General features: G+C 46.9%; 1 long non-coding RNA gene and 1 pseudogene across 1 annotated transcript; one reads left to right on the top strand and one right to left on the bottom strand.

The window, feature by feature from the left end:
- Window positions 1-29109: 29109 nt before the first annotated feature.
- On the bottom strand, window positions 29110-39119 carry LOC119140900 (annotated as a pseudogene).
- A 1829-nt stretch (window positions 39120-40948) lies between these two features.
- On the top strand, window positions 40949-48789 carry LOC119140790. The gene is made up of 3 exons (XR_005101716.1): window positions 40949-40959; window positions 41595-41600; window positions 48483-48789. It is a non-coding gene; the product is annotated as an uncharacterized LOC119140790 (long non-coding RNA).
- Window positions 48790-72089: the final 23300 nt, after the last annotated feature.

The following is a 72089-nucleotide window of genomic DNA, read 5'->3' as shown; positions in this document are numbered from 1 at the left end:
CTTTTTGCCACTCCGGATGATTTCTCAGGGTAAAAAACATATCTGCATACATTACTTCATCCCATTTTCCTTCTCTTCGCAAAAATAGCATTAACTGCAACAAGGTATTATAATTTATAGTTCCGTTAAGTGGCCATTTCTCACCATCTTCCAGCTTATACAACGGCCACCACTGATTGCAGTACTTTATCAATGTTTTCTTATTCACACTTCCACCAGCAGACCCTCCAATAACCCTCCAGTGACTCAGAACACATCCTAACGGGCTTTTCTTTAAAATCCCACCACTCTGCTTTCCTCCCATTTTTCCAGCTTACACTCACAGAACACACTTATCACTTACAGAATTACTACTTACAAAATGCAACACGCAGGTATCTTTCTACAGCAACACCAAGAGCTCACTATTATTATCAAAAATATAGCCGAAATCACAGTAACAATTATCAAAGTCAAATTCCACATTCCATAAATCCGGTAACCAAAATAAGCAACACTGCAGCAAATAAGCTTTATAAGCAAACTTGCCAGATTCCAGATGGCAATTAAATGTTGATAAAACCCAAACAAAACCAGAAGTATACTTAGGGTGCCAGCCACAGAAGTATACCTGAGTTTTCCAGACCAGATGTATACCCGAGAAACTAGTTCCCAAGCATACCCAGATGCATACCTGAGAAACTAGTTCCCAAGCATACCCAGTTGCATACCTGAGAAACTAGTTCCCAAGCATACCCAGATGTATACCTGAGAAACTAGTTCCCAAGCATACCCAGAAGTTACCCTGCGGAAATCAATTTTCTCGTCTTACGGGTAACCCCAGATTACCGGTAATACCAGAATACAGCAATAAAGAATATTATCACTTACAGAAGATGGGATTCTTGTCTGCCTCCGCAGTGATCCGATGAGTTGGGGAGTCCCTCCGGGAAAATCCCGGGGGTACCCAAGGGAGTCCACTTCCCAGCGGGTCCTACGGTCAGGCAGAGAGCCATCCCATCTGGGTCGCCAGATTGTTTCAAAGAACGTCTTCAGAATTTCTTAGTGATTAAGTATTCTTTATTGTCGGCGCCGGGTGTACGGGGGATCCTTCCACCAATCGTACACACCCAGAGGGGCAGATTATCTTATATTTATATAATGAAACAATGAATATTCCATTAACGCCTATACATATTCATCACCTGAACCCGCCTACCCTCGCTTCGTATGCTAATTAGCTTATCAGTCCTTCACGCTTGCGCAGATTCTTCCAAAAATTGTGGGCCGGGGTCTTTAGAATGTGGGCAGTGGTCTATGGGAGGAAGGCCGTAGGTCTTCCTCACGGTGTACTTTTCACCTTAGGTCTCAAAAGTGATGAGTTGGCAGACTTGTAGAAATCTTTCCCGGGGTTTTTACAATACTCCTTGTTAATTTGACTCAAGGCCATCCTGCTGTCCCGTTATCTCCTTGGTAGGGCAGCTTGCTTTGCAGATAGGGAGGACAGCTCCCCTTTCAGAGATTTGCAACTTTCTTGCCAGAACAGTCTATATGATCTTTCAGACATTTTAACCCCTTTGTTGCTATACAATTACAAGCTTATTTATGCATTAAAATGAATATTGATTTATGAGTACAAACTTGACCATATTATTTACAACTTATTCACATCAATTGGAAGTTATTGCTTTGTATGGTACTAACTGATACAGTATATGATGTGGTTATTTGATTTTTGTGAGCTATGTGTAGTGGCCTTGACTGAAAACCTTAATCGGGGAATTGCTGTTAACTATGAGCAGTTAGCTGGAGCAATTAACTGTGCCGATTCTGTGACTCAGGCAAGGTATCCCAGGGACAACTGTTTGCAAATGAATGAGATGGCTATTAAGGCAGTCAGGATGCGGGAGTCTTGCCACAGTCTTGCAGGGTCCTAGAGAGTCACTAACTTTAATACTAACTTGATTGATTGGCTTCAGAATATTTTGCAACAAGTCGAACATCAGGAAGCTCAAGGGTTGCTTTTAAAACAACTAGCTGTGATAATGTCAATGAAAATCGTAAACGGGCAACTTTCACAATCGCAACCCCAACATGTGTCAAATGATTGTAACACAGAACTCACAGCAGACTAATTCTCAGGCTGAGTTCTGGAATGCAGCATAACAGATTTTTGCTTCTCTAATCTCTTCTGTAAGAATAGTACACGCTCTTAACTTGCTTAGTAAATTAGGCTGCTAGCTTGCTAAACAAAGTAATACTACAAATACTCTTCTTTCTTTTTCTGGCTTATTAACAGATGTTGATTCTGTCCATCATATGTTGCTACAGAACCGAGTTGCTATTGATGTTCATTATTAGCACAGGGACACAAGTGTGAAGACTTTGATAGGATGTGTTACGTGAATCTGAGTGACCACTGTGAATTAATTTACAAAAGTATACAAAACTCAAAAGCCTTAAACAAAGATCTGCAGCAGAGCCAGGGGCGGGATGCCTTTGGTCTCTTCTCACGGCTGGGAAACTTTGGGCCATGACTCAAAAGTATTACAGGATTTATTATAATTATCTTTAACCACCTTACTGATGTTTGCCTTATGTCTCCCATACCTTTTTTTCCTGTATTCAGTGTTTAGTTGATTGTAACATAAATCAGGTCATGGTCACCCAGCTACACACAACCTTTGCCTGGTCGCAATTAACAAGCAAAAAAGAGGAGGATAGAGAATGTCTGAAGAGAGATGTAGGAGAGGAAGCTGGAGAATATTTGACCTAACAAGAGATGAGAGAACAGCTGGGTATCGTGAAGGAGACTAGGAAAGATAAACATGGTTATCTAGTGTTTAATAGGTGTCTGCATGCTTGTAGTGATATATAGCTATGTAACTACATGAACGATTTCTGCCCTGAGCCTGGTGGCGCATACAGCTGCGGTTTGTGTCTGGGCTCAGAGATGTAAATAGGGGCTTCTCTGTTATGGTAAAAGTGTTTCTCTTTGCATAAAAAAGAGAGGGAATGAGGGGAATGACCCCAGAGGTATGTTCAGAGAAGGCATGCGATGTTTCGAACTTTTTGACTGAACCAGTTCTTGTTTGGTGTACCCTTCCATCTTTTGTATAATGTTAATCCAAAAGAAGCTGATATTGTTTACACTTTGAATGTCGATAATTGTCTTTCTGTAGATGCTTATGTAGTAGGAGGCTATGATGGGAACGTATTGCAGCGGTTCTTCTCTTATCCAGAGTAACAGCAGGGAAAGCATTAAAGAGCTAAATCACCTTGTTTGGTAGGCAGTTAAGAATGTGAGTCAAAATTGCCACTGCTTTTTGTTGTTGGTTCAAGGACATGGCTGTGAGGATTTTGATGGTATGTGCTGCGTGGATTTTAGGCGCCCCATTGCAGCAACATGTTATCAAAATCTGAGAAAATTTCAGCCTTTTTAGCATTCATTCACTCAATTGGCAGTATTGTTTGTTTGCTATTGCCTTGGTTGCCGTCATGTTTGCAAGGGCCCTGCAGAACATGGCAAACCTGGTACTAGCTGTTCAAAAAGCAAAAAGGGGAAATTGTAAAACTGTACGGAACAAAGACAGTGGGTTATTTTGACATTGATAATATGTCTTAGTTGGTTTTTTATTTGTTCTATTACTTGTGCCTTGTTTTTGCTCGGTTTCAGGGGTTCTTTTGTGCAACAGGAAGGGGGAGATGCAGGAGCAGGCTGGAAACTAGGACCATGCGTGGCAATCAGTTAGCTGAGGGGAATGTGCTCGGGCTTGTCTAGACAACAATCAACATGATGAGCTTGTCTAGACAGCAATTAACATGATGAGGCCTGTTTGCAGAGCACAGGGGAGCGGGAAACGGATGGCGCCAAAGTTGGCGCCAAGGAAAGGCAACACCTTGCTGTTAATTAGCCGCCAATCAGGGATTGCCTAGTATGCAAGGCTTAGCCTCAGAAACCAATTGGTTTAAGACGCGCAGCCTTTGAAAGTGTATATAAAGTTGTGCTCCTGTACAATAAACGGACATTTGCTTGCATCAAGCTGCGTCCCGTCTCTTCATTCGCCGCAGAGGGACTTGAACAGGCCAGAGAAATGGGTAGTGGGGAACCTCATGAAGCTCAACAAGAAGGAATGCAAAGTCCTGCAGGAATAACCCTATGCACCAGTACACCAGCTGAAAAGCAGCTGTGTAAAAGACTTTGGAGTCCCTGAGGACAGAAGCAGACTGTTCATCCTGAAGAAGACTTAGGGAGGAACTTAACAATTTGTAGAAATATCTTAAGGGGGGAGTAAGTAAAATGAAGCCAGACTTTTATAGATGTTGTCCAGTTACAGGACAAGGAGCAAGGAGCACAAATTGAAGTGTAGAAAATTCTGTTTAAAAATATTTAGTAATTGAACACTGGAACAGGTTGCCCAGACAGGTGGTAGAGTCTCCATCCTTGGAGATATCCAAAACCTGGCTGCACACAGTGCTGGGTAGTCTGCTCTAGCTGACACCTGCTTGAGCAGGGGTGTTGGACTAAACAATCTTGAAAGGTCCCTTCCAACCCCAACCATTGTGTGATTCTGTGACTCATAACAGCTAAGAGCAAACTCCTAGATAAGTTCCTAGCACTGATTTTGAATTTTTGGTGCAACCTGGGGCCAGTCTTTCTTTCTGACATGGAGACAGAGGACATCTGTAGATTACGAGGGTGTTATGAGGATACAGTTATCAGCAGACATGAATCTTGCAACCTGTCAAAATAAAGTGTGGAAGAATATGTAAGTGAGGTAATTCTATTAGCTCAGAGCTGAGCTAGGAGTGTTTGTAGAAAACAGCCATGCCAGCCCTAAGCCTTGCAGATCCAAGAAAACTACTCTCCTGTGAGGACAGAACGGAACTCTTTTTCTATCTGGCAGGATGGTAGCAAAACCAACTCTTTACATAGGGAAATGACAGTGAGCAGAACAAGATCTCTCTAGTACCATGCCCTCTCCTTCTTCTTTTTTGTCAATCAGATATTGTGTATACAGACCTGTTAATCAAAGAGACAAACTGAGCAGGTTTGTAAAGAACAGTAAGGAAGACAAAATACCTCCTACAGTGTCCTGGTTTTGGTTGGGATGGCGTTAACTTTTTTCCTAGTAGCTGGTACAATGCTGTGGTTTTGAATTTAGTATAAGAATGTTGGCAACACAGTGATGTTTTAGTTGTTGCTAAGTGGTGCTTACCCTAAGGTAAGGACTTTTCAGTTTCTCGTGCTCTGACAGTGAGGAGGTGCACAAGAAGCTGGGAGGGAGCACAGCTGGGACAGCTGTGGGAACTAGCCAAAGGGATATTCCATACTACAGAACATCATGTCCAGTATATAAACTGGGAGGAGTTGTCTGGGGGCTGCTGATTGCTGCTTGGGGACAGGCTGGCCATCAGTCAGCAGGTGGTGCGCAATGGTATTGTGCATCACATCTTTCTTGGGTTTTCTTTCTCTCTCTTTGTTGTCTCCCTTCCATTACCATAATAATAATAATAATAATTTACATTATATTATATTATGTTATATTACATTATATTACATTACATTATATTAATTTTACTTATTAAGCTGTTATTATCTGAACCCATGGGGTTTACCTTTTTTTCATATTCTCCTCCCCATCCTGCTGGAGAGGAAGGGTAGATGTGAGCAAGCAGCTGTGTGGTACTTAATTGCATGCTGGGCTTGAAACACAACAGTCCTTTTTGGCACCCAATTGGGGCACAAAGGGTTTAGATAATGATAAATCTGACAAGAACATGTTAAAACAAAATTTTTATACACAGTCGTTACATTAATAGTTGCTGGACACAGTATTGGTTTATTTGCTCTCAGAGTTGTTGCACTCCTCCTCACAGCTGCGTTATGTCACACCTTACTTGCTGTATGTTCCCTGTTATGGTGTTTATAATCTCTGGGGGCTGAGCTATGGTTATCATTTTGTTGTACTTTGCAACACTGGGTTATGATATGATGGAATTGCTGGTTGAAACTGATCTGGTCTGTACATGTAGCATTGTCTTCACTGTACTTGGGGAGCCATCTACTGGAAACTGTTGGTAATTACACCTTTTACCTTTCCTTGTCAGAGAGCCAACCTATGGAGTAGATAGATATCTTACCATATCTTCCCCTTCTCCTCTAGACTAATTACAACAGCATTTGAGAATTTTAAATTTTTTTTAATATCCTTTGGATCTTGAAACCAGCATGGTCCTGTTGTTAGGAACTGTGAATATGGTTCAGGTCTTGTTTAGGATTAAGCAACTATTTGTGGCTACTCCGACCCCTGTGACAAGGCATTGTGGCTACTCAAACCCTGGCAACAGGCACTGCAGCTAGTCAGACTCTGGGTGATGCAGCTGAACCAGAGGACCAGCCCATGCCAGTATCAATCACCTCTATATACAAGAAGAAATGGACACAAAAGAAAGTTCATTTTGTAAAGGAGGATGAAATAGGGACATCACAAGGAGGAAGAGATAGAACAAGAGGTAACCACTCAATTCCTATCCCTGAGTGAGCTGTGGGATATGCAAAAATATTACAGCCATCATCCAAGTGAGCACATCATCACCTGGCTGCTCTGATGCTGGGAAAATGGGGATAATAGCCTGGAATTAGAAGCTAGGGAAGCCAAGAAGCTGGGATCACTTTCTAGAGAAGGGGGCATTGACAATGTGATTGGAAAAGGGGCAAAAGCCTTCAGTCTCTAAAGGCAACTTCTGTCAGGCGTGAAGGAAAGTTATCCCTTCAAGGAAGATGTTATATGTCAACCAGGCAAGTGGACCACCGTAGACAGAGGTATCCAGTAGCTGAGGGAATTAGCCATGCTAAAGATGATTTATTATGGCCCAAAGAATGTGCAGTCACCCACAGATCCAGGTGAAGTCCAATGTACATGACCTATATGGCAGAAATGTGTATTGAGTGCGCCATTGCTGTATGCCAACTCGCTGGCAGTAATGAGCTGGAGAGATGAAGTGGCACCACTGGTGGATGAAGTGGCTCACCAATGCTGGCAATACAAAGAAAATTTCTCTTCCTCCCTACATACTTGCATCTTGGCTGTAGAAATACTGTCTAAAAAGTGGGAAAAACTGTTCCAGGAGTTCCAGCAACAAAAGAGGATAGGTCTTGCTACACACCTGCACAGACCCGTATCTCAGCTATTAACAGTAAGTGTTCTTTTCTTGAGAGAGGATATAGAGGGTACACACCATAGGGTACTCTGTGGTTATACCTGCAGGACCACAGACAGGACAAAAGGAAGTGGGATGGAAAATCTACCTCCACCCTGGAGACACAGATATGTGATTTGCAAGGAATAACAATCACAGATGGGGAGTCTTCCAGGAAGGTTGCTGCTCCAGTCTCCAAAGGGCAGTTCTCCAGACAGAGTGGAAGTGCTGATCTTACTTCTGATTGTATGGAAAGGAATTCAAATCCATTTTTATAAGAAGTAAGTGGAGAATCCTATGACCAGTACCAGAAGGGCCCTGCCTCCAGCTGGATGGAGGAGAGGGACAACCAGCTTTAATGGACTGTGTGGATCTGATGGCCTGCTACGTCAGACCCACAGGAGTAATAAGGCTCTAGTAGATACTGTTACACAGTGTACCCTAATGCCATCAAGCTATAAGGAAACAGAACCCATCTGTATTTCTGGAGTGACAGGGGGATCCCAACAGCTAGCTGCATGGGAGGCTGAAATAAGCCTGACTGTGAATGAGTGGCAAAAGCACCCCATTGTGATTAGGCCAGAGGCTCCATGTATCCTTGGCACAGACTCTCAGGAGAGGGTATTTCAAGGACCTGAAAGGGTACTGGTGGTCTTTCGGTACAGCTGTCTTGGAAACAGAGGAAATTAAACAGCTGTCTACCTTGCCCAGTCTCTTGGAGGACCCTTCTAGTGTGGGGCTATTGAGGGTTGAAGAACAACAGGTGCCAATTGCTACTACAAAGGTTCACCGGCAGCAGTACTGCATCAACCGAGACTCCCCGATTCCCATCTGTAAGCTGACTGATTGACTGGAGAGCCAAGGAGTGATCAGCAGGGCATGCTCACCCTTTAATAGGCCCATATGGCCAGTGCAAAAGTAGTAGTGAATGGAGACTAACAGTAGATTATCATGGCCTGAACAAAGTCACACTGCCATTGAGTGCAGCCTTACCAGGCATGCTAGAAATTCAACATGAACTGGAGTCAAAGGCACCAGAGTGGTATGCCACAATTGATAGCGTTAGCACATTTTTCTCAATCCCTTTGGCACCAGAGTGCAGCCCACAGTGCACTTTCACTTGGAGGTGCATCCAGTACACCTGGAATCAACTGTCCCAGGGGTGGAAACACAGCCCTACCATTTGCCATGGACTGATCTAGGCTGCACTGGAACAGGGTGAAGCTCTGGAACACCTGCAATGCATTGATGATGTAGATTCATGTGGGGCAATACAGCAGCAGAAGTTCTGAGAAAAGGAAGAAGACGGTCCTTCTGAAAGCCAGTTTTGGTAAGGTCAAGGGACATGAGCAGGAGATCCATATTTTAGGAATAAAATGGCAAGACTGACATTGAACCACAACATACAGGAAAGTCTGTTGCATTAAGAATGCAAACAGTGAACAAGGTAGAGTAAAAAAGTGCAGCAGTACAGTGAGTGTTCAAAAGCATAAGGATGTTTGACATTTGCCACTGCAAAAGGCCTCTTCTTGCCATCTCCAGTCCACACACTTTGTTTTTGCTTTGTAAGGAGCCTGGTGAAGGCCGGCAGAAGTGGTAGTCCTCAGGGAAGCACATCTGCTGTGATTCCACTGACTGTGACAGATGAGGAGGACATAAGTGCTGCTCAGTGCTCAGCAGCATTTTGAATGAGTTGCATCTGTGGGTTTGAGGGAGCTGCTGGCATCTTTGCAGGATGCTGTGATCTTTGAAAGTCTGGGGAGAGCAGGGAGGTTTTCTGTGTTAGGGGAGAAGAAAATATCATCCATCTTCAAAAAAGTCCAAAGATCTGGGGAACTACAGGTGGGTTGGTTCTCCTTTGGTGCCTGGGAAAATCATGGAGGAAGTCCTCCTAGAGCACATTTCTGGGCACATAAATGAGAATGTGACTGGAAACAGCCAGCAGGGATTTACCAAGGGTAACTCACATTTGACGAATTTCTAGGATAAAATGACTGGATTCATGAACAAGAGGAGAGCTGTGGACATCAATTACGTTTACTTTGCAAGGCTTTGAACACCATCTCCCACAATACCCTTGCATCCAAGGTCATTAAGAAGGTGCCAAATTAAGGCCTGAGGCATGTTCAGCTTTGGAAGTCCCACCTGAATTATTCTTTGATGGTCTGACCTTTCCCAACAATACAAGCAGAGTGGTGATGCACATCCCTCAGTGCAGGTGTCCTGAAAAACTCTTCTTCATTCAAAATGTGTTCTTTCAAACTGTGTGTAAACAGCTCCTATTCTGCCTCCAGGGATTATGTTTACTATCCCCAAGATACACATGTGTTTAGAGCCTTAAACACTGAACATTACCAATAGGGCAACATGTTGCTCAGAATGCAGGAGGATAGTGTCCCCACAGAGGCTGAGCTCCTGATGGCTGCCACAGCCTTCCTCTCTGAGTGGAAATTTGAAGTGGAAGAGACATAAGCCCCTTGCTGTCTGACACCCTCCCCACCTTGCAGGATGCTGCTATAGGAAGCCTGGCTGGCCCAGTTTTGCTACTTGGTCCTTTCCATTAAACACACTTGCATTAGTAAGCCCAGCATCACAGACCCACACTGGTGAAAAACCTGTTACTAGGCAACATGAAACTCCACAGTGGCATTCCAGTTCCTCTCTGATGAAGTCAACAAGAAAAAGAACACGGCAACAGTGGGTTTCTAACTTTATTTTACATTTACTGTTTATTGGCACCTGCAATGTGAAGAGAGATGAGAGAAATGGGGCCAGAATTTCTGAATGATGCAAAGAGAAGATGGACAGTAAAAACAACTCCATGAAGAAATAAAGAGAAAAACAAGAAGTGCTAGAATGGAGGACAGAAATTAAGGGAGCAATAACTACACTTGAAGAGTGGTGGAAAATGAACATGGATATGGTGTCCTGCCTTCACACAGAAGTCAGCATTCCACAAGAAGAAAAGACAAACCAACATAAGGCAAACAAACCAATACCAAATTCAGGAACATTATTACTTAGGAGGAAATTATGTATTCCTAGGGAGAAACATACCCATTAAAAACTGGGAGAAAGTAGCAGGCACTGGCAGTGATTTTACCTTGCACCTCTCAGCATATGAACTTCCTTGTTTTGCTCTAGATTTGCCAATACTAAGGCACTGGACTTATGATTGATCTATACTGCACACATGTCTATTACATGTAGAAAGTCCAGATTTACACAGTGTTACTGTCAGAAGGTACCGTAGCTGTCTAGCATTTTGCCCATGTCCCACAGGCAGGTAATTTCTGCCATTATGGGTAAATTACTCCCCCCAACACGTGGCCCTACTTCAACCATATAATTTTTTCTCCACCTTTATCCCCACATTTTTTCCATGTGAAATAGCCAGTTGTGGTCAGTTCCCTGTGGCCCACCCCTGTGTAATTACAGTCAGAGCTGACAGGCTGATGCCTGAAGAGCCTGCGGAGAGGGACAGTGGGAACTGCCTACTGCCAGCATGGGTGAGCAGCAGCTGTTTGTCATGTCATTCATCTGCTGAGTACCTAGGGCATACCATAAAAGAGGAAATATTCCTCAAAAGAGGCAACTGAAGTAGAATAAAAGCAGAACAAGAAAGCTGAGCACAGGTCTTCAAGACAGTTATTAATCATGCCAAAGATTAGGCGAATGGGACAGGCAGAGTGCCATAAACTGGAAGGCCCAAAGCATTCTACTTCAGTGAGTTGCCAGGCCCATTCATTTTCTGTCAGCTCCTGTCAGAGCAAAGGCAAACTCCCCGACAACTATGAAAATGCTTCTCTTCTTTTTCCAGAGCCTATTTTTTGGAAGATCTGAGCATGAAATCTGCATAGCCTGAGCCTGCTTGATCTTGCAGCACACAGACACTGCATATCTGAGGTACCTGTCTCAGCAAAAACCTGCCAGTCTTCTGCTTACTGGGGAAGCTGGACCATGCTGGAGACAGGTTACAGATGGCACCAGGCCATGTTGTGCCACAACCTCGCACTATTTTCCCACCTTGGATTGTTTTCCCTATGTCTTGTTTCTCAGAGTTGCACAGCCTTATAAATCATAGTGGACTGAAAATATTTATAAGCTGACCTACCTCACAGCAAAGCAAATACTGGCATATCCATATTCCCCAGAGCTCCCACGGAAATGTGGAAGGCTACCAAGTTTGAGGACAGGGCTCAAAGAAACAGTAAATTTGCATGCAAGGGAAGAAGGACCTGATCTGCCTGTGCCCAGGCCTGAGTGGGCACTGGTGCTAAGCATTCCTGCACCTAACAAATCAAATGTTCACAAGTAAAATACTGATATGCATTGTGAAGCACCCTGGAAATTTATTCATAACACATTAGAGATGCCATTGGTCATAGTGCTTTGTGCAAAGGAAGTAAATGGCAGGAATTAATTAAATTAGCATTAGGCTCGAATCACAGTTTTTTCCTGACTGTTTTTGTCAGGGACCTGCAAGGGGAGGCTGCTCCAGGCAGGATGGAGAGCAGTGCCAGGATGGTACCCAGCAGCCCCAAGGACCTGCATGTGGCCAGCAGAGGAGGTTGAGAGAGGCCAGCCCCAGCCCTAGTTGCCAGACAGGTCCACAGGAACAAGGTAGTCCATGGCCAAGCAAACTGAGGCCAATGTCCACAAGGGACACAGCCAGGCAGGGTCAAAGCTGTGATGCAGCCAAGACCAGGAGCCAGGGTGAATGTCTGAGCTTGGTGCTGCATGAGGGGGAGCCTCAGCAAGACATTGCCTTTCACACAGCTCTTTCCCAACAATGTTGATATCAAATGATCAATAAAACTGAATGTATTATTAGCAGTTTGACTTTAAGACAATTAGAATGAGTTGTTAAGGGTTAATTTAGGCTACAAACAGTTTGTATGTCCTGCCAAACCTTTGTTAAGCACTGGTAAATATTTTTGTTTAGAAAAGGAACTTCACAGAGGAAGCACTTCCACAAGATAGATGAGCTGACAGGAAGCTTGTCACAGGCAGTGAGCTCAACAAAAATAGAGGAAAGGTGATTTTGTGCAGGGGAAGATCACAACTACCAACTCAAGAAACTCAGCAACCCAAAAAGAAATGGAGATTGAGCATGGGCACTAATTAACATAGGAAGCAAGAGGATTACTTAACAAATAGGAAACTGAATACTAAAAAATGAAAGAGTTTAGTATCTTGTAACCAATGAAGGCTGATGCTTTTGTTTGTTGAAATGTATAAATACAGTTTTGACAATTGGGGAGCTAGGCATTTGTGGGTTACCACCTAGCTTCCTACTTTTCACAAACTAGAATAAAGAAATAAGGAATACCTCGACTCAATGTGTGAATTGGCGCTGTGCACCAGGCAACAAATGCGCCTATGGAACAACAGCGTGATCTCAGTTGCAGCTGCACCAGGCCAGGGATGGCTTCCAGCATGGGCAGCCAAAACTGGTAAAGCCAATAAAGTAAATGGTTTAATAGCTGCAGCCGAGATAAAGGAAACTCTCTGGCCAGGTGTACACCCAAACCCCTGCTCATTCTTAACATGCAGGAAAACTGCCTACAGCACCTCATGAAAAATTGAGGAAAAAAAATAACAAGAAAGACCTCACACTTGAAGCAGAATCAGCACCAAAAGAGTGTGAGACAGGATGGTTTAAACCTGTATTCTGCAAAATACTAAACTATGCAAAACTTCACAACAAACTTTAAAAAGTTGTAAATGCTGGAAAAATTCCTGAATACACTCTCCTGCCTTAGGGCTGATGCTGAGTCACAGCATCTTTGTCTAAAGTGCAATGTCAGGTTCATGTGTTTCAACAGCCTTTGCTGGCTAGGAGTCATTATTATGACATCAGGAAAAAATGCCCTGTTTTTGAGACCTCTTTGTTGCTTTGTTTTATGTTGCCACATTCAATTAACATAGCTAGGTTTCTGAAGTCTTATTAATTTTTCATCATTTTATAGGTGAAATGAAAAACACAAATCCTAGAAGATCCCATAGTAATAAGTAATTTATCTCATAAACCTTTACAAGATATCAATGCATATCAAAGGCAAACGTGCAGTAGCATGAACCAGAGAACATTTATCTTTGAATTTATAGTAGTGTTGCCTACTTCAGTGCTGGAGCAGCAGAGGGAAAGCAGCTGCAGCCCCTGAGACAAACCCAGGAAAGTATCATTTCAGTTGTATTTGGCTTAATTGCATAGCTAATATATATCAGGATCCCATTTTATGCCTGGGCCTGAAAATATTGCCTCTTGTTCCAGCACTATTGAGTGGTTTGGCAATCCTTCCTTTTTATGTTGCTATGCATGCTTTTCTACCCATCCTTCACAAAATGTCAGTTTAAATCCCATCCTCCTTCATACACCTCCTGCTCCTCGTTACTCCATGATACCTCTGGCAGTTGGCAAGCATGCACCTCCTCCCAGGGAAGCCCCACCACACAGCTGCTGCTAAAGCCAGATCATACTTTGCCACAGAAGTTATAAAGTCTTTTTGTTGTTTTTAACACAGGAAAACTAGTTTAGGAAAGACAACATACTGAGGTCTTAAATGTTCAGGTTTAGTGCCCACCCCAGTGTATTTCCTATGATGTATTTAAAGGCAGCTAAGAGAAGTGTCAGGTTTTCTTCAGACCAATTGCCCTTTCTGTTGCTATCAGCCTACATAAACTTCTGTGGAAGCAATCTGCATCCCTTGAGAATCTGGCTTCCTCCACCACTTTACACACTAGCTGAGCACTGAGCAACAGCCAGCAAGCAAAGCAGTGCATAAGGATTGCTTCTGCGCACATGCTGTCACTGCAGCTGAGCTTCCTTCTGTTCCCCTCCTGGAGGTTGCTGCAGAGTCTCTCACTGTGCATGCATGTGGATTTGCAACAAGGACAGTGGGGCTACTCAATGCGTGCAAGACAGTGAGACACCTGGCTCTGGTTATCTCCAGCTGACAATATTAGTTCTTGATTCTGAGTTGCAGTGAAGGGGTTGAGACATCTAGAGGGCTGGGTTTCCAGTGACCTGTTCCAGTTTCTTTACTTTTTCCATCTTAAAGAATGCTCTCTCTTTTTTCCTGTTTCGTATAGACGGTAAAGAAGTTAACGTTAATGAAGATAAACAGCATGATACTTATGAATATATGAATTATGAAAAAGAATTAATTTCGCAGTCAATATTAATTGAATGAGTATCATAAATATAGATAATATACATACCTGAATAATTTAGAAATGCTTATCATTGTCATTGGTAACAATCAAGGTGTTTGTCTATGAATATTCATATAGTATCATTAAGACATAATGCTGAATAATTAACATGTTGAACTATGAGTGTTAATGATGGAGTTTAATTCTTAATTTCTAAGGCCTTTGTAAATGTGTTATTAGCCTTGAAATGTCATCGCATCCATAGTGCTTAATCTGACAATACCCATTTTTATTTATGCAATTTAATATTGGTTATAAGGTAGAGATTTCCAGTGGGTTTTATTGTCATTTACTAAAAGCATAAAGTACAGAGATGATTCAATGCTGACTTTTGAAATGTATAAATTGCAAATAATATTTATATAAGGTAAAGTTCCTATAATATGTTCAAAAATATGTATATAATTGCATTTTCTTTGCAATTCTACCCACTTTAGATAAGTCTAATGTGGTCTTTTCACATCTCTGTATCACAAGTGATAATGATGTATTAACTTTGTCCATTTTTTTTACTGTTTGTAATGAGCCACTGAGTTTGTCTAGTTTGCAGAAAAGGAGGCTGAGGGGCGACCCCATTTCTCTCATTGCTCTCTGCAGCTTCCTGAGGAGGGGACATGGAGAGAGAACTGCTGAGCTCTTCTCCCTGGGATCCAGGGACAGGACGCCTGGGAATGGCTCAAAGTTGTGCCAGAGGAGGTACAGACTGGGCATTAGGAAGTATTTCTTTACCAAGAGAGTGGTCAAACCCTGGAAAAGGCTTCTCGGATAGGTGGTCGATGCCCTAATCCTGTCAATGTTGAAGAGGCATTTGGAAAATGCCCTTAGTAACAAGCTTTAACTTTTGGTCAGCCCTGAAGTGGTCAGGGAATGGGACTAATGATGGCTGTAGGTCCCCTCCTGCTAACTTTCGTATCCTGTTCGGTTCGGTTCTGTTCTGTTTTAACAATGTAACACTTTCTGTCAACATGGGGAGACAAGTGGGTGTTGTTTACATGGACTTCAGCAAAAGTCACCATTCTTTCATTCAAGCACCATTTCCCACAGCCTGGACAAACTGGCAAGACATGGGTTGGATGGTTAGTCTCCATGATGGGTAGGGAATTGGCTAACAGTCCACACCCAGACCATAGTAATCAATGTTTTTTACTCAGGCTGGCAGCCTATCACAAGTGGGGTCACCCAGGTTCTGATACTGGGCTCCACGCTGTTCAACATTTTCATAAATGACCTGGTTGATGGGATTGAAAGCAGTCTCACCAAGTTTGCTGACACTAAACTGGGTGGTGAAGTGGACGCATCAGAAAGGAGAGCCATTTCACAGAGACCTGTACAGGCTGGAGGAGTGAGCTAGCAAGAACAGTATGACATTTAAAAAGGGCAGGTGCAAAGTCCTGCACCTGGGATGGAATAACCCAAAACCCCAGCACAGGCTAGGATCTGTGTGCCTGGGGAGCAGCGTTGCTGAAAGGGACCTGGTGGGCAGCAAGCTGAACATGAGTCAGCAGGGTGCTGCTGCAGCAAAGGCGGCAAGTCAGAGCCTGCACTGCATCTGCAGGGGCATTACTGTAATCATCCTATCCTGCTCAGTGCTTGTCAGGCTGTACCTGCAGTATTGTGTCCAGTTCTGGTCCCCAGAATTTAAAAAAGACACAAACAGACTGGAGAGAGTTCAAAGGACATGAAGATGATCAAAGGGCTGGAGAACCTGCCCTATGAGGAAAGACTGAATAAGGAGAGGAGAAGGCCTGGGGGGAACCTCATCAGAACACTCCAGTATATAAAAGGTGGCTCCAAAGAAGATAGAGGCTCTCTCTTCACAAGGAGCCCCCTGGAGGTGGCTGGATACGAGTTGCACCAGGAGAGGTTTCATCTCAATATAAGAGAGAAATTTTTTATATTCAGAATAATCATTCAATGGAACAACCTCCCCAGGGATGTGGTGGAGTCCCTGTCACTGGATGTTTTCAACATGCAGCTACACAGGGTGCTAGAAAATCCTATCTAAGCTCCCTTTCTCATGAAAGGTTGAAGCAGATGGTCTTCTGAGGTCCCTTCCGACCTGGGCTGCTCTGTGATCCTATTAACTGAAAACTGTTCAAATCTTGAATGCCTTCCCTGTTTTGCCAGCAAAATGATAATGAAGCTTAAGGAGACCTAAAGCTGAAAGCGGGGCATAGAGATCCCAAGGACCATGGCTTCTTCACACTGTGATTCTTTTCCATAATGTAGTATTTTCATAACCCTCTTAACTCCTCTTGCTAGTAGAAGTTAAACTATTAAAGACAACTGGACCTTCTTAGCACTGATAAATGTGCTAATGAATGTATTTCAACCATATGGTAATTCGGGGTTTGCCTCTTTAATGGACTGAATTATTATTTCCATTAACTGTCTAGAGAAAAGGGAACAGTAGTGATACCACTTCCTTTGAAGTAAGAGTTTTAGACAGCATAACTTTTGGAATATCTAGAGTGTTCTGGAAGTTTGACTTCTACCTATGATAAACATATATAAAAAAGCATGAGTCACAGCAATCTGCTCTTTGGTTTTATGTATTTGAGAGCAGGAAAAATGAATTCATATGAGTAGGTTAAGCCAAAAAAGAAATAAGTCAGGGCAGCCAGCCAGAAGTTGATGAATTTGTCATCTGGCACAACAGTCCAAAGCTGAAGTACTCCTGCATTTGGAGAGGGGGGGGGGAAATCATTTGTCTTCCTGAAGTTCAACAATTTCAAGCTGAGAAGCTGTTTCTTCAGTGAGAAGTGAGAGCATCAAATTATTTGCTTCAATGATGAAAGGTTACCCAGAAATCTAATTAGAGATGTTTTCAGCAAAGATATTGAAATAATTCAAGAGAAGAGATGTTGGCTTGTCCCCCTGCTGTGCCTTTCAACATCCTTATTTGACTTTGAAGGACTTGTAGAAGTTCTTTCTGCAGTCATCCTTGAAACAACCAGAGTTCATTTTCAAACACAAATACAGTTTTTACATGTTGAGCAACAGCTTTAACACTATTTGCAGCTCCATATTAAATTCACCCAAACAAAAGAAGACATAACCCAGAAATATACTGTGTAAAATACATGATGGTTTGTTAGTTCAGAGTATTTTGTGTTTGTCTTTAATGGTTTTATGCATTTAACAGTTTTTTTAAATAAGTAATTTACTTCATGAGAGTTGTTATACAACAAGCAGTGAAACACCACAGGAGCTCTTTGATAAGGTTTTCAGATTGTCTGTACATGCATATAGATATACCTGACAATTTCCTGAGCAATTTTTATAATGCAGTCTATACTTAGCTGTTTCCATACAACTCACAATCTAACAGTGCAGTCAAATATCCAAAATTCATGAAACATGACAGCTCTACAAAATTCCACATCTTCTCTACTGCATTTTCACAAAAACTCAGACACAGTGCAACCCCCAGCCATGAGCATGCCTCAGGGATGCTTTGGTGGTCCTTCTGGAGTCTTGAGGATTTTCTCAGGTGCCCACGATGCTGGCCATCCATGCAACATCTGTGGACTATTAAGAATATTGTATTATCTCATGTCCAGAAATATACAGTGCCTTAACACTGTTGCACCACCATCCCCTGAGTTGTTCCCAGGGCTGATCCTGAGGATTTCTGCTTGGACTGCTGCATCTGGTCATAAGCCTCCTAACCCCATAGGAGCTGGCCCTTGTATTTCCTTAATAACATCATCTTCTGAAGTTTGATTGCAGCTCAATTTAACATTAAAAACACCAGGACAGCTGCATCACTGATTTAATCTGGATTCTGGTCATTTAATATAGATCTACAGCCTCTGCCACACACTCTTATCACAAAGCCAGACAATCACTGCCAAAGGTGAGGCAACACCTGTGCTGTCACTGCCATCAAAGTGGGAAGAAAAATTCACTTGAAGGGAAGGTTCCAGATTTGGAAAGTGTTGTGGCAGAATGGCCACTGCTTCTGTGTCTGGGTTTCCCTGACATTCAAGCGTATACAGGAGAGGGCAGAAGTTCCTTTGGGTGGTACTGGCAAATAATGAAATGTAAATAATCACGTAATCACAAAAAGCTGTGTCCCTCCCCTCCCCCCCCCCCCCCAGCAGTGGTTGATACACACTAGGTCAACATTTTCACAAACTCAGACATGATATGCCTTTAATAATTCTTTAATAATTGTTTCTGTGAGAAAGTACATAAAAAGAAGGAACTGTATGTCCTTTAAATACTTTTACTGATATTTTATTCTATTATACAAAGCCGCGTTTGTTTAAGGGTTATATATGTGTGTGCTCTTTATTGAAGCATACATTAAAGTTTTTTATCAGTCTTGCTATGCACACATAGTGTGACACCTTGTAAAATGTTATACTGTTACCATGTAACACAGTCTGCTTTAGCTTTGCAACTGTATTTCTGATATAGTCTGGTTTAGCTTTGCCCCTATACTGTTTGTGTCAGTGTAATTGCTATGGAGAGATTGCTAACCTACCCTGGTTGTGTAAAAGCTGTTTGAAAGCTACGATCACTGATGAGACCATTGTACAGGTAACTAATGAAACAAACTTGGACCCTCCTTGGGCTCCCCATGTGAGAGAACTAAATGAAGGTTCAGTGATGGGTCAGTTGTAACTATATGGTTTGAGACACCTTAGAAGACTCCGCTGTACCTGTAAGGAGCAGGCATGATGCTTTATTAACATAGTACCGCCTGCTGAATGAATATGTATGATCATTCCGAGAAATGTAATACATAAACATGTGTGGACTATATACTTTTGCTTGAATGAAACATACAGCATGCACGTTAGGTGTAGCAATTCCCCTGTGCATCCAGCGCTGTTACAAGGAATGCCTGCTTCTTCATGCTACATCGTTTGAGTTTTATTCTTCCTGATTTCAGTGACAATACCACTGAATGCAAACATGGAATTTCACTGTGTGTAAAAACAAAACGAAAACCCCTTGATCAGAAGTAAGAGTCCACTGACCAGTGCAGTGGGATTCAGTCCACCCAGTGCCTGTTTGCTCCCTAAAGATAGAAAAAGAAGGAAAATAATGAAAGTACTGTAAAAGGGCACACCTCCATTCATCACTGTCTCACATTCCCATCAGGTTGTAGCACACAAGACAGTCTCCAGGAGTTCCCATCACAATTTCTGAATTCAGCAATTAGGACCAATGAGAAGTAAAATAATTTCCAGCAGCCTTTCAGATTGTTAAAATTGAATGAAGGATGATGAACAAGTAAATACACAGGATACAATTTAAACAGTCACATTCCATCTGTCAAGTACACAGTGAAAAATAATTCTATAGCTATATAGAACAATCTAAATATGTTTGGAGGCAAATCAAAATACTTGGGACTCAGAAAAAGACAGCTGCTGCTTTATCAAAGAGAGTAAAAATATTAAGATTATATATTTTTTTGAAGAAAAGCCATTTCATTGAAACAGAAATCTTCTGCAACCTAAGGAGTGGGAATGCAGGTATAAAGGGAAAGCAGGCAATGATCTTCACTTGCTAAGACAACAGCAGGCACTCCTAACACTCCAAATCAGATCTGCAGCAGTCTATCTCTAGTAAAACTGAAAAATCAAAGGGTCAGGATGAAGAGAAACTGTCCTCTGGTCCAGTTCTGGCCTGCTGCATCTTAGATGGAATTTCCCATAAGAGATCTTGCAACTTCCAGAATGGAGATGACACAAAACATTGCAGGTATGTAGAGCCAAGTTGTGTACAAATTGCACAGCAAGAAGCTGGCTGCCAACAACCCATTTCTCTCAGCCCAGGAAGCCAGAAGTTGAAAGGAGGCACTTGCACTAGGCAAGACATCATGATCATTGTCTGTACAGGCATGTCAGCCCAACACTTACAGAGACCACGTGTGGCTTGCAACAGGTGTACAGGCCATCCATACTGCAGGAGTGCAGCAAAATTGGTCAGGTGACTGTGAGGGGCTGCAGCACACAGCTTTCTGATCATACAGGGAGAAGGTACTGATCTGCCCAGATTACAGATTAAAGGCTAGATTACAGAATATCCTGGCATGCAGACTTGACTCAAGTACACCAGAACTGGGATGACCAACTGTTGCCATTAGTCATTTGTTCCAATGCCTAGCTCCTCCCAGCTTCACCTGATGCTCTTGGGAAAAGGAAAGGTTGCAAGTATTTGATCCTTAACAAACCTCTTTTTGCACTCACGATGCTACAGCACTCTAATATCCACTAAAATTTTCTTCTTTCCACACAGGATTATCCTTGCATCCTGGCATCCAGAGCCCTTTGCAAAGTTTTTTTAAAGCTTTATGCTGTGGTGGAGGATTTCCAAATTAAGGTTTAAGAATCTCAATAATGAGAATAATCAGTTTTCTGATTGATTTACTTCTTCAGCAACACTGAAGCGTATGATAGATAAGCTGTGGAGGTTCAACACTTGCATTAGAGCATAATGAAAAATGCTTTGTAGGTTTTCCAGTCATTTTCAAAAGCAATTTGGTGAAATTTTTGGAAAAGCTATCAAACAATCAATTTGATCTCTTGTAAAGCACAGGAATGGAAGAACAGCGTCACTAGCAATTCAGTTTGTGTCACTCTGGAAACACATGTGCTGTGGCACCAGGCATCACAGAAAAGAGCAGCTTCCCTATTTCCCTCCCTCCTGATTCACCTAAGGAAAAAGTTTAGACTTTAAAGTAAAAAAAAAGCACCCAATCTTCTGAAGACAAACTATCTCCAGATGAAATCAGAGACTGCTTCTCATTCATTCCCAGACCCTTGGAGCAAGAAAATCAAAACCTGCTGGAGTTGCCAGTGTGAGGGCCACACAAGCACTCCTCCTAGCCCAGATTGCTGGGTCCAAGGTTGGTTTCATCACTGACAAGACTTGTGCAGAAAGCAAAAGCTGCCTGCCTTCCCTTGAGAGCCTCTCTTAAGCAGACACTGAGCAGAAGCAGTCCATACAATTAATCTGGCTAAAAGTAGGTGGGAAGTGCTGTCTCAGGTGTCACATTGATTGGCAGCAATTCATCCCACTACCTTCTGTGAGGTGAGCAAAACTGCAGATACCCAGTCAGAGGTTGCAGCCATATGCCCACACCAAAAAAAGCATCAACTCTCATGGATACACTGCAACAAAAAACAGGGTGTCTTATATCCACATCTTCCTCTGTTCTGCTTTCCCTTTTCCCTACTTGCATGCTCACCATTTTGAGCAACGCAAGTACTGGCTCTCACCAGCAACACAGCACCTTTCAGTAGGACAGAAATGCTAGTCTTGAGCAGCAGAAGGGGCTGCACTCATCATCACGTGCAAACTGCAATGCCTTACTACCAGCTCAAAGGACAGTGGTAATTTGATTCAGATTGTGAGACTGGGTTTGGCATGTTTCCATGACTGCTCACCTGTACAGTTTATGGAAGCATGCATGACAACATCCAAGAGAAAAAAGGTACAAAAAAAAAAAATCTCTTCTTTGGTACCTTCCTCTTTTCCAGTTTGCAAGGCAGTTCACACAGGAAGAGCAGAGCACTCTACCAGTTGTTACACTGTTGACTGCTCTGCTTACTGCAGGCTTAGTCTGCAGCCCCAGCAGTCACCCCAGCTAGCTGTTAGCAGTGCAAACCTGCCCAGGCACTCGAGGTCTACAGGGAATTAGAAGGGCTTATTAGGCAGTGCTTTGAGGTCACTGGTAGCATGGTGGTAGATACCAGCTAGGAAGTATCTACCTAACTAGGCAAACCTGGGACAAGTGCAGGCAACCACTCAGACAGAGTTTCTCATTGGGGAAGCTGCTGTCCACGTGGAGGGCTGTGAAGCCTGTTCCCCACACCCCAGGTTGGAGGAGGGTGCAGGCTCCACCTGTGCAGAGTATGCTCTGGTGGGGTAACTCAGGAACTGCAGGAGGAAGCCAGCAGGTTACACTATATTAGGAAGGGGGAACAAAACATGGATAAAATATGTATTTGAGGCTGAATTTGGTTTACCTGGCCAGGTTCTGGTAGTGGGGGGGCTACAGGGGTGGATCCTGTGAGAAGATACCAGAATCTTCCCCCATATTGGGCAAAGCCACTTCCAGCTGGCTCCAAGATGGACCTGCCGCAACCCAAAGCTGAGCCCATCAGTGACTGTAGTAGTGCCTCTGTGAAAATGTATTTAAGAAGGGGGAAAACTGCTGCACAACAGCAGCCAGAAGGAGTGAGAACATGTGACAGGAGCAACTCTGCAGACACCCAGGCCAGTGCAGGAGGAGGGATGTCCAGGTGCTGGAACAGAAATTCCCTGGCAACCCATGGGGAAGCCCATGGTGAAGCAGGCTGTGCCCTGAGCCCATGGGGGAGGAGATATCCTGTCTGCAGCCCTGCAGGACCCTATGCTGGAGCACAGGGATGCCAGAAGGAGTCTGTGACCCACGGGCAGGCCACACTGGGGCAGCTCCTGGCAGGACCCATGGACTTGTGGAGAGGAGCCCAGGCTGGGGCAGGTTTGCTGGCAAGACTTGTAGCTCCATGAGTGACCCACACTGTAACAGCCCATTCCTGAAGGATGGCACCCCATGGAACGGACCCATCCTGGAACAGTTTGTAGAGAATTGCAGCCCATGGGAAGAACTCACATTGGAGAATTTCATGGAGGACTGTTTCCTGTGGGAAGGATCCCATGCTGGAGCAGGGAAAAAAAGAGCATGAGGAGTCCTCCCCCTGAGGAAGAAGGAGCAGCAGAGACAATGTGTGATGAACTGTGTGAAGCCCCCATTCCTTGTCCCCTGTGCCATTCAGGGAGGTGGAGAATTTGGGAGTAAAGTTGAGCCTGGGAAGAAGGGAGAGGTGGGGGGAAGGTGTCCTTAGGTTTATTCTTATTATTATCCTATTCTATTTTGATTGGCAATAGATTAACTTCCCTAAGTGGAGTCTTTTTTGCCCATGACAGTAATTGAGTGATCTCCCTGTCTTTATCTCAACCCATGAGCCTTTTGTCATATTTTCTCCCCCTTGTCCTGTAGAAGGAGAGGGGAGTGATAGAGCAACTTGGTAGGCACCTGGTGTCCAGCCAAGGTCAACCCACCACAGAGGGATTGGAAGAAGAAATACCAGGGACTACCAAAGGGTACAAACCGACACCGCCTTGGAGAAGGAGGCACCACAGTCTCTGGTCACTTGTGGCAACAGGACATCACTTCCTCAAATTTCCTCATACGTACCAAGCAGCAACAGATACACAGGCTTGGTAGCGGATGAAGACTCACAAGGAGAAACTGCACCAGTTCCACACACTAAAAGCCACAAAAGGAAGCGGCAATGGGTGGCTCTGCTGAGAGGCACCAAGGCATGCATTTTACCAGACTGATATACAGTCCAGGGAAGTTTGCTGCTTGCCAAGATCTGGGAGAAAGACAGTCACAACTGGTAAAAAGCACAGACTATCTCCTACTTCTTTTCCATGTGGAAAATGACACAGTAAAATATAACCTGGGCAAGATCAGGCAGGATTTCAGAGCCTTGGGGTGCATAGGGGACAGGAGCCCAAGCGATCTTCTCTGTTTTGCCAGTCAGGGATAGAGATGCAGGCAGAAGTCAATGCATCATGCAGATAAACACCTGGTTTTGTTGCTGGTGTAAACACCAGGGCTTTGGCTTCTACAATCATGCGACATTCTACAATGAATACAGACTACTGGGGAGAGATGGGATCCACCTGTCTAGAAGAGGAATGAGAATATGCACTGACAGATTGGCTAGCTCACACTTTAAACTAAAGAATTTAGGGGGTAGTGTCCAAAGCCATGACACTTGTGTACACAACAGCAACAGGGTGGATGACTGCACCTACCAGACTAGTGAGGAATGGCCCTCAACACTCCAGTGTTCTGCTAAAAAGGTGAGAGACTCAACAGTCCAGCTGAAGTGCCTCTATACCAATGCATGTAGTGTGGGTAACAAACAGGAGAAGCTGGAAGCCACTGTGCAGTTGGGAAGTTGTGATCTGATTGCTATCACTGAAACTTGGTGGGACGAATCACATGAGTGGAGTGCTGCAATAGATGGCTATAACCTGTTCAGGAGGCACAGATAAAGAAGGAAAGGTGGGGAGGGTTCCCTCTGCACAAAAAAAAAAAATAGATCTGTCTTTGCAAAACAGTGATAAACAGGTTGAGAACTTATGGATAAAAATTAGAGACAAAGCCAACAAAGAAAACCTCATGGCTGGTGTTTACTACAAGTCACCTGACAAAGGGGAGGATGTCAATGAAGTGTTCATACTTCAACTACAGGAAATCACCGTTTGTTATCCTGTCGGGTTTCGGTCAGGGCAGATAGCCTGTGCATGCAGGGACTACAAACTGCAGGCATCGCAACTTGTGGATCCTAAGAAAAAGGAGGTACACGATATGAATTTACAGTACAAGGCTGTCATTGAAACAAGCCATGTGAAGTGGAATATAGTACTTTTAGCAACAGTGAAATAGTGTACATTAAAAAAGTAATCATCTATATACAAAAAAAGTCATGGAAACTTATTTCCAGGACATTTCTCAAGATCTTGAGAAATATATCTCTGTTACTGGTAAAGGAAGAAGAAGTAAGAAACTAAGAAGTGTCCATCCCAATACACACACCACCACCACAAACACCACGACCCGCCCCCAAATTACCTCAGGTGAAATGCGGCCTTTTTAAAAAGCGCCAGCATCTAAGGTGTATGTAGTGACCTGGAACAACGTTGCTGCATATTTGGGATTCAGATGATACAGGGCAGCGTGAGGATTGCTAACATGGACAAAACAGTGGGACGTACTTTGCCTCTTTATTTCGGTAGCCAGGTAAATAGCTAAGGATTGAGGCTCTTGTGGCGAGGTGTCTGCTTACCCTTGAGCAAACAGTACTTCCATAAGTGCAAAACCAACATTGGGAAAGGCAGTTTCCTGCTGACATGCATTTTTTTCCAAAAGGCAGGTGTCTGCTTCCTATCTGGGGCCATCTTTGTGCATGCTAAAAATAGTTCATGCACTTAGTGCAGCGTTCAGAGTTTTGAAAGATGGACAGCAGTATCTAGTACACACCTGGGCTGCTTGACCTTCCTGAATTTTTTCAGCGGTTGATCTCGAAAAGCTTTTCTTTCTCTCCTTTTCTCTTCTGGTATGCTTTCAGCCTCTTCTCCAGAGGCCTGTTTTCTCTTTCTGTTTCTTTGCTTTTCATTTTCCTGAAACGAAAGACCCTGCAAACCTTTATATTCCACAGTGTTATTAGATAGGTAAACCCATGATCAACTGGAATCAGTTCTTATTTTAAACAAAGGGAGCTCATTTTATCTTCTTTCCTCTGAAAGGCTCATCAGTTGTTCCGGGTCTACCGAGGAGTCTGCTGTGCTCTCGGGGGTGGTTGGAGGCAAAGGTACAAGCGCCTGAACCAGAAAGGTTGAAGTTAACAGGTGGCAAGACACCTAGAGTAGTAAGCTACTGTTTTCCAAATTGCTACCTTAGCTCCTCAAATAAGACCTCTTTGCTTGCTTTGCATTATCCACATTTTGCACAGTCATAAGATAGGCTTCAGGAGCTCTGATGAATTGGGATGATGGGCTGCCCCTTGTGGGCTGGGGCACCACAAACTGGAGGGGCCTTGGAGGGTAGGACAGACCTCAGAGAAACGCGGGGAAAGGAGGGCAAGAAAAACCTTGCCAGCTTCTTTCTGCTGGGGTTTCTTCTGCCTTCCTGGGACACAGTTCTGCCGTTATCCCTTGGGCAGCATTATCCCATTCTGGGGCGTGAGCCTTTTATTTTTAAATCTGTGATTTTGTATTTGACTTCTTGTAAGTATTTAGATTGATTAAGCACATTCCCAATGCATCTGAGAAACAACCTTTCTGTTTTTTCTTCTCTATCATTACAGGGTGGGAAAAGTCAAACAGACAAGGGATCTAATGACAGGAAGAGGCACAGCAGCTGCTTGGACCTATCAGAAACTACTGTCATACATGAGAAATGTCACATTGTTTGTTGGCCTGACATCCCTCTGCTATTTCTGATTTCACCACCATATCTGCCCCTGCTTCTTTGTAGAGGATGAACACAGAGGGTGCTGTGTGCAAGAAGTCTTTTGCCTGGGGCTCTGCGTTTGCTTCACCTGCACAGCTCCTTTGATCTTCCAAATGCACTTCTGGAACACAAAAGCACATGCAGCAAAGTGACATCATGGAAGTGGACAACACCTAAACCAAAACCGACCAGAAGCCCCAGATTTTGAAAACCCTCAGCCCCTCCTCATCTGATGGAGGGGAGAGGCCAGCCACCTCCTCCCCAAAGATGTCCCCGCAGTTTTCAATGAGAAACTGCACCAGCACATTCCCCTGCACACATCAAAGCCTTGGTCTCAGCCTACGAGTTTTCTTCCTTTGAGCCTCCCAGTTCTCCCTGCCATCCCCCTGGGGAGGGAAAGAGTGAGCAGCTGTGTAGTGCACAGCTGGCAACCCCGCTTAAACCACAACAGCTTATGAGCAAAATAGTTAGCTGGTTGATGGTGTGAGAGTTCTCATCCTTCGTCCTCCATCAGGGTGCAGGTGTCTCCCATATCACATTGGGACACACAAAAGCCTCAGCAGTGCAGCTGCTGGAAAAGCTTTTTGGGTGAGCTGATGTATTTGTAGTGGCCAGTGTGGCAGTTTGCTTTATACCATTGCCCTGAGCGTGGGCATCTGGAGAAACTGCCCGGCCATCAGTGTGCAGGGATGACAGCCGCAGGGGATAGCAAGCTGCAGGTGAGGGTCAGCAGCAGCACCGTGTCTGCCTGCGTGTTGCCCTGGCTCTGAGCTAATGGTGCTGCTCCCCAATGGAGCATCCATCGAGCCTGAGCATGAGCTGTGTCTTAGCCAGAATCCAAGCAGGAGCTGAGAGGACAGTGACTCTTCCAGAGGTGCCATCCAGCCCCCACCTCCCTGTGTGACTGCGCTGCGGTGTGAGTCCTAAAGCACCTGAGCTCAGCTGTGAAGCCCACTGGCAAGGAGTCTGGGCCAAGGGATGATCCCGAAGTCCTCCCCTAGGACGCACCACTAAACAATATCTGCCTAGTCCCCAATTATCACATGGCAGACATAGAAGAGAGGAAAAATCATTTTATTGAGGACATCAGCTGCAGGCTGGGGGGGCGGTGGCTACCCAGGAGCCCCAGGGCTTCAAGGCAGGAAAACAGCACCTGCAATAATAAGAGCCAGAAAGTACTGCTAAAGCTAAAAAGCCAGGACAAGGCATGACTTGGTTGCCCTTGCTTTGGGGAACACTTTACAAAGTGCCTTGCCTCAGCACTCCCGCCCAAAGGACTGGTTCTCTTCATTTACTCCAGCAGCCTCAGCAGACAATAAAAGCCTTACACAAGCAGCCTGCCACAGCAAGAAAGGATCTTCCCGACTTGCCTTTCAGTTCTCAAATGGAATGTTACTGCCTGTGGAACAGGGTTTAAGAAGCTGTATTCCCAAGACCTCTGACTCCCCTTTACTGACCTGGGCCCCCGCGTTCATGCTTTTCCCAAATGATATTTGTCTTAGTGTTTGGTCCACAGTTCCCCATTCTAATATTGCATTCCACCACTTCATACCTTGATTTTTCAATCGCTTCATCCGTCTCTGGCCAGCCCCCTCACAGGGAACACTGAAATGCAGATCGGGACTCCCCACTCGCTTCGCAGTAAAACTGCATCTCTCACACATCACACACTCTGGGCAGCCCTCAGTCACACAGGCAGCATGTTACAAGGTACCGTGCACTTACATACAACTCTAGGAACACTGACAGTTTGCGTTAGCACACAAAGTACATATTTCAATGAACAATTGCCAAAAACCAAGTTCTAATTTTTTCTGACCCTAAGCAGCATGTTAAGTTTTCAACTATTCGCCTAGAATTGCCAGAATATTTTTTGTTGTTTTGTGGGTTTTTTGGGGTTTTTTTTCAACATACATTTCATAACTCCAACTTTGAACATGTAACAAGAGAACACATAGACAAACAAGACACAGAGCGCTATGTCAGTTGTTACGTTCTAGGAATTCCCCAAATCTTAAGACAACCTAAAGGAAGTTTTTAGCTTCCCAGATCTTAAGACAATCAAATATTCAAAACAAAGAATAAATATAAATACCTTTTATATTTTGCAGAAGTCCTTGTCCACCTGTGTGAGAAGCCGAGGGGTAAGGGAGCAGACAGAAGATCCAGTCGAGGGCCCTGAGGGTCCCCAGGCCCCTGGATTCCAGCACCGGCAGAGAGTTCTCCTGCCTGGCTTGCCAAACTGATGCCAAAACGGCACAGAGTAACTGCTCAGAGATGAATTTTGTCTTTAAGCAGCAAAGGTATTTATATCATGCAACACTGGGGAGCTAGCCGATTTGCACTGGACAAACTAGCTCCCAAGTTTTCACTTAAAAGTCAGGTATTTTATACAGTTTTTGTGAGAGGTTACAACATCTTTACATACATATTCATTTGATTTGGACACCTAATCATTCCATTCACAATAGGGGAATCTAGGTGGAGTAGACCTTTCCATTTTCTTTGTTCAACGATTTCCTGATTGATGGCCTCCTTCCCTCCTTCAGGTGCCCACCTTTTCTAGTTATTCAGAGTACATTCCTTTCTCAACACAGAGCATCACCCAGAGCACTGTACCAAACTCATCCTGATTCATTGCCATTTATTTATTTATTAAGCCTTGTTCTCTTTCACAGGTGCAGCAGCTGTTTCTTGGCTTTCTCCACACCCTGGGCTGGGCCCCTGATGGTCACGGTGTCACTGCCAGAGCCCTTGGTGGGGAAGTGGATGTGGACTCCACCACACGCCTCCACGATGGAGCGGACGAAGCGGCCTTTGGCACCAATGAGGGAACTGTGCAGTTCGGAAGGAATAGAGACCTCCACCTCTGTGCTGTTGGCCTAAGGGAGGACAGTACCAGCCTCTTGAGTCAAGCTGCAGAAACGTGTCTGCACCCACTCTGCTTACCCTCTGACTCCCACCTTGCTAGGAGCTTTATAGATCTGGAAGAAATGCCTGAGCAGAGGGCTTGGAGACTGGCTACTCCTGACAGGAGCAGTCACAAACCTTGGTTTACAAGTCAAGAACAGACTGACACATTTGTCTCCTCCCTGCCCTCACCCATCACAGCCACGTCCGTATCTGTGTCTTCTAGCAACATTGTCAAGTCCCTCAACTGCAAAAGGCTAGTTGCTTCCCTTCCCAGCTCCTTCTGGATGGCAAGAATCCTGTGGCGAGCAGCCTCACAGTTTGCCCTCTTGCCTGTGATAACAATCGTCTCTGAGTTGCTGTTCTTTGCCGGGAGATCAATTTTGGTGTTGCTTTCTTTACGGATCTGCCACAAAGGAAAAAAAAATCATCTCAGAAGTGTCCCATGTCAGAAGAAAAGCCCTTGCAGGCTATATTTGACATCGCCAATGAGCAGGAGAGAGCATCCAGTGGGATTTTGCTGCAGGCAGTGATCATCACGAGCACTTGAGTTAAGAAAGATATCTCACCTTCTTGATGTTGGCACCTCCTTTCCCTATGATGTTCTTCTGGAACTGTTTGCAGATGGGGACAGAAATAGAAAAGCTGTTTTCAACCTAAGGGAGAAAGGAAGGGAGAACTGAAGATTACACTGTCGTGGCAAGTGAGGCCCAACCTCAGGAACTCTGATAAACAAGCTTTTGACAATAGGCTTAGACCCAAGGAAGTTCTCTATATGAGAGACTTGTAAGAATAAACAAAGGCAAGTACGTTCCCCTATAGCCTTCACATAACAGGTACTACCCCCCTGCCTCCATTCAGCCAAAACAGAGTCAACAGCTCCCTCCTCTTGAGGTGTTTTAGCTCTGCCCAAGCCAGTAGAGCTCTGCTTTGCCCCAGGGTTATCCAGGCACGTAGGAGGGAACAGCAGGCAGAAGACCTCCTTACCAGGTCTGCCACCATCTTTTGCATGTACTCTGTGCACTTCACCTCATTTTTGGGACCTCTGAGTTGGACAATGTCACTCTTGTGTGCAGGGTCTGGGAAGTCGATGATAACCTGCAGGAGGTGGCCACTTATAGTCAAGTCAAGCAAATGCAAGAGCCCTTCTGTCAGACACATGCAAAGGTTGAGGGGATCCTACACATCCCCTTTTCCCATTCAGAAAAGGGTAACCATGTTAGTGGCCTCTGGCTAAAAGAACTATTTTCTCAAACACTTGCGCTACAGAGCCACTAAAGTTATGACTTCAGTGACGATAGGCCTACTAACCATGTAGGAAATAACCCCTCTGGATTCCCAGAGGTAAGGCTTTTTAGGAGATGAGGAATTTCACCCTTCTGCCCAATGATAGTCCAGTGGAATTTCTGCTCAATTATTAGGTCCTCAGTGCATTCATTTTCCTGATGAGAACAGAGCTCACACTGAGTGTTCAACCAGAGAGTCACATACTTTTAATTACAGACTTGCTGCCTGACAGCTTACTTGCCAGCACTGTCCCTCTTTTCTCTAGACAAAATTCACTCTAGGTTGACAGAGAAGGGGTACCCAAGGGAACAGAGGAAGACATTTGTGAAGAGGAACTTGCACTTGTCATGAGCTCCAAGTGCTCGGTGGGCAAGGGGCACACACTTGCACCAGAAAGTTACAAGGGAACACAAGAGCCCAAACCCTGCAGTCTCCCAAACATCACATCCTACTCACTCACCATACAGGAAGAGAGTTCCAGCAGCTCTTTCTTGGCCTGTGGGACCCCCCTGTGGGTCTCCTTCAATTCTGATCAGGCTGCTCTTCTCATTGTCCAGGGGAACACACATAAACACCTCATAGAGGTCCTTAATGCTGTTAACATCAGGGTAAGGACTGTGGTGACACAGCCTGCTAGGCAAAGACTTAGAAGCAAGGCACCTTGATTATCACTGCTTAGAGGCTGTTTAAGAAGTAAACCTGCCTCTGAGAAGAGCTCAGTGGGGTGGGGTTGAGACAGGGGAAATTGCCTCTTCACCCTGGAGTTCAGGGAGAGCAGACCTGTGCCACACAAGAACCTGTACAAGTAAATACAGTGGCACCTACAGAGCCAATTGTTCCCTTGTCAGAGCGAGGCATGTTTCTTCCCCAAACAGTATCACATTTAGAGCAGAAGATAATCATTCATTTCTACCCCAAATTCTTTGTTGGGGAAGATGCTGCAGCACAATCAAACTAGCAACTGCAACAAGGCTTTAACATTGGTCAGATTCTACCATCAACACTGTAGACCCAGACCCTATCATCCACAGGGCTATTTAACCACTTAGCAGAACCAGCTACACCTGCACATCATCCATGTCAATCAACCCACTGCCTCTGAGGCAAGGCCACAGCTGCATGTTATCAATGCTAATCAACCCACTGCCTTCATTCCTCTACAGGGAGAAGCTCACCAAGCAGATTTCCACCACCCACAACTGGCTGCTAAAATGTCATTCACACAGAGCAATGCTTAAAAAAAAATAATAATCAACAAATTTCCTCCAGGACACAACAAAGTAATTCCACTACTGTTCAGGCTCCCAAGGTACTTTCACACATTAAAGCCATTGCAAGGCCTCACGGCCCATTTCTCTCCTTGTACCACCACCACTCCAGAAAAGCAGAGGAAATGTGATGGAGACAGCACACTGGGTTAGCTACAGAGCCCCTGATACGATCTACTAAACACGGAGAGTCTGAGTATGGGAAGGACTAGAAAGGCACTCCACTTACTGTTAGCTCCATTCTTGCCAAGGAGGTGTCGGTGGAATTGGTGGTCAACGTTGATTTCTGCGTAATCCATCCGGTTGATCTAAAAAGAATTGTATAGGGCCAGGTAGGGTAGGCCACTGCTTCTGCCTTGTGCCCTAAGTAACTGCCTACTGCCAGTATTGGCACTGACTCACCAGCGGTCAGCTACAAGCACTTCTCCTGCTATTAAGCAGAGCACAAGCATTCCTCTGGTTTGAGAAGAGAGCATTGTGCTCATGAAACACTGAAAAGACTTACTTCTATGCCTCTCCAGCTATAACAAAGAGAATCCTTCCTTCTCTGCACCAAAAATTTTAATGCTGACTTCAAGAATGCTATGGATGAGTTTCATAACCAAGGGGTGTCATCCACCTGCCACACAATTTGTCTTCTGCAAGTTCGATTAAGCATGTCAAGACATCATATGGATGTGATAAACACCTCATCACCTCTGCTCTGTTGCCCCTTCTTCCCCCAGTTTCTTACTGGAACTAGTAACTCCAGCTCACCAGATCCTTGACCATGGCTTCAATCTGTTCCTGAGCCACATGCACATCTTCTGTAGGTCCTTCCAAAGTGATTTTATCCTCTCCTTCAGTGAATTTGATGTGAACCTTGAGATGAAAGACAATGAATCTCTTAAGTATTTACCAAGATCCAAGCCAGGCCAATGCTCTTGGTCAGGCCTACACCATCGATCCCTGCCACTAAGAGATGCGCTCCTTCCCAAAAGCCCAAACAAAATCCCCACAATTTTACGAGTCAGTAACTTAACAATTTCGGCCATATGGCAGTGCCTAGAGCCCAAGGCTCTGGTGCTGTCCCGGTTTCTGCAAGGGCTTTGGAGAAGTTACTCATCTAGCCTTTATCTAGATACCGTCTAACTCACCAGGGAGAAGCCTTGCTGCACTCGCCATTTCCAGGTATCCTACTACATCAGTTCTCAAAACAGCACCACATAAAGCTTCCTTGGAAGGGCTCAACCCATGACAATAACATAGGAGGAGCAGTGTTTGCAGCAGTGAAAGAGAGGGTTCCCTTGAACAGCAAAGATCTGTGTCATTTCCCCCTGGGTTTACCCACGCTAGAATACACCTCTCTCTTCTGTGACGAGTGATCTGGACTAAACCTTTTTCTACGCCGGGGGTACTAAGCTAACCAGCTCATCCATACCTTTGGCATCTGCTGAGTTATTTTGGCCAGGTTCTGTCCTTTCTTTCCAATAATGAAACGATGAAGCCAAGAGGGGGCAGAGACCGAGGAGACGGTAAAACTGTTGGCCTGAGAGACAGAAAAACAGAGAAGCTGTTTGATGGACAAACTGGAAGAGGCCTTCACAACAATTCAGTTCCAATTCCCATGCTGCACCTCCGGTATTGACTTCTAAGCTGCACCTCTAATGGCCCAAGAGAGACCACCCCCGCTACACCTGTCAGTGCTCACAAATGTATCTTCATGGGACCTTCAAAGGAGGCCTAGCCCATCTTGTCAGTACCTTTGCATAGACTTCAGTCAATGCTTGCCCAAGTTTTTCAGGCTCGCCTCGCAGTATCACCGTCTCCGAGCTACTGTCAGTGGGTGGGATCTCAACAGAGACTCCAGTCTTCTCCAAGATCTGCAGGGAATTCCCCTTGGGGCCGATGACATACTTGTGCTGGGACTTCTTCACCTCCACTGCAATGGTAGTAGTCGTCTTCTTCTGTAGGGGCAGAGACACTGAGGCATCAATCACAAGGGGTCGGGGAAGGACAAGAGCGACAGGAAGAGGCACAAGATGCAGTCAAACTCTGCACCCAGCAAAGAGCAAAGCCAAGCTGAGCACAGTGGCTCGGCAGTACCCTAGCACCCCTTGGACCCCTGCCTACAGAAATTCACCCTGCTCAAAAATTCACAGGGCAAGTACAAAACTAGCATGCTGTGTCAAGCTCCCTGGGACACGGCATGTTAGAGACCACAAACACACACAGGCATGTCTTTGTTGTCATCCCCGTCCCCCCGTTGGACAACAGGGTTCAACTCCCAGCCGTCTCCCAGGCAGTGCTGTGATGCAACACTGTGCAGGCTATAAGCTGATTATCTCTGTTGAAATCCAGACTGGTACAAATACAGACCTAACCACGAGGAAAAACAGCCCAACAACCCAAAACAAGGATATTCACAGCAACGTTGGCTGTGGGAAATAAACTGGAGTGACATTCACTCTTCAGCAACTTCTACTTATGTAGCAACTTTGATACTGTCAGCTGGCCACCCCTGTAGACTTCACACTTCTTTCCTTCCTTAGTAGCACCGGTGTGAACAAGAGCCAGGGGAGCTCTTGGTGGCCTGCTAATTCCCACGATACAGAAAAGCGAGAAATCTGTCACCTCCCTGATAGTATCAGCCCAGCTCCCACTCCGCCAAGTGAGGAAACGGTAAGATTCGGGGTCGTGTACTGCAAGGGCTGCTGAGCCAGATGCAACAGAGGGATGCACAAAAGTAGAACAAGAAGGGAAGAGTGCCTAGGAGCAGGTGCCAGGGGAAGGTGGGAAGCTTTATGGACCATCCGTACCTTCTCCTCATAGATCTTCTTAACTCGAGCCACAGCCTGGGCTAGTTGCTCCTTTTCTCCGGTGAAGACTATCTCCGTCTTGTTGACACTGGGTGGAGGAATGTTGATGCGCGTCCCTGTGTCCTGCATGAGCTCCCTCACCAGCTTGTTGTAAGGGCCAGCAATGAAAGGGTGGTACACTTTCTCCACGTCCAGCCGCTCCACGGCATGCTTATCCTGGAAGAGCCCACAACAGACCTTGGTGGGAGCTGCCCTCTATATTACAGTCTCTGCCAGACACAGCTAAGTTCCCAGGGCTGTCCTGCTTGACACTCTGGCCCAAGCAACCTTCTCAGTTTGCGGCCTTGTAGATCTCCACCTCTTTCAATCTACAAATACGGTTGCTGCTGCTGCTCCTTATTTGCGATATTCACCTCTGTGATCTCCTGCCTTATCTCAGCTGGCACCTAAGGCGCTTCACTTCAACTATCAAATGCTTGTTTTGACTTCAGAGATGGACAAAACGCAGCACAAGAAGTTGCAGGACCTGGCAGCGGTGCTCACACAGCCAGTGGCACAGTATACGTCTCCATTCAGGCTAACATTAGCCACTGACTGTAGCCATGGTGGCTACAAACTTCGACTATACCATGGGGAAGCAAAATAGCTGACCAGCTAATGCCATGAGAGAGATCACAGTACTGAGGTACCTGCTCAGCAGAGATAAGCAGGATCTCGTGTCAGGCCTTCTCAATCCCTTCTTTAGTGCCGCTGATCTTGATCTGGTTGCTGGGGTCATCTGGGCGGGGGACCTGCATTTTGGTTTCAGTTTTGAGCTTCGGGTCCTGCAGCTTCTCACCCTTCTTTCCAATGACAAAACGGTGGTGCTCCTTGGGGATGGCAACTGTCGCTGAAGCCTGCAACGCAAGAACCAAGCATCTGTGAAAAGCCTTGCCTGCACTGGCAGATCCACAGGAACAGAGCCAGGGAAAGCAAGGTAGACACACAACGCCTTCCCAGAACACTCTGTCTGAGGGCTGACACTGTACCAGTTGATCTACAGTGCCTCTATGCCAGGAGTATAAACCCCACCTTTCCCTCAAAACCCTTCTGTTTGCGCAGGAGCAGTACTCTGAATTAGCAAAGGCCTTCAGACACAGACGAGGAGGTGCCTCTCCTCCAGTGTAAGACACTGCATTAGTACACCAGACAACAACTGTCTCCAGCTGGAGTTATCTGAACTCTGACATCTGCTGCCAAGGCTACAGAGAACAAGACATACAGTATGACTCCTAGGAAAGAGAAATTCAACACCAGAAACCTACTGCAAGAGGCAGGCAGCTAGCAGATGCTTACCGCTACTTAAGTGCTAAGGTGTCTTCAAGTGTAGCACATGCTGCTCCTGGGACTGCTTCTAGAAGGCCCCACATGGAAAAGGGGTCCTTCTGTGAGCTTCTCTCAATCTACCATTAAAGGGCTGGTCTATAAAAGGGCTTCCTGACTTCTTCCCTTCTCACTGAGTTTTTACAGGTCTGGTAGCTGATGACTGCTATCGTGCTCTTGATCCCTGTGATTATGTAACCACTAACAGCAATCAGACAATGAAAATTCAAGCTATAATGGAAAAATAAAAGATGAAAAAAAGATCACTCGGTGTGACTTTTCAGCTCTGTCTTCCTGTACTGGAGCCAGCCAAGCCTAAGAGAAGCTGGAATACAGACACACTTTCCAGACCTGGGGCTGGGGCAGTAGGAGGTATATTTGAGAACAGTGGCTCACGGATCTGTGGCGGTACGACCTGAACTGTTTTTTCAGATGCACATTGTGGATGTAGGGTTTTGTTCCTTTCTCTTTCCTCTGGCAGGGTATGACACAGGGGCTGAACAGCACTAAGCAGACATGGTATTAACATCGCATTACCTACCTTTGGCATTATACTTTAAAACACACTGCAACACCTGGCTGCGATACATCCTAACAAGAGCTACCACCTTGACTATGAGCTCAAGAACCTTAAGGTAAGAGATCAAAACCTAGAGGACTGAAGCAACCGAAACAAGAGGGTTGTGGCTCCTTACCAGTGTGCCTTGAGTTACACAAGGCAGAACCCTGACCCGAAGCTTTTGGCTTTTGGCAGGACTTCCTTTTCTCTACTTTTCCTTCTCCCAGCCTTCCACATTCTCCTCTGAAGGACTTCAGAAAAAGCACAGTCCCATTCTCACACACTACTAGCTTTGTGTGTGAGGCTCCTGCACCCCCTCCAGCACCAGCACCTCAGCACAAAGTCACTGGTTGCAATTCAAGTGTTCCAGAGATTGCAGACTCCATGCTTCATGCAACACCACAGCCTGTAATTACCTTGGAACCCTATTTTAAGCCTCATTTCCATTCCAAATTGCCAGTTGGGTGCTTTGAAAATATATGGCAAAGCTGAATTAGTCATGTAACAACATACCTCTTTGGCTTACATGTGCCCAAGGGTCTCAAAGCATTTGCCATTCTTGGGGAAGAGCAAAGATGAAGGCAGAAACAATTAGATGCCCTCACCTGAGTCTGCAGTCGAGCGACAATCTGCTTCCGAGCCTTCGTGACTGCTTCCGGCTTGCCAGAGACCACGATCGAAAGGCCCTGGTCCTTTGCGAGAGACAGCTCCAGGTGAGCTCCCGTCTTCCGCATGATGTCAAGGCAGATCTTGGCCTGCTCGCCTTCTCCAAACTGATTCATGTCCTTGTATTTCCTCTCCTCCAGTGGCACATGGAACACCTGCTCAGCCACGGGACAGACAAAAGCAGGGCACAGCAAGGTGTCAGTGTGCTTTTGATTGTCAGTGTCTCCCTCTCTTACTGCCATACAGGAGGACTTCACTGGCGTACTAAGTTCCCAGATTTAGGCGACCCATCAGCCTTTCCAGTGGAGACACTAGCTGCAGTACGAGGGCACCACAGCAGGTAGTCTGTCCCAAACTGAGTGCCTTACTTTAATGGATTAGCACTCACTCCTTGAATTCTGCAATCCTCCCTTCAGGCCTGTTCCAGTTATCTGTGCAACAGGGATGCAGAGCTTTTGCTGGACAGTTTTTCAACACATCCCTCCGCCTCCAGAGCCATCCTAGCACTCAGCTGCAGTCTTCCTTGTGCCCCAGGGCAAAGTACAGCAAAGAGGCAGTTACTCTGACACACTAAGGGATTTCATACTCCAGGGAAAGCTTCACTTCACCTACTTTTTGGAGGGATGAAAAGGAGGGAGATAAGACACCCACTCCCACCAACCTGAGTGATGACAGAAGCCTTTATTGGTCAGATTTTGCTCCAGGGCCCAGCAGGCTCCCGGGCAGCTTCCAAACATGGGGCTTTCTCAGGGAGCAGAGGGAAGGCTTCCTCGTAGGTTGGAGGATCCTTTTCTTCAGAGTTTAAAGCTGTTACTGGGGTGAAGCAAACAAGGCAAATGAGATGCTCTCCCCACAGAAAAGCCCCTATTCATAGGCAGTGCAACTCTATTTAGGCATCATTAACAAGGGACAACAAAGGACTTGTGCACTACTATTCATCCTGCTACAGTTATGCTTGTGGAGCAGCCGAGTCTGGAGCACAGCTGAGCTCAGCACAGCACAGACTGCAGTGGGTGCCACGAACAACCAGCCTTGTCTGAGCTGGCACTATGGATGCAGGAAGCAAACGTGCCAGTGAATGGTGGCAGCAAACAAGCACATTATCGCCAACTTTGCTGAGAGGAGCTTCATCAGGGGACAACAGGCCAAGCAGAAAGAAATCAAAGGAACACAGCAAGGCTGTAGGTCAGAAGGGGACAAGACAGACACATGCCCAGGAAGAAGGCAGAGAGAAGCAGAAGCACTCTAGTTGGGGCAGAGTCCAGGGGAAGTCTGTAGTTTATGTTCGACTCAGCTGTGCACTGGGCTGTGCCAAGCGGGCCAGCTCGCAGCTGGACAATGGGTGCCGAGACCCACCAGTGAGTCAGTCAATACGGTTATACTGACTTTCCCCAGCACCTGGCTGAGCAAAGGAGGAAGTGACAATCCAGCACACTGATCCCACGAGGCTCTCTTGCAGCCCAATGACCCATGCTTGCACATGCCCTGCCCCACGGCTGACAGCGTTGCTAGCCAGAGCTCTGTGAAGATCTGAGGCTTGCCTCCGCCTGGCCCTGCACTGTGCAGCACCACCGATGTGCTCCTGTTGGTGGAAAGCCGGAGTCTGGCAGGCCGCCAGCCTAGGAATGGCGAACGCCATGCCTGGCCACTTAGGGGGAGCCGGAGGCATGGAGCGAGCTTGGCTAACAGCAAGGAACCTTGCCTGCGCAGTCTCTATTTAGAGGCACATCACAGGAACTCAGCTGTGTCTTCTCACCTTTCACCTGCTGCTGCGTCAAGCCACTGCGGTGTTCGGCAAAGCTCTCCTGGGTCAAAACTGCCACCGAGCTCATCATCGACTTCCCACACACACACACAATCCGGGTATGCCACTGGAAGAGACAGAGGAGGCAACACTATTACCAGCACCATTCAAGATGCTCACAAGTCACTCCAGGAAGGCAAATGATGTGTTTAACTGAGCACTTTTCCAGCCGGCCTCTTGAAAAGCACCTACAGTGCCAGTCTGCTGCCCTGTTCTCTTGCTGAACCACACAGAAACTCAGGGGGGATTTTTCCTCATAGCACAGTGGGCATCAAAACCAGAGCTCCTCGTTAAGAAGGCAGAGGATGTGCAACCTAAGAAGGCTCTTGGAAAGGGGGACACCCCAAGTTGTTAAAGCATACTCTCATTAATCTATCAAGTATTAATGGCGTGCAATTTTAAAACCAGTCTCCCAAGGTACACATAGGCAGTGCAAGACTCTTGTGGAACCCTGGAGAGAAAACAAAAAAGGGCCCAGGATGCTGCCTCTTCCTGAAAAACTTACGCCTTAATTACCAACCGAGCATGAGCACCTGGGGCCCAGAGAGCAGCTCCTGGTGTCTCCAGCTCCTCTGCAATCCCTCCCACAACAGGCTCTACCGAGCGTGACCTTCCCTTCCGCTCCACATACAGTCTCACAGCCCACAGTAAATACCACAGCCTCCTGGTAGCAGACTCTGCTGGAACTGCTTCTAGACCAAACCCCCAGAAAAACAATCAGCCAAACAAAAAACTACCTGCAAAGCCCACTACGCTACAGTTTCTTCTTTCAAGGTTAGGATCATTAGGAACAGAGGCCTAATCCTGCAGCTGGGTTTTACTTTCCTGTCTCTTTATCTGTTTTCATATTTTAATACAAAGAACACCTCCCTACTTCTTGCACAGACCCATGTTGCAAAAGTTTTACAGGCTCTGGGCCTCTCAGTGACATGCTCTTGGACAAGTGAGACTCCTTACATGCTGGGTGAACATGCCTTTCCCGGCCCACTTCAGAAAAGCCCTGGACTTTCTGCAGCAGTGCATGTCTTTGTCTTTGTCAAGGTTGTCACAGCATTTCCCTAAGGGTAATGCTGCAGAAAGAAGGCTGCTCTTGTGCTTGATCCACAGGGGCTAAAAGGCTTGTATTTCTTGTTACAGTGTCTTCTCAGGCCATGCCTGGGTGCCCACTCCTGCTAAGGATGAGACCAACTGATCTGCAACTTCTCTCTTTCTGGCCGCAAGGGAAGTGCAAAGGCAGTTTCCAGATCCTGCCTTTACTGCTTGTCAGCTTCAAAACAGCCATGAGGACACTTGCCAGTCTTGCTCTTTTGCTGTAAGGTTCATTTTATAAGCTCTGCACAGTATAGGCCTGAGGATTTCCTTCTGTAGAATTCTTGAACACAAAACAAATTTGAACCATCATCGAGTACTTGTCTTTCTTTCTTTTTTTTTTTTTTTTAAGAGAAACAATGCTTTCACATGAAGCTGGTATTTTGCAGAAACCCACAGATCAAATTGTCAGATACCCTCCCAGCCATGGTGAATGAACCTTTTCAACCATACGCTCGCATTCAGTTTGAACATGTTAGACTGGTCTCAGTGCAGCTGCTGCTGCTCTAACCACCTGACTGGTAGCGGCCTGGGTGAATGATCTGAATCCCCGCAGCAGCACAATCCTAAGTGCACTTGTATCAGCTTAACATGCTTCTATATGCAAAGGGAAGAGTACGTTTTGGGAAAGGCAGTATCAGCTGAAATACCGTAACCAATAACACATCCTGATTTTCTTTGACAAGGTGTAAACCGCACAGGGGGGCTTATCTGGGATGGCTCTCCACTATGATAACAGCTGTAAAATCCAGGGTTACAGATCTCTCTTCTAATAGGCCGTACCGTCTTCAGAAGCAGCTTAACGTGCATTGGAAAAAAAAGACTAGCTACCTGACCGAGAACAACTGCCCTTATCCTACCAAAGAAAAAGTTACTATTGTTAGCATTACGCTACACAACAGAATGAGAACGTTATGATCCAATTCCAGACCAAGGGGAAATCTCTTCCCTGATCATCCCGGTCTAGCTAAGCAAGACCAATGAAAGAGCAGGGAACATAATAGCCTTTAATACAGAAGAAGTAGTGCCGAAATTTTTTCACCTTTTCAGGCAGAATTAGGGGAGAGGAAGAAAAGGTGACAGCAAGAAATCACTTAACTTGCAACAAAGGAGGAGACAGGGGTATGTGTCACACTCTTAGGAGTGAAATACCAGAACAATTTCTATCAGACAAACACAGAGCAATCTTGAACTGCTTCTTAGAAGCCACTCAGAAAAATTGTCTTTTGAGAATGATCTAGGCTTACAGTATCTTGCCACGATGGCAAAGCTCAGGCTAGGTGGTTACACTGCCTCTTCCAGACTGCATTTACAGGCCTCCAGATATTGTTACCTCCACATCTAGCAGAGAGCTTTTCCTCTGCCTGTCATTCTGATCTGTGAAAAACTACACTACTGTGGACTTTTTTGGAAGGAAAAGGTTGGGGTTTTTTTGTGGCTTGAGGACGTGGGTGGCCCTGTCTATGATTTGGGCCGTGCTGCATGAAAATCCTCATACAAACAGGAGGATTCTTTTTCTCTAGCAGCTTAAACCTGAACAGGCAAAGGATTGGAGATACAGAACTTTAACAGACACACAGCTACACATTTTGTTACTGCTTCCTTTCCTGCCTTGCCTCATATTCCTCTACCAGAGGAAGGGATATCCAATCCACCTATGAAACAATACATGAAACACCACCTTCCAGTCTGATTTGGGGGGAGGGGGGAATTGTTATACCATCTGTTAAATTGTCTTCTAACAGAACTATTGTGCAGCATTTGGGCAGCAACAGTAGGAAAAACTGAGACTAAATCATCGGGCAGAAGCTACACCCGTCTCACTAAAGAGAAAACACGCGCTAAAGCAATCAAGCAATATAGCACCGAGCAGTATGCAAAATGTTCTCTGTCCTTAGACGAGAGTATCGGGAAAGAAGTGACTCCTTCAACCTCCTTGGGACTGCGTGTTTCTAATTGCCACTTCCCAGCCCCAGAGTCATGAATTGTAATCCAATTCTCAACTAGAGCTGTGAATTCAAGGACCTTGGCTCACCTCATCAGTTCTGAGCAAACTGCTCTTGCCATTCCTGACATTCCCAGCACAAGCCGCTCTCTTGCTTCTCCCCTGTCAGCGGAAGGAATTACCCGTGCCAGTCGGAACGCTTCCCTGCTCCTTGGGGAAGGCCTGCATGGGAAGTGCTGTTTCTCACGGCCAGGCCACTTCAGCTATAGCCAGGCTGGGCCCAAGGATCACCAGCGCCTGGCGCTCAGCCCTCGTCTGTCCTGCCCGATTGCTGGATCAGGCTGCTATTGAAGCTGCAATCAAGCCACGCTACGGGACTAGAGCGCAATTGAGTAAAGGGGCAGAATTCCCCCCCCCCATCCCACTGAGGGCGAGAGGCCACACGGGAGGCAGAAGCCCCTCTCCAGAGTGGCCCGTAGTAGAGCCTCGGCTCTAGGCCCCCCCGCCACGCCAAGCCACGCTCAGCGGGCCGGGCCTGGGGACACGGAGCGGGACCTGCCACCATGCTGAAGAGCGGTGGGGAGGCGACTGGGTGACCGCCCCCCACAGCCCTGTCCCCTCGGGGGCGGCCCCGGCCCTCCCCCCGCCGGCCCACGAGGCAGACACCACAGGAAGGGGAAGCGCGACATGACTCAGGGCTTTTGTCCGTGCCCTGGGTGCCGCCGGAGCACTCCCCGTCACCGGCGCAGTGCGGGGCGGCCACAGCGTGGGGGAGTGGCGGGGGAGGCCGGCAGGTTGGGCGGGTGCAGGAGGCCGGTGGGCCGAGCCCCTCCGCGCAGCCCCCGCACCCCCGCTCGCTGCGGAGGGTCGCCCTGGCGGCACGTGGGCCACACCGCGCCAACGGGACAGGCCGAGACCATAGAGCGGAGTCGGGTGCTCGCTGGACATCCCGCTTGCGGAGCCCGTCTCTCTGCTGCCACTATCTTGTTGGAGGCAGCACAACCCGCTCGGCTGCAGAGGCAGGCCCGCGCCCTCCTCCCGCTATAGCTGAGGCTATACCCCCAACCCCCGCTACCCGACCCGCGCGGCCGGTCCACCAGGTGGCCCGGCTTTAACTCTAGTAGGCCCACAGCAAAGCCTGTGCTGGGCACGAGGCCGAGGGGCCTGCTGCCATCTGGGTCAAGAAGAGAGATGTGTGTGACCTCCCAACATACGGGTGGTCCCTCCCCTGTGTGCCCTTTGTCAGCCAGTTGCTATGGGAATAGCCCGACTCGTTCCCATAGCAACCGACTGACAAAGGGCACATGGGGGCGGGGCCACACCTGTGTTGGCAGGTCACGCACTTCTCTCTTCTTCACCAAGATGGTGCCCCGGGACCGGCTTTACCTCTCGTAGGCCTGCAGCGAAGCCTATGCTGGGCACGAGGCCGAGGGGCCCGCCTCTTCCCGCCAGACATGCGCGTATGTGGGAGCGGCGGTCGGGGTCGCTGGCTGCGCGAGGCGCGGGGCGCAGGTGAGGAGACGCGGTGGGAGGGGGGCAGCCAGCGGCGCTGCCCTCCCTCGGCGGGGCTCGGGGGTCCGCCTGCGTGGCCCCCGTCTGGAGGGGTGGTGCAGGACAGCCCCTTCCCCGGCTCTCCGGGAAGCCCCTCTGGGGTGCTGAGCAGGTGCTGGTGAGGAGGAACCAGTCGATGGGAGCTGCAGGGTGGGCACACACCACTCCACACACACACCCCCATACCCACAACATACCCACGCACACACACCCCGGTCCATCCCTAAAATCCTTCATCGACTCCCATCCATCCGTCCCTAAACCCCTTCCCCCGCCCCCTCCCCTGCCCCTGTCCCTCTGTCCCTGGCATGGCCCAACTGCCCAGCACCACCAGACCACTCTGGCCCAAACACCATAAGGCAATGGTTCCCACCTGACAATAGCAAGTCGAGGAACATTTTTTTTTCCTAAATAAAGACATTTTTGCTGGGTATACTGCCAACTACACCAAATGATGTCTTGCTGACTGACTGGATACCCAGCAAAGATGAACTCCACATCAAATATAATCAAATCTATCAAATCTATCAAATAATGAAATATATCAAAGGTAGTTTTGTATATTATAATAAAAGAAAATAGCATGCAATATGATAAAAGGAAACAGTAGTAGCTATTGTGAGTGATATGATAAAAGAGCAATAGGAGCAAAGCACCAAATTGTTATTGCAAAGCGTTAACAAGACTAAGGAAAGGAGACATCACCAATTCCAACCCCAACATCACACAGGACCACTCTTTAGCTGGGAGTCTCCTTGCAGCTGGCACCAGGAGTCTCTTGGGAACTGGGAAATTCCCCTGGAGAAGGTGCCAGGAAGAAATCCTCTTGCTGCTTCTCAACCTGCCCTGGCAGACATGTGACGCACAGCACAAAAGTTCTGCTCCCTGCTTTCTGTGGTGAAAAATTGACCAAAACCTTTTGCGCTCATGCAGAGCCAAAAAAATACATTTTGGGAAAGCGCAGCATGGCTCCCCTGGAGAAGGTGCCAGGAAGGAATTCTCTTGCTGCTTCTCACCATGCCCTGGCAGCCATGCGAGGCACAGCACAAAAATTCTGCTCCCTGATTTCTGTGGTGAGCAAAATTGACCGGTTTAGTTGTACTCATGTAGAGACAAGACTTTCTTACTCCAAAGCAAAACCAGAAAGCCACATAGGCTTGGGAAACCTCTTGTTCTTTTGCATGGCTGGTGACTTCCCATGGCTCTTCCTCAAGGCAGGAGAAATAACCATGAATTTGGAAGCCCACGTAAATTCAAGTACACTTAATCCTCTGACAGTCATTCCTTATGGGCCAGCAGTCCTCTCACCCCTCCACAGATCTGCCTCTTAGTCCTCTAGCAGTCATTCTCCATGGAGGGACCACAAGTCCTCCATACCTACCTACCAACTCACCAGAAATGAGTCAGACCACACCAGAAGTGACACTGCCTGACCTGCAGGAGATATATTAGACCAGTAATGATGGTTTCAAGAAAGAAAAAACACCACCATCTGTTGGGGTCTGCAGCGGGTCTGCAGACAGGTTAGTTGACTTCAAAGACTTAGCCGTGTACCTTTAAGACAGCCACAGATTGTCAGGTCTGTAAACAGAGTGTGAAGAACCGGAACTTAGAACCACAGCATACGGGCACCTACAGCAACAGCAAATAGCGAGCAAGAAGAAGGACACAAAAACCTATCAGGGTCTGACACCTGCACTGTCTAAGATATATAAATAGTTTGTATAAACAATAAAGGCCATTTTGTCCGAACCCAGCCACGCAGACATAGTGTTTCTTTTCAGTCTGCCTCGACTTGCGTCACCACTTTTAGTGACCCCGACGTGCCTATATGATCCCAGAAGGGTATCAAAAAGAGATTCTGAGACTGTGCCAATCTAACCCCGGTAAGGGGTATCAGGAGCAGATCCTGAGACTGTGACCAGCGGGTTGCTGGGGAGGCGGAGCCTGGTGAAGTGGACTAGAGCAGTGAGCGGCTGCAAGATCCCAGGAGAACTTGACACCGGTAAGGTGAGCCACAAGGGACAGCATGGGGAGTAACTTATCTAAAGATACCATGGTGCTATCAATGTGGAAGTTAGTATTAGAGAAGCATGGAATTACTTTAGATGGGCTCCGGTTAAAAGATATGTTATTGTGGACCAAAACACATGGAGTGGAAGTGTCCCCTGTGACTGCTCTTAGTGTGTGGACCTGGGACAATTTAGGATCAACACTGTAAGAAACTATGGACTAGGGTATTGTTTATTAAGATTTATGTTAAGCCCAATGTAAAGGTTAGGCAACAAAAGATATGAAATCGCTTATGCAAACAGCCACCAGACACCGCTTGTGTAAGACAGGATAACCGCAATCAACTAAACCAGATACCGCTTGTGCAAGATAAGATAACCGCCAGATGTCCAGGAACCGACAGAAACAGGACAAACAACCCCATATAAGGACATATGAGTGAGGGGTCAACTATGGGACAAAGGAGGAAGACTTCTTACTTCGGCCTCAACGACCACCAGGAGGCAGAAAACGACCCCCTAACAACAACTGAAGCATGCGCAGAGTACCTCCACTACCTCATGAACACGGGAGTAAAGATGTATAAAAAGGGACTGTTTGAACTGCTCAGGACGGCAGTTGGCGGAGCGCAGACTCCCCTGTCGTCCAGCGCTGGTTTTGCTCATATTCTACTTGCTATAATTAATAAAATTTTAATTGGATTATGATCCGTTGTGGTCTCAATTTATAACAACACTGTCAGAAGCTCTGGAAAAAGGGGACAAAAAAGTGTCGGGGGTTTTGCTTACCTGGGGGCTGCTTAGACATGTTGTAGGGGGCTTCAAGAATCCTCAAGACGCAAATGGGGGCTTGAAAAATCAGCAAAATGCGAGTGGGGGCTTGCAAAGTCCGCAAGACTCAAGTTGGGGCTTAAAAAGTCAGCACAATGCGAATAAAGGTACATCGTTCAAACCTCCCCTGTATCCCCCTCCAGAATACAGACAAGAGGATGAGGGGGTGGGGGAGGGGGAGAGTCTGTGTCCCTTACCAGGCGCCACTCCCCAATGCCCCGAATCCCCTAAATCTCTCCAACTGCATCGACTTATACTTGATACCGATTCCGAGGACTAGGACGGCAAGCAGAAGCCTCGGTGGACTGATCCCAGCCCCCCTGACTCCCCCCAACATTTGTGCCAGCCCACACGCCTTCCCCCCTCAGCTCCGGCCCCCCGCCCGCGCCCTTGGCGCAGCCCCTCTCGCCCACCCCCTCGGCTCCGCCCCTGCCTGCGCAGGATGGAAATGCCGAAAACCCGGATTCGGGATCACCTACGCCAACGTTATCAGTCACAGGCAATGAAAAAGCTGGAGGTGGTAAAAATCCGGTTTCCAGTGGTACAGTAATGACGCGCGGCCCTCAGCGATTTTGGCAGGCTGTAAGAGATGGGGCATTAAAAGACGGGAACTGGGGTTTAGTAGAACAGATAGGCGGGCCACTCCTTGATCTTCCTACGCCTTCCACCGATGCACTGCACGCATATCCTATTGTATTGGGAGATGGGGCTGCTGGTAATCCTCACGTTCACACACCATTTGCTTGGAAAGTAGTACAGGATTTGCAAAAGACTGTTTCTCAGTATGGGGTGAATTTGCCACGTACAATGCAATTGCTGCGTTTGCTAACCATGGATGCTTTGACTCCTTTTGATATTTTTCGGCTGGCACAGATTATGTTCCAACCTGTGCAACTAGCCGTTTTCCACGCCAGGTGGCGGACAGCTGCAGAACAGCAGGGACTGCATAATTTGAACCTTCCACAAGATGATCCCCGGTTTGCTCATGGGCCTGATCTGTTGATGGGTCTTGGGCAGTATTGCCAATCCTCAAGCTCAGGCTCAGTGGCCCACCGTAGTATTAGATCAAGTAAAAAAAGTAGGCATGCAAGCCATATTGAAAACTGCACAATTAGCAGAGCCAAAACAGCGTTATACAGCAATTAAGCAAGGTCCAAAAGAACCATTTTTGCCATTAGTGGAAAACTTGCAACATGCTATTGCTTCTCAAGTGTTTGACCCTCATCTGCATGACATGCTAGTAAGGCAAGTAGCCAAAGATAATGCTAATGCTGATTGTCAAAAAATAATAGAAGGATTACCAGGTGAACCCAGTTTAGAAGCAATGATATTAGCCTGTGCCAAGGTGGTCACCGTGGAACACAAACTAACAGTACTGGCTGCTATGCAAATGAAATGTTATTCTTGTGGTAAGTTAGGACATCATAAACAGGACTGCCCCTCCAAAAAACAACAAGCGCCACGACCTAAACTGTCCTCGGCGATGATTCCTTGTTTCCGCTGTGGAAGGAAAGGGCATTTTGCAAAACAGTGTCATTCTTGTTATGATAAAGAAGGATTTATTCTACCATGCCAGGGAAACGCTCACAAGAGTGCGAGGAGGTGCGCGATGACACAAGTACCTCAGGTTGTTATACCAACCGGCCAGCCTTATGTGACCAATTATCAGGGAGGACCCAGGGATCAGCAGGGATGTATACACCAGTGAATCAGTAACCCTAACCAACCATGGAGTGTTTCAGGTCCCTTTGAATGCTCAGGGGCCAATAGGTAAGGGCCTTAGTGCCTTACTAATAGGTTGATCTAGTACTACTTTACAAAATATCCAAGTACATGTCGGTGTTATTGATGCAGACTTTACAGGTCAAATATGTGCCTTAGTTTCTACACCTGTGCCTCCTGTTACAATTCCAAAAAATACACGCCTTGCTCAACTTGTGCCTTTTGTGAGTTTTGTTCCCAGAACAGAGCCTAGGTGGCGGGGTGATGAAGGATTCGGCTCCACAGGAATACCTCACGTGTGTTGGACACAAGAACTATCTTCACAACAACCCAACCTGACCTGCACCTTGGCATTATCGGGAGGCACTCCTGCAGAAGTGAGATTGAGCGGTCTTCTGGATACCGGAGCAGACGTAACTGTCATATCGGGCACAGACTGGCCACCTCAATGGCCTCTGGTAAATAATGCAGCAGGAGTTGTAGGTCTGGGGGGCGTGACTAATAGCTACTTGTCTGTAAAACCTATACAGATCAAAACGCAAGAAGGACAGACTGACACCGTCTGCCCATACGTTGCCACCGCACCGTTTACTTTGTGGGGTCGAGATTGTTCAGGACAATGGGGAGTTCGTATCACCACGGATTTTTAACTGGGGCCACTGTACTGCAGGGAGTGAAACAGCCTCCCCTTGGTCTCACTTGGTTAACTGACAAGCCAGTATGGGTAGATCAGTGGCCCCTGCCCCAAGAAAAGCTGTATGCCCTGCATGAATTAGTTACAGAACAGTTAGACGCAGGCCACATTGAAGAATCACATAGCCCATGGAACACTTCTGTATTTGTGATAAAAAAGAAGTCTGGTAAATGGCGATTATTGCATGACCTGCATAAAGTCAACGCAGTGATGGCCCCTATGGGGGCCTTACAGCCAGGATTGCTGTCTGCCACCGTGATACCAATGGACTGGGACATTTTAGTTATTGATCTGAAAGACTGTTTTTTTACCATTCCTTTAGATCCAAAAGACAAAGAAAAGTTTGCTTTTACAGTACCATCTAGAAATAACTCTGAGCCCACAAAACGGTACCACTGGACCGTGCTGCCTCAGGGCATGAGAAACTCACCAACCATTTGTCAATGGTTTGTGGCCCAAGCCCCGAGCTCTGTGAGAGACAAATACAAGGATGTTTACTTTTATCATTACATGGATGACATTCTGCTGGCAGCACCATCAACAGAACTGCTGGACGTAGTTGGAAAAGTTGCCAGACATAGCTTAGCAGAGTTTGGATTGGTTGAGCTCCTGAAAAAGTTCAGAGACAAGAGCCTTGGAAATATCTGGGCATGAATGTGCTGAAAAGAACTGTGTCTCCACAACCTATCAAATTGAAACTGGACATAAAGACTTTGAATGATGTCCAAAAACTTGCAGGAATGCTAAATTGGTTACGGCCTTATTTAGGCCTTACTAATGAACAAATGCAACCTCTTTTGCAACTTTTAAAAGGAGACACAGATCTTTTAGCCCCAAGGTATTTAACGCCTGCAGCCTTAGCACTTGTGAATGAAGTTGAACAGTTGATCTCTTCGCGACATGTGTGGCGTGTAGATATCACACTTCCTTTAAGTGGTTTTATTTTAATGGACCAATCTTCCCCTTATGCTATGTTGGCCCAATGGAACGAGGCCTGGGAAGATCCGCTGCATGTACTTGGATGGTTGTTTTTGCCTTTGCAGCCTAAGAAAAACTGCTGTTGAATGGTATGAACTTGTTGCCGATTTGATCATAAAAATCCGAAAAAGATATTTAGAGTTGACTGGAGCTGATCCAGCAACTGTAATTATCCCCGTATAACAATACTATGTTGAATGGGCGCTGTTAAATTCTGCTGCCCTTCAAGTGGCTCTTGCCTGTTTTCAAGGGCAAATTCAGTACCATCACCCACCTCATCCACTTCTGAAAATGACTGTAAATCTAACTTTGCAGCCACGGCAACTAAGTCAAAGACAACCAGTTGAAGGTGACACAGTATTTACAGATGGATCTGGAAAAATGGGAAAAGCTGCAATTGCTTGGAAAAAAAATGGGCAATGGCATTCCCAAATTGTATATTAGGAAGGATCCCTGCAAGTTGTAGAATTAAGGGCTGCGGCTTTGGCATTTCAGTATTTTCCAGGCCCCCTTAATCTTGTTACTGATTCGGCATATGTAGCAGCCCTCCTTCCCAAGCTAGATATGACTGTCCTTGGCCATGTCAACAACACCAAGCTTTTTGCAATTTTGACTTTAGTTTGGGAAGAGATTTGGAAACACCATTCTCCATATTATGTTATGCATGTTAATAGCCATACTTCCCTACCTGGTTTTATAATTGAAGGCAATGCTAGAGTTGATGCTCTAGTTTCTGTGGCTCTGTCAGTGCCTGATCCTGATGTCCATCAGCAAGCTGTGTTAGCCCACCAATTCTATCATCAGAATTGGCGATCCTTGTATCACCAGTTTGGCCAAAAGGGTGTCTCTCAGGCTGCTGCACGCAGTATTGTTGCAGCCTGTCCAGACTGTCAAAATGTTACTCCTGTGCCAAATTATGGAGTTAATCCTAGAGGCCTTCAAGCTTTACAACTTTGGCAAACAGATGTAACTCATTGCAATGAATTTGGCAGACAAAAATATGTCCATGTCACAATAGATACCTATTCTACTGCAATGATTGCTACTGCCCACACAGGTGAGACCAGTCGTGACGTCATTCAGCACTGGCAATGTGCTTTTTCTGTGCTCGGTGTCCCTCTTGAAATCAAAAAAGACCGTGGACCTGCCTATAGTTCCAGGCCTGTCAGTCAGTTCCTTTCCCAATGGGGTATCTCCCACAAATTTGGAATTCCCCATTCCCCTACGGGCCAAGCCATTGTTGAACGCATGAATGGTACTCTTAAATGCCAGCTTGAAAAAGAAAAAGGGGGAATGAAGGGAATGACCCCAGAAGCACAATTAGAGAAAGCATGTTATGTTTTGAACTTTCTGGAAATCTCTGCCGACCATGAGGTGCCTCCTCCCATTGTGCGACATTTTATGTCAATTGGTAACAAGCAGCAAAAGCAGGAAGGTGTCTTAGTACGCATGAAAGACCCTCGTACCGGGCATTGGTCAGGACTGCATGGATTGTTAACTTGGGGGAGAGGTGATGCTTGTGTTTCTACAGATGAAGGTCCACAATGGATACCTGCTCGCTGTGTGCGGCCTGAGCTTAGCGTGCCGGACCGTGGGAGCGCTGCTGCCGCCAGTCAACCCAACAACTAATGTGTGGCCTCCTTACTGAACCAATCCTTGTTTGATGTGCCCTTCCTGACTTGCAGACATTGTTGCAAAAAAGTGAATGTATGCAGGGAATGAAGAATCTTACTGAAAGTCTTGATATTTTCGATAATTGATTACCTCTGTATAATGTTAACCCAAAAGAAATCAATATTGTTTGCACTTTGAATGTCGATAGTTATCTTTATGTAGATGCTAATGTAGTGAAAGGCTATGATGGGACCATGACACCTGCATAAATCAACGCGTGGTAATGATGTAGTTGATTTATGGAACTGATGGGAACGTATTGCAGTGTTTCTTCTCTGATTCGAAGTAACAGCAGGGAAAGCATTAAAAAGTTAAATCACCTTGCTTGTTAGGCACTTAAGAATGTGAGTCAAATTTGCCACCACTATATACAAAACAGAGCAACTATTGTTTTTTTGCTGTTGGCTCAAGGACATGGCTGTGAGGATTTTGATGGTATGTGCTGCATGGATTTTAGGCGACCCATTGCAGCAACATGTTAACAAAATCTGAGAAAATGTCAGCCTTTTTGGCATCCATTCACTCAATTGGCAGTATTGTTTGTTTGCTATTGCCTTGGTTGCCGTCATGTTTGCAAGGGCCCTGCAGAACATGACAAACCTGGTACTAGCTGTTCAAAAAACAAAAAGGGGGAATTGTTGGGGTCTGCAGCGGGTCTGCAGACAAGTTAGTTGACTTCAAAGACTTAGCCGTGTACCTTTAAGACAGCCACAAATTGTCAGGTATGTAAACAGGGTGTGAAGAACCGGAACTTAGAACCGCAGCATACGGGCACCTACAGCAACAGCAAATAGCAAGCAAGAAGGACACAAAAACGTATCAGGGTCTAACACCTGCACTGTCTAAGATATATAAATAATTTGTATAAACAATAAAGGCCATTTTGTCCGAACCCAGCCACGCAGACATAGTGTTTCTTGCATCACCACACTTGTGCTGCGTTTTGTTCATCTCTGAAGTCAATACAAGCATTTGATAGTTGAAGTGTCTTAGGTGCCAGCTGAGATAAGGCAGGAGATCACAGAGGTGAATATCGCAAATAAGGAGCAGCAGCAGCAACCGTATTTGTAGATTGAAAGAGGTGGAGATCTACAAGGCCGCAAACTGAGAAGGTTGCTTGGGCCAGAGTGTCAAGCAGGACAGCCCTGGGAACTTAGCTGTGTCTGGCAGAGACTGTAATATAGAGGGCAGCTCCCACCAAGGTCTGTTGTGGGCTCTTCCAGGATAAGCATGCCGTGGAGCGGCTGGACGTGGAGAAAGTGTACCACCCTTTCATTGCTGGCCCTTACAACAAGCTGGTGAGGGAGCTCATGCAGGACACAGGGACGCGCATCAACATTCCTCCACCCAGTGTCAACAAGACGGAGATAGTCTTCACCGGAGAAAAGGAGCAACTAGCCCAGGCTGTGGCTCGAGTTAAGAAGATCTATGAGGAGAAGGTACGGATGGTCCATAAAGCTTCCCACCTTCCCCTGGCACCTGCTCCTAGGCACTCTTCCCTTCTTGTTCTACTTTTGTGCATCCCTCTGTTGCATCTGGCTCAGCAGCCCTTGCAGTACACGACCCCGAATCTTACCGTTTCCTCACTTGGCGGAGTGGGAGCTGGGCTGATACTATCAGGGAGGTGACAGATTTCTCGCTTTTCTGTATCATGGGAATTAGCAGGCCACCAAGAGCTCCCCTGGCTCTTGTTCACACCGGTGCTACTAAGGAAGGAAAGAAGTGTGAAGTCTACAGGGGTGGCCAGCTGATAATTGTTGAGGGATTTTTAAAGGACCGAGGACATATGTTACCATTGTCCAGGTTGGACAACCCAGGCCTGTTAGTTGAAGCTGCAGAGCAGTTTTAAATTGTCCTGGGAACAAGCAGTGGGAGAAGGAAAACAAGCTATGCACAAACAAGAAGCCAGGTGCAGAGCAAGCCCTGGGAACCACGGAATCAACACACTCTCAGCGGCACACTCTGATCAGGCGCCTGCAGCATGCCCACCAGTCAGCAACACGGACCCCCACGTGGCCTAGAGACTTTTATCCAATCACCTGTGTGTAAAGTTGTGTGAGGGGTCGGTTTAAGTTATAAATATGACCTGTTTGTTTAATAAAGTGAGCACGGCATGTAGCCATATTGGTGTGATTTTCATGACTTGGCCAAGGCTCCACGGGGGACCCTCTTCGTCCGGCGCCCGAACAGGGAACCATTTATTCGCTTAAATGCGGTTTAGCTTAAATGCTGTTCGCTTAAATGCGGAAGTCTCCGTGCATCGGACCCGAAGGGCAGTTGTCCGATTAGGGAGCTGGAGGTCGGAGGCGGGTGGAACCTGGAAGGTGAAAAGCGGAGTCCAGAGTTCGGTGTAGAAGCTGCAGATCACACCCCCGCTGGTGGTAAGACCGCGTAGAGTAAATCGCAGCAGGGCTTTCCGCTAAGTTCCTCTCTATGAGAGGGGGGGAGGCACTAAGGAAGACCGCGTAGAGTAAATTGCAGCGGGGCTCCCCTCTGATTTCCTCTCTGTGAGGGGGGGGGGCACTACGGAAGACCACAACAAGTGCGGCAGGGCTCTCTGCTGATATCCTTTCTGTGAGAGGGGGGAGCTCTGAGAAGACCGCGATGGAATTAGACGCGGCAATTAAACTGTTAACTGGCATCCTCCTTGGGAGAGGGGAGGGCGTTAAAGAGACAGAAGTGGAGACCTTAGTTCGCTGGTCACAAAAAAGAATAAGATCCCCGAGCCCGCGTTATTGTTTAGTATTGCGGAATGGAGAGAAGTGGGAAATTGCCTCTGGGATACTACGATCGAGGGAGGCAAAGAAGGAAAAGAAGCTAAAGTGTTAGGAGCTATGTGGCAGTCGATAGTTAACACTCTGGAAATTATGAAGGTGGAAAAAAAAGTAGCGGCTTATAAAAGTAGGCCATAGAAGCGCTGGGGAGAGATGTGTAGAAAAGCCGGTGGAGCAGAAGGGTGATTCACCTAAGCCTTCTCTCTTGGCTACACTTTTCGGAGTTGGGCATACTCGTCCTATGAAGGGTATGTCCGCCCCTGCGTGTTCAACGGTGCCGGAGCTTTTAGATAAGACAGCGCACAGACCGGGAGTTCCTCCTCGGGAGCCTGCGGTAACTGAGCCGAACCCGGAAGAGGCTGCCGAGCCCCCCCAGGAGGGCGGGGCAGCGAGTCCTGCTGCACCAATCGGAGCTGTGGGTGGAGCAAGACCAAAACGGAGGGTGGTGACAGCTCCTAGGTCACATCAGGGGGGGCAAAAGCGCCGTCCGATGACATACCCTCCTCTTCCTGAAACATCATCGGACGAATTTGAGGAAGAAGGCGGGGAGAAGCCTTGTGATAACAATACAGAGAAATCCTTACAGGAGGTAATAGATAAATTAAGAAACCTGGAAAAGCGAGTTAAAATGAACCTGCCTACTGCTTCAATACCTGTAATTCCTCCAGTTAGCCCAACTACCCCACCGATGCTGAACTCGAGAAAAGATCCAATTCTACAGCGTTGGTCTGGTGTTATTCGTGATGCTGTTTTGGAGGGTGATTGGCAGGTGACCAGTTCGTTAGCTTGTCCAGTACTGGTTAATAACCTTGGTGCACAATGGGAGCTGCATGATTGGAAAATATTGCAACAAGCAAAGCAAACGGTCACTACTCATGGCCCGCGTTCAGAGGCTGCACGACAGATCATCCAGTTTATTTTCACAGCAGACGTTCTTTCACCTGCTGATTATGCTGGACTTGCTTCCCTGTTATTGACTCCTTCTCAATATTTAATGTTTGAGAGGGAGTGGAAGAGACTAGCCGTAGAGGAAGCAAATAGACATCAAGATCCAGATATAGGAGATCCGCTTTATGGTATACAGGCAGATATGTTAACTGGGCAGGGACTTTACTACGCAGGTTCAATTGCAGTATCCTATACAAATGCATCAACTTGCTCAGACTTAAGCACATTGAGCCCTTTTGTCTGTGCCAGACAAGAAGAAACCTGCTTCCTATACCACTGTTCATCAGGGGACAACGGAGCCCTATGGACAATTTGTAGACCGTTTGTCTGCAGCATTAAGGACAATTCTGATTTACCTTTGGACCTGCAGGAACATTTGTTCTGCACCCTCGCCTTTGAAGGGGCTAACCCAAGAACAAGGGAGATCTTAGCAGCACTACCCCAAGGAAGTCCCATAGATGAAATGTTGATTAGAGCTACTCGAGCTGAACAAAATAACCAAGAGGCTGCCTTTACTGCTGCGTTGAGGGAGCAAGGGCATATAATCGCAGCAGCCTTAACAAATCATATAGGTGGACATCGAAGGGGGAACAATGGTAAATCAGGATTTGGTATTTGTTATCGATGTGGTGAATCTGGACACGAGGCGTACTTGTTCAAAGACTGTTTGGTGTCACAAATGTAACTTAGATACACATGCTACTGCTGTTTGTAGATATAACAGGTCAGGAAACATGCAGCGCAGCGCGTCGGGTCTACACGCGAAGACACAAGTACAGGCCCTACCAAAGCAGATGAGAAATGTGGTCTCTTATACCAGCGCATCCCACCCACCCGGGGAAGCCTCGGGGTGGACGTGACAACCACAGTAGATGTAACTTTGAATAATAAAGAAGTGACTTTAATTCCAACTGAGGTAAAAGGACCTTTGTCTAACGTGAATTCTCCAGTTGGAGGACTTTTATTAGGGAGATCTTCAACAGGAAGGCAAGGAGTAGTTGTTTTACCTGGGTTAATTGATGCAGATTTTATGGGACATGCACAAGTTATGGCCTATGCATTACAACCACCGGTTAATATTCCAAAAGGAAGTAAAATTGCTCAAATACTTCCTTATATCAGCCTTGTTGCGCATTGACAATCCTATGAGCAACTCAGACAACAAGGCCAGCCATCTAAGATGGGAGGAGAAGACGATTTTGGCTTTACCGGACCTGAGGTGTGTTTCACATTAGGCTTTAATCAAAGACCATATCAGAAGATTCAGTTGAAGAAAGGCAGTAAGCAAATTACTCTGGAACCTCTATTAGACTCCGGGGCAGATGTCACCATCATTAATCAACATCTATGGCCCCAGAATTGGGAACTGCAAGCTCCTATCACCCAAGTGGTAGGAGTAGGAGGTGCAAAAGCCCCGAAGCAGAGTAAAGACTTGATTACACTGCAGTTTGAAGACGGCCAGGCTATTGTAATTCGGCCATACGTAATGCAACTCCCACCCACATTATCTGGGTTGATTGGACGGGACGTTTTGTCACAATTGGGACTAGTTATGACAACTGATCAGCATTTTGCGCTACGGCCACTGATCGGCAGCCACCCATACTGAAGATCACATGGTTAACGGAAAAGCCAATTTGGGTAGACCAGTTGCCAATGACAGAAGAACGGCTGCGCATTGCTGAGGAATTGGTGCAGGAACAACTGAAAGTAGGTCATATTTGACCTTCTACAAGTCCTTGGAATACTCCTATTTTGTGATACCGAAGAAGACTGGGAAATGGCGACTCTTACATGATCTACGGAAAGTTAATGAACAGATGTTAGCAATGGGAGCATTGCAACCTGGTCTTCTAACTCCTACGATGATGCCTCAGAATTGGCAAATTGTCGTGATAAACCTGAAAGACTGTTTCTTCACGATTCCCTTACATCCTGACAACACGCAAAGATTTGCATTCACTCTGCCATCAATAAACCGTGCCGCTCCAGCCAAAAGGTATGAATGGGTTGTCTTACCACAAGGAATGAAGAACTCTCCTACGATGTGTCGGACTTCTGTAGATTGGGCACTTGTTCCAGTACGACAACGTTGGCCTCACGTCCTGCTCTGTCATTATATGGACGATATTTTATTGGCTTCTGAACAAGGGTTTTCAGATGATCAATTGAAATGGCTTGTTAACCACCTTCTATCATGTGGTTTGGTGGTGGCGCCTGAGAAGGTTCAACGTTCGGCCCCATGGAAATATCTAGGCTGGCTCATCTCGGATGCTCAGATCGAACCACAGAAGGTGACCCGTACTACACAAATAAGTAATCTGCATGATGCTCAAAGGCTTTTAGGAGATCTACAGTGGGTTCGTAATATAGTTGGCCTCACTAACGATGATTTGTAACCGTTCCGATCCTGGTTGCATGGCACCGAAGCCAACAGTCCTCAAACTTGCTCACCAGAAAAGCGGGCTGCCCTAGAAGTTGTGTCCCACAAGATTCAGACTGGCTGGTGTGGTCGTCGAATGGCAAATCATCCGTTATCCTTTTTGGTTTGCAATGTTACCACTTCACCTTTTGCCCTTATTTTGCAATGGCAAAAGAAAAAGGGGGAAAATACAGCGATCATTTTAGAGTGGTTGTTTTTGCCATTGCAACCCAGACATCGCATTTTAAGTTGCCCTGAAGCAGTAGTGGCCTTGGTGAGAAAAGGAAGAGACAGGATTGTTGAAATTGAGGGGACTGAACTGGCAGATATCAGTATTCCAGTCCGTGGTGATGATTATGGGTGGCTCCTGAGACATTCAACAGCCATACAGGAAGCCTTGATGGGCTATACAGGTGTTGTACACAACAGGCCAAAAGGACCTCTCTGGAAGATGTTAGAACATTACCAGTGGATTGCGAGACCGTTATGCTCAAAAAGACCAGTTGAAGGGCCAACGGTGTTTACAGATGCAGGACAAAAGATGAAGAAGGCTGCGTGTGTTTGGCAATTCGATTATCAGTGGCAGAAACAAGTGATCACCGGTGAACCATGGGACAACCTTCAAACCTTAGAACTGAAAGCAGTGTGTTGGGCGTTGGGAAGCTGGAACAATACACCTGTAAACATAGTATCAGACTCATTGTACATAGTTGGTGTAGTACAGCACATTGAAGATGCCTTGTGGAGAGAGACAAAGAACCAACATCTTGGTGAAATGTTTATACAACTGCGTAGTACCCTTCAACAGAGAAAACATGAATTTTGTATTATGCATATTAGAAGTCATCAGTGGACCATTGGGTTGGGCGAAGGTAATGCTAGAGCTGATGAAGCAGTCAGCTGTCTGGCAATAACTCCTCCAACAAATAAGTTTGAAGAAGCTCGTAACAGCCACGAGATGTTTCATCAGAATGCAGTCTTTACATCGACAGTATCAAATACCCATAGCAGATGCAAAAGGTATGCAAAGGCTTCAGTGGGTTTCCAACCAAAACACAGCATCCTTGATCAGCAAGATAGTTGCCAGTCGTGGCAAAACAAGGAAATAATCAATGAAAAGATCAACTATAAAACCGATCATAGGTCTCCAGTACTGTAAGAGAAAAGGATCTCATCAGCCATGCTGAGGAAAATTATGGCAGAAAAGCCAAAGGCACAGAAAACCGATCCCAATCAAGAAGATCTGGGGAAATGGGGACTAGGAAATCATGGACCTTTGCAGCATCAGTGTGGTACGATGCTGACTTCTAATAACTGCCTTTCCAAACAGACCACCGTTTTCCTTTTGGTGCTTCATGGACAGAGAGGTTTGTAAAGAAAGGGAATCCCAAGGTTCAGCTCGCTGAAACCTCACTGCCCAGCTCTTACATGGTGGCCACGGTGCATTCGAGCAGCACAAGGAGGTACAGTTACAGGCTGCACCAGCTCTTGACCAGCTCAGCAGTTCTTGCAGTAAGGACAGGAACAGAGCAGAACAGGCATTTCTACAACTACCCCTTCAGGAAACTCCATCACTCCCAGTTTTGAGACCAGGCTGAACTGGAATGGTAAATTCATCCTCAGTACTTGCTGAAGAACAAAAAAGTCCAATTTATTTTTCTTTTTGATGCATCAAAACTTCCAGTCCTGTAACTCCAAATCAGTGTGTCATTGTACAGTCAAAGCAATATAATGTTACCTGTGCAGTGACCCAGTTGGTGCCTACTGTAACACAAGACTCTGAAAATATTGAAAAAAAAGTATTTAGAAAGGATAAAACCCAGAAAGCCAAGAGTATAGATTTTGACAACTCCCGCCAGCAAAAAATGCCAGCATTGTTGTCATTATATTGTGAAACATTTCAATGTCAATAAAGCTGCAGTTTCTGAAGGAAAATGGTAGCATCCAAATCTTGTTGTCCTTGCCTCACTTAAACACATGCTCACAGCATGCTGCTGAGTAAATACTGCTGTAGAAATCCTCTCCAGCCCAAGGCGTGAGCCTTGCCACAGTAGGCAGTACACCAACCCTTCATCTTCGCTCATACCGCATGCCTCCCACACAGTCGAAGATGAGACACAATTTCCCCTCAAAATGGAAAGGAGAAAAAGAGGAAGAATAGGAAAAAAAGGGAATGGCACAGGGAAAGGGTGTCCTGGCAGCAAGTGGCTGGCTTCTGACCAGCCTCTGTCTTAAAGTCTTCTCCTGACCCAGACCTGTCCATCTCCGCTGGCTTCAGGCCACCACAGGGACATACCCTGCCCTGCACCTTGCAGAGCAAGCTCTGCCAGCATGCCCATCATCTCAAATGAAGAGCCAAGCAGGTCTTGGTGCAACCTGCTGCCGCCAGAGTCGAAGAGCAACTGCCTGTCCCTGCAGGGCGGCGCGGAGCTCCAGGCTGGCTCCAGTGCAGCGCTGGTGTGCAAGTCCTCCCCTGTGGAGGTGTGCACCCCCAGGGCAGGAGCATGGCGTGCGGCCCAGGAGCCTCGCCAAAAGCTCTTTCCTCCATGGGGAAGGGCAGGGTTGGGGCTGGGTTTTCATTTATTTTTAATATCATGACTGGTTTTTTGCTCGTTTGCAAGCAAAATCTGAAAAGCTACCCAAAACCTGGCTTCCCAGGCCTGTCCAGGCAGAGCTTTGCTACAGCAGCTCTCCTGCTTCCAAAGGAGCTGCAAAATTAGAAATGAAGGTAAAGCATGGCTCACACTCTTACCCTGGCTAAAGCATCCTCCCCACATGGCTAAGCCAAAATCCCACAGGCGCTGCCAGCTGTGGCCATGGAAACTGCGGGTTTAAGCACAGGGACTCCCCTGGCTTTGTGCAGCTATGCTCATCCATATTAGCTGGAGATCTGTCTGCTGATTTATGATGGAAGCGCTAACAAACCCTTAAATGTGGCACGGCAAATAGCAGCATTATACCAGCACCAGGGCATGAGAGGCAGAGGCTGTGTATTGCTCCCTGAGGATTTGTTTAAGGACAAGAACCATGATGAATACAGCCTGGGTGGCTCAATTACATGGGGACTCAATTACTTAAAACAAAGAAACTGGATGAAAAAAGTATGACAAAAATTCAAAATTATTTCGCTGCTGGAGGTCACATATAACAGCCCTGTCATCCATAAATCTGGAAATCTCTAAGGCATGCTACTCATGTGTTGAGAGATGACAATTAATTGGTATTTTACTTACCTCATCCATGCAAATTATGCAGGGAAAAATTCTAATTACTGCATGCTACATGTATATAAGGTCAAAGTGGGCCAGATTTTTGACAGTGGTGTAAAATGGATTATGTTTATCCTTCACATGAGGGCCATGATCCTGCATGAGCCACAGGGCTTCTGCCTCCCACTGCTTGTAGGGACCATGCCGGCATCAGTGAGGCTGCGCGGGCACAGCGGTCCCTTGCAGAGGAGGGATGAATCAGGCAAACACACAACTGGGGAGCAAACACAACGTGAGGTCAGGGAGAAATGCAAAGTGCTTGAATGAGCAAGGAACAACAGCACGGGGAACAATGGGGCTTGCATTCAACCGTAAGCAACCTGGCATCCCAAGTTTTGTCTGAACAGGATTCCTCACCCTCAAAAAAAAAAGGGGGATCATGTCTCTGGAAGGATTTTATGGGGCAGAAATTGGAAGACAAGAGGTTTGGGCACGGGTTTCGTGCTGGCAAAGGAAGCCAAGAGCATCTGTGCACCTCAGTAGAGACCTCCAGTCCTCCAAGCACAGGGACTCGGGACCACACCAGGACGTGCATCCTGCCCACCCCAGCAGTGGATGATGGCCAGTGGGTTACAAACAAGGCACGGCTTGCACCGAGCCCCTAAGGTTCAGAGGAGACAGCAACTTACCCAGGAGTCCAGGGTTGGGAAACCTCCAGGAGTCATTGTATGTTGAATATTGTGGGTGGCTGTATGGGCTCCCAGAAAACTCACTCCCTAAGGTAAAGAGAAAGAGACAAAATGAAAGATTATTTGATCTGAGACTGCAATTACCACTGTGGGGGAAAGGGGCTCATCAGTGCATGCTGTGCTCTAGTGATGGCCACTCTCTTTGAGCAAGGGCAAGACGGGTGGGCAATTTATTAAATAAATAGGGGCAGCCATCTTTTACATGTCCTTTTCGTGCTGTATCTCAGGCCTGCCGAGCAGGTTGGATTTCCTCAGGCAGCCCATGCTGCAGGAGCGAGACAGTGAGGAGGGATGGAGAAGACTCCGGGACACACCCACGGGGCTGGACTTTGCCTCTCTGGCCCTACAGCACTCGGGGCAAGAAACATAATATGAGGACAGGGCTGCTCAGCCAGCCTCTCTGCTGGCAGGAGAAGATGAACCAGCTCATCTTCTAGATACTGGGTACCCTTACAGGCTCTCCATGAGAACATGGTCTTGGTCCCAGACATCCATCCATCACTGCAACCCAAGGAAAAGGGATGCTTGTGGAAGTTTCAGATGGTTTTTAAACCCTCCAGACAAAGGCACAAAAAAGGCTCAAAGAGTTGCTGCTGTTTATCTCCTCGCAAGCTCCTGCTCTCCCCATCTGTTTGCTCTCTTCCCATCACCTCCTTTTTCATACTTCATCTGCAAGCTCTTCAGGACAGGGCCTTGCACCATGGGGCTCTGACCCTGGGCAGGGCATGCGGTTCCACCACCATGCAAATACCAACACTGTTGCTGATTTATTAGGAAATTTTCCACAAATGACGGTTTCCTGCTCTCCTCGTTCTTCCTCCTGTCCTTCTCCCTCTGCAATACAGAAATACACGCACGCACAACACAGCACGGCAGGAGAGAAGAGTAGGTCTCCTACGGCAAGAGGAGAGGGCTGCCACACAGCAGAAAATGCTCACTGCGACATTTGCCTGTTCTGGTCCTCGGCACCGGCATCTCCCCTGCCCCATACTCGGGGGGCTGACTACCCCAGCTGAGCAGCACACCCTTGATGCCAGATCTGCAGCTCTCCTGGGGCTCAGCACCGCCAGCCGGTACGGTCCACAGACCTGTCCTGGGGACCTTGTCTGGGTCCCTGGGACCACTGAGGCGAGATGCTGGCCCCAGGGGAGAGGGGATGATGCTACAGTGACCGGTGGGATCATGCTGCCTGGCAGGGGGAGCTCTTGGCTTGGCTGTACGGTGGGCTGCAATGGCTGTGCGGTTCCTAGCAGCCACTGTGGCCACCTGCAAAGGTAGCTTCTGCCAATACAGAAGTAACACAGATCGGTGTCAAAAAACAGGCTGGGGCCCAGGGTAGCTCAGTCTCCACATCGTGCTGCTTCAGTAAAAATAAGCTGCCTCTCAGCCTATACCAAAGGATGCCAGCAAACACACTGAACATGCTGACAGCAAGAGCTGCCCACCACTGGTCCGCTCCAGGGGGGTAATTAATACCCCTTAGCCCTTGAGACCCACAGGACTGAACCCACCAGCCTTGACCAGCTGTCTCTCTCCCTGACTTAGTGCTCACAGACAGGGCAGTAAGATGAGCTCTGAAGCCAGAAGCAGCAAATGCTTCCACGCTCAGCACACCTTGCTGTGTTGACCACATTTCTTCACAAGCTCAGAGCAGATTTTCATTACTGCCTCTAAGGAATGGTATTAATGAACCATAAGCCATGGAAAATGAAGCTGTTCCCAAACCTTTCTTGTGGGTGAAGTACATCCTATCTACATTTTATCTCTGTTCCCTGACCTTATGGGTGATAAATGACTCGAGTAACCAAAGGTTACCTCCATTACTGTGCTCACTCTTCTACAGTGAAGCATGGTGAAGACGGAGAAGCCAGAAGAGATGTCAGAAGCCACACAAGGTACCAGAGCCACTGGCAAAGGCATCCACATCACCCTCCGCCAGCTAGGGAGCAAGTTCCCTCCTGTACAACGCAGCAGCTTCTCTCTGGTCCTTTCTTCTGCCTCCTCACTGCCACACTTGTGGCTGCCTGCTCAGGCAGAGCCCTCTCTGCTCCCCTCCCTGTTCCCAAAGCCCCTCACCTTCCAGTAAGTCCCTCACCCAGCTCTGTCCTAACAGTGTTCGCCCAAGCCTGCAAAGTGTGCGGGCAGCAAAGTGGCTGGTAACTTCATGGGTGAGCGGTTAAGACCTTCCCCAGTCCCTGAAGGCTCATGGCCAGGTCCTTCTTCCAGCATTGCACCACACAAAAATCCCTTCATCCTGTGGCTGCCTCTTTGATGGGGAGCAGCTCGCACACCACCTTCCCCACTGTTTTCACTTCTCCCTTTCCACAGGGCAGTGAGAAACACGGAGATTTAGCCTTGGTTTAGTTGCACGAAACGGTTGCACTGGCTGACCGACATGACACACGAAAGCTGATGGCCACGAGTCTCGCTGCCACATCCTCGCCTGGAGCTGTGCAGTGCATGGACAGAGGGACAGAGCAGACAGCACAGTTCCCAACCCCTGCCGTGGGCTGTTTGCACAGGGTGTGCAGAGGAGGCTGCCCAGCTCCTCTGTGCATCAGGAACCCCCCAGGCTTTGAATGAAGCTCATGGCGAGCTGCTGTGTGCCTGCCAGAGCTGCACCCTGGGGCAGGGCACACATACCCACCCTAGATCCGGACAACCTCCATTTTCAGCCGTCCCGCCACCCTCCCTCTCTCCTCTTTGCACCCACCGCTCCCCTCTCCCATCCCCCTGAGGCTGCAGAGTCCCAGTCTGTCCCATGCCGATAGCGTGCACACCGCTGAGCAGGCGGCAGCGCTTTCTAAATGCTCATCAGTGCTGCGGCAGGGCTGCGGGTGGGAACCGGCTGACATTTCATTGTTTCATCCTCTCCTGCCTTGCTCTCCTCCCCCACCATCCCCACTGCCCTCCTCCCCACACTCACACACAGACACACATCGTGGACCCTCTCTGGGGGATGCTCCAGTGCCTGTCAGGCTGAGGCTTCCAATTCTCTGTTTTTTATGCCTCAGTGGTCAGGGTGTCAAGCTCCTGCAGTACAGACCAGCCAGGAGCTCGAGGAGTCACTGAGCACCATCAGCTCGGTGACAGTATTGCTTGCTTCTTAACATACTCTGCATATCCATCAGCCCTGCTGAGGGAAAAGGAAAAAAAAAAAAAAAAAAAAGAAAGAGGGAAAGAGAGAAGGGGGGCAGGAAGGAAAATGAGAGAAAAGAAATATGGGAGAGGGGAGGGGAAATGAAGAAGTGGGGGAGAAAGTCTCAAGCCCTGCTACTACCATCACAGCACTCAGGCAGACAAATGGTACAGCCGTAAGTGAAACTAAGCTAGAGGAAAGAACGCTGCATGAATACCTCGTGATTTCCAGCTGATATCCCAAGGTCCATCAGCTACACTTCTTGACAGCACTGCTTAGTAGCCAGCCCTCGTCCCATTCGAAAACGCAACGCATCAGCTACCCAGGGGCACGCGCACACGTGCAGAGCGTTGCACACACTTGCACAGCGCCTGCCCGCACCGCAAGGTGGCAATGGGACCCATCCGTCCTTCATGTGAAATGGTAAGCCCCCTCCTCAATAATTCCCGCGTGGCTGAGACACAAAGACACCAAACCAAGGGCTTCTGCAAGAGTTAGCCCACCTCTCGCCACCAGACCGGACTCCACACTGCCACAATGCTTTACGTGGCCACAGCCCAAACGGGGTCAGGCCCTTCCGTCACCCCCGAAGGTAAGAGATGCAGAAGGAGAGAGAACAATTCCCTGTATTGCTGCTGCTACAACACAGCAGCAAGCCCCAGGAGATGCCCTCCACCCTGAGCTGGTCGGATAGAGGCAGAGGCCCCTTGCCCACAGGGAGAGCCCCAGGGGGGGCTGCAGACAGAGTCTGACAGTAGTGGATTGACCCCCCCGCTGCAGGCAAACAGCAGATACCCCATTCTGCAGCACTGCACTGTCCATTCTACAGCATTTCCTCTGGGGGTTATCAACTCATGTTTACCAGACTGGTTTTAAGGTAAGCTTCCTGCATGTCTCCTTTGTGATGTGCACAGAAACTGAAAAGCATGAGCTGAAAAACCTCAGGAACCAAGAAATGAAGAAAGAGACTTCACGGTGTCTTTCAGACTGCCATGGCTTTAGAGAAGTGCCCCTGAGGAAAATGGGAGAAGATGCTTCTGTGCAACGGTGCTGGACTTGGGACTGGAGGCTGCTGGGACACTTCCTCACCTGCTAAAAGCCAGAAGGATGGGGCAGATGCTCAAAGCAAGGCCAGTTTTGACATAGACCATGTCCAGCCAAGGCACAGAAAGCTCCCACGGACAAAGCCTAACCACTGTCATTGCACTACCACTGTTCACGGCACAGAGCATCCAGCTGTGATCCCACCAGGTAGGACAGCACTAACAACCATGTCCTTTAGCCTTGTCTTCTTAGGACTGTGTGGCATTTAACACTGGCAGAAACCAGCAGCCTAGTCAAACACAGAACATGTTTGTTACCCAGCTGCTGGTGGTACTTCTGGACTGAAATGCAAATTCAAATAAATACTCAACACAGAGGTTTTATATGTCACTTCCAAGTTCAACACGTTGCTCCGGTCCCCACAGTCTCAGAAAATCACATGAATCACAAGCTCCAGAGCCAGTATAGCTCAACCAGAGCCAGCTACATGAAGGCAGACCTGTTTATACACTTTTCACTGCATTTTGTCACATATCAGGTTTTTGCAGCTGTATTTGGGACAGGGAGAAGCCACTGGGACCCTGGAGGTGAATGGCTGTATCCACATGACAGCTGCAGGTAATCAAGGGTGCAGGTGATCAAACATGCCTTCTACAACCACCATGCGACAGCTCCTGGTGAGCACCGGCTGCCACCCAACAGGGAGAGCAACCACGACCCCGTGGCTGTGCCGTCCCTCCTGCCGGACTTGTCCCAGCTGCTGGTCTTCTCCACCAGTCCCCATTTGCGGGGTCATTTTGCTATCCAAGCTCCAGGTTTAGGACAGTGTCTTATTTACCCTTCTATTTGGCAGAACATTCAAACAAACCAGGAGAAATGGCGTTCGATAAACGCAGCTACATAAGGTACAAGAATGGGAAGCTGTGAGACAAAAATCAGTCTGGACAGGAACAGCAGCACCGTGCCCATTCCTCGTTAGGGTCCCAGGTAAATTTAAAAACAACCTGATGTACCTGTCCCTAAGTTGAGTTCCTGCAGATGAACCCCTCCCCCCCCAGCCTGACCTCTTGTCACAGGCTACAGGTGTCTCTACCTTTCCTTTGCAGCAAAGGACCTTACTGTAACTTTTTTAACATTCTCATGGCTTTTATTTGTTCTCGAGCATTTCCTTTTGTGGAAGGAATCAAATGGATCACAAATTTCTTCCGCAAATTCCAATAACAATCTTTACCCTGATAGCAAAGATATGCCTGACTGCATGAGGAGCAGGGCTAAACGCTGCGCTGAGCCACACAACTGCACCCAGGCGGCCTGCGTACCGCTGACTTAACACCACGGAGGAGCAGCTATCCAAACGCAGCCTTGAAAGATGTTACATGGAAGTCAGGTGTGCAGTGGGGCCAGGCGTCATCTGTGCTGGAGGTCGGCATAAGCCAAAGGAGAGCAGCAGAAGTCACTTCTCACCATACGCCAAACACAGCCTGAGGGATTGTTTTGTGACCCAGCATCCCTGAGCAGCATCCCATGTGAAGTCGGAGTGACAAACAACTGTGAGAGACCTTATAAAAGAAGGGAGATGCTCTGGCCTCTCTGCAGAGAAGAATGGCCTATCTTCCCCTCAGTAAAGCAAACTTGCCTCTCCACACCACGCGCTGCAGCAGCTCAGGGCAAGAGAGAAAGGAGTCTGCAGCTCACAAAACTCACTCCCTTCGAAGTCTTCCCCATGTACAGGGGAGCTGGGAAACACCTCTCAGTGAAAACTTGCTTTCACACAAAAAAGTCATTTCACACCACTAACACACTTCTGCAAATCTGTGACAATTTTGTCAAAATTCTTCCGTTAAAAAGAGCCCTGGGTTTAAACTAATTCTTTTTCATCTGTTGTTTTCCAAAGAAATATCTTCTTTTTCTGTTAAATTCAGAGAGATGGTAAGTTTTCAAATTGAGTTCAGTGAGGCTAAAAAAAAAAAACCAACCGAAAAACTCAAGTGGAAAGCAAACTGTCCTAAGTAATTTTTATTGTCATTTTTGTTTTGACTGAACTTTGGACTTTCTTGCAATTTTAACAATCATTGGCAAACAGGATCAGTGGGTTATTCTGTCCTAATCTGTAACATTAGCTGCATTTAACCTGGGGAACTAGAAACCCAGGGCACACCATGGGTTGACCACCAGTGATCTGCCAGGTCTTATCCCAGACCCTCATGTCTTCTTCGCCCACAAAAGTCCCAGGACAATGATAACTGCCTTCTGCTCCACGGACCAAGCACACTTGGTTGTTAATTTGCCTGCTCTAGATCAAGCAGTCCACGTGCTACAAAAAAAAAAAAAAAAAAAAAAAGGCACTAAAAGGGAAAAACTGCCACGTACAGCCCTACTGAAATACAACATGTAGTTCAGGAACAATGTCCCCCCTGGGCAAGAAGCCAAGGCAGGAAAATACACTATATATAGCGAAAGCCTCCCATGTTCTACCCAATTTATTTCCATGAAAATACCAGGGTGATAACCAGCTAAAAACGCAGGATTCAAAGGCCGGTCTTGGGAAATTTTGTCAAGATTGGATTCTCAGAAACCGTGCCAGCACAAGTCACGGGTCCAGCCCGTGAGGACGATCACTGTTGCCATGAGATCCCCCTGGAAGGGGGTGGCAGCCTCGCTGTGGGAGGCCATACGTGTGTCTCAGCTGTGGATGCCCACCCCTCAAGCCTGGCTCCTGCCAGGAAATGTTTCCCATAGGGGGACTGAAAAAGGCCGTTTTGGAAAGCTCTTCAATGAGAAGGTTTCAAAAAAACAGGGTACTGCTTTTCGAATGCACCTGAGATCCTCTGCATCAAAATGGGATGCCGTTCCCTGTCCTGTGGTCCCTCGCTTACCTGGTGTTGCATCCAACAATTTACCTACTCCCACAGGAAAGAAGCAATAAAGCATTATAAGTGGAAATGGGGAAATGCTTTCTGTAGTACAATGAATATTTCCCCTCTTTTTTTTTTCCTTTTTTTTTTTTTTTTTTTTTTAAGAATCGAAGTGGAAGTGATAGATTTCAGCAACAGACAGCCCTCACAAATGATTTTCAAGCAAAACTTACACAAAATCTTCACTTCTTGATATTTAAAAAAAAAAACCAAACCAAAAAAGAACAAACAGCGAGTTCTTAGAGCACTAAGCCCTCTGCCCATGTTGTTCAAACACAATACAATAAAATTTTGTCACAAATTTCATCCAGCTGTAGCCAAGACAGAGTCCCTGGGCCTGGAAATGTATTGCAAAAGTCCAGCCAACCATGAGTACATGGGCACTCACAGGATCTCAGGTAGTCCTATTAAAGCCATATAATTAATTACAAAGGGTCTGGAATGCTCACTGAAAGAACAGCCAGGAAACGTGGCAGCAACTCTTAATTAACCATGGCCAGCAGTGTGAGCAGCACTCTGCTTCTGCAGCTAAGCACCTGCAACACCCTCCTCAAATAAACCTGAACAAACAGTGAAATAACTTTTCCTCCTTAAAGCTCATTTCTCTCCTTAATTCAGGAGGAACAATCAGCTGGCTGTAACCCCAAAATGCTTCCTAGAACCTCCCTGTTCAATTATCTACAGGCACCATCACAGCAACCTGCCTGGACAGCCGAAGTGATGCTGGGGACAAACTCCAGCTGCAAGCCGGGGCAGGGTGTCTGCTCTGTTAGCGGGTGGGGTATCACACACGGACCCCCAGCAAGGGCACCAGGGAGCCTGCTGCCACCAGCACGCTCGGGCAGCGTTTCCCCAGGATGTCAGGGAACTGCACTGTCAGCAGCATCTTCCTTCTTGGGAGCACCAAGGTTGCACAGGCAGAAATACAGCCCGTGTGCACGGACAGACACACACCGACACAGAGATCTGCCCATGCACAGGTGTGTGCATGCTCTTTACACCTGTAAGGAAAAGCAGGCTTGCAAATCCCCCAGTAAATCCACTGGAAGAATTCAGCGGATCAATAGATCAGTTATTATCATCATCGATGACCCCTTCCACCAGTACACTTAACTCACCAAAGGCACATCCCACTTCTGTCTGTAACATCCTGAGTCACCGATTAACCCTTCGGTGAACACTCCAGCTGCAACCATCACCCACACTTTCATGTGTGTGAGGTCAAAATGAAAACTAGCCCGTGCACTGGCTAATTTTTCCTGCACATCAGCCAAGCAGAAGTTTATTGCAGTTGCAGCTGGAAGGCACTTGGTCACATTCAGATATCTCTCCAAAGCTCCCAGTCCCGTCGAGACTGCCAATTAACTTCTAATGAAGGCTGTATATAATCCTATGATCACCCAGACTGGACAGTATTTCCCCCTTATTTTACCTTTATATTAACTAGCACCCGCTCAAAGATGGGCAATTTTGTTTTAAACATTTCTAAGTTGTCATATTTTAAGAAAACCGTAACATGCAGATTTTTGTAACGCTACCTCATTTCCAAGAAGCTACAAGGCACAGAAATCCCATCAATGACTAATGAGTTGTGGGTTAAGGTGGACGTACCTTGCTGTGAAGTCACTGTACTATTCTCGACCCGTGCTGCCTGCCATAAAATTTTAATGCTGCTTCTGACATATTTATGAAATACCTCACCTAGTCTTCGCAGGGTGACAAAAAAGATTTACATCCACAATTACTGCAAGCACATAGGTTTTAGCTATGCACTTTAAACTTTTGTACACAAAGGTATTTAACTTTAATACAACAAAGGTAGGTGGTGCCACCAAGCAACCATATTGGAACTGCATTAGGAGAGATTTATCTCCCTGGACCAGGAGGACAACTGCCCGACTCATCTGCACAGGAGATGGCATCGCAATTAATACGATGAGGAATTTGCCCCTTCCCTCTCCCAGCTCCCCCCTCCAGGAGCCATCTACCGCCTCTACCAGCCGCTGGCATGCAATCTGTTGGGACCCTGGGCAGACCTGGCAGCAAGAAGCTGCGCCGCCGGCAATGCCAAGCCCCGCCAGACACGGTCGCCATGTGCACAGCCCCAGCCGCGCTGACGGCCACAGAGATGGTGAGTGGCACCGATCTGTCGCTTGCTGCCAGTGCTCGTCCCAGCCCAGCTCGCTGCTGTCCCCAAACGCAGTCTGCATGGCTGCCCGTGACCTTTGCAAAGCCCCATCTCACCCTGTGCCCCGGGAGGGCGTCATTTCATCCTGTCTGCTGTGGGCTGACCAGTTGGTAGCGCAGGTGGGACTAAAAGGAAAACTGTCCTGCAGAAAATACCAAGCTTGACAATGCAGTTTCATCCCAAATTGATGTAAAAAAGTGCCAAGAAGTACCTTGTGCGATTAAATTCTCCAAACTACGTAATGGAACTGTTGCATTTGTTTCAGATGAAAATATTGCACTCTGTGCTTCATCCTGACTTTAGCCTCTTTTGTAAGTTCAGCCTTCATCATCATAATGTAACGTGTAGTTACTTCCACGAATTACACAAGCGATTTAGCCAGTAGAAGAAGTAGATACAACATTATGAGCCATAATAAGATAGCTACAACGTGGAAATTGTGAAGTCTGGAAATTAAGCATTTTGGTAGATTGATAAACGTACTTTGCTGCTGTGGAAGCAGTCTTCAATTATGTGCAAACACAGGTGTGAACAAAGGTAGGAAAGTGTCTGCATGGATGAAGGAGCATCCTCCCACACTGGCATCTTCTCAGGCATCCTGCTGGTGTCCCCATCCTCGGTGACTGTGTCAGACGACGCCACAGCTCCAGCTATGCTGGGTGACAGCCAGGTCCTGCCCTTTCTGCTGAGGTGTCAGCACCTTCGACAGATGGAGAAGTCTCTTGTCCTTGTGTAAACCCCCTGTGTGGATGAGCACTTCTGGCTGAGCTGCTCGAAACCTCAGCATCTCAGCTCTTCTGCCTGCAAGACCCGTTTTTCAGCTGGACTCTAGGATTCAGCCACCTCTGGACTGGGGCTTTAGCATGTCAGCAGGGTCTGCTTTCCCCCTCTGGTTCCTTCTGCCCTGGGGAGCTTGCGCAAGCTCTGAAGTACAGAGACAGCCCCAGCAGAGATGTCACTTCTTCTTTCTGACACCAAACACAATGCAAATGAATGCCTGAGTGACAGAAGACAGATAATTTCTCACTTGATTTTCACAGCACTGCTTTGGTTTTACACCACATCCACGTTACAGTCATCCTTTTAATGCAGAGAAAAAACATGTCAGCCAGTC

Source organism: Falco rusticolus, chromosome W (assembly GCF_015220075.1).
Source record: "Falco rusticolus isolate bFalRus1 chromosome W, bFalRus1.pri, whole genome shotgun sequence".
Lineage (NCBI taxonomy): Eukaryota > Metazoa > Chordata > Aves > Falconiformes > Falconidae > Falco > Falco rusticolus.
This window is presented reverse-complemented; position numbering and strand designations above follow the sequence as displayed.